This window comes from Haliotis rufescens, unplaced genomic scaffold (assembly GCF_023055435.1).
Source record: "Haliotis rufescens isolate VD_foot unplaced genomic scaffold, xgHalRufe1.0.p SCAF_10, whole genome shotgun sequence".
In the NCBI taxonomy this organism is placed as follows: domain Eukaryota; kingdom Metazoa; phylum Mollusca; class Gastropoda; order Lepetellida; family Haliotidae; genus Haliotis; species Haliotis rufescens.
This window is the reverse complement of record NW_025963780.1, coordinates 24,511,206-24,571,501: the sequence shown is the minus strand read 5'-3', so window position 1 is coordinate 24,571,501 and position 60,296 is coordinate 24,511,206. Positions and strand designations below refer to the sequence as shown.

The window sequence follows — 60,296 nt, the reverse complement described above, 5'->3', positions numbered from 1 at the left end:
TACGTTTCAAGCAAAACATAAATAAATAATTATTAAATGAAGTAATAAATTTTTACTATTTTCATATTTTCATGCGAGGGGCGGTCGGGTAGCCTAGTGGTTAAAGCGTTCGCTCGTCACGCCGAAGACCCGGGTTCGATTCCCGACATGGGTACAGTGTGTGAAGCCCATTTCTGGTGTCCCCCGCCGTGATATTGCTGGAATATTGCTAAAAGCGGCGTAAAACCATACTCACTCACTCACTCTTTTCATGCGATCGTGTAATGTAATCAAATGACATTTCGACACATGTCACCTCGACTTTTAGTCTCGGACACTATGTTTAATGTCAAAACATGTACATGAGGAATCTTTGTCACAGGTCGTACCCTAGCACGATATGTCCGCGAATTTCCACATTTTAAACATAGGTCATGTCACTGAGCTGAAGGCCACACGTTCGGGAAATATGTGGTGATAGATCGTACAAAAAAATCTTTTTATCAGCATTTTACTTTAACATGAACATAAAAAGGAAATAAGTTTGTTGATTGCTGCATTATGAAATCTTAAAAATTACCGAAAATCGCCATAATTTTCATTTCCTTGATGCTTAATCTGAACGTTATGAATGTGTTAGATTAATTTTTTATCAAAAACGAACTTAATTCAGTTATAAATCTTTAATTTAAATAATGTGATAACTGTCATATTTATAAACAGACCTTTCAAATGGTGTGTGTCATATAGTAGCAAAGATGTATCATAAGCTAACACTTTCTCTGGGAACGCGGTGTGATTGTAGTGAAAGCTTCTTGTTGACTGGTTGTGTGTTGTAATTTATATTGCAAATGTATGTCTCCCTGCTTCAGGGGCGGTCGGGTAGCCTAGTGGTTAAAAGCGTTCGCTCGTCACGCAGAAGACCCGGGTTCGATTCCCGACATGGGTACAATGTGTGAAGCCTATTTCTGGTGTCCCCCGCCGTGATATTGCTGGAATATTGCTAAAAGCGGCATAAAACCATACTCATTCACTCACTCACTCACTCCCTGCTTCAGCTGAAATGTTTGGGACTACAGTTTTTCCACTGGGCTTACAGTTTTTGAAATGTGCTGGTCCTTTAGGCTTTCAGTCAACTCTACTAACTTTCAGACACTGATGTCAATGTATCCCAATGGCGTGGATCGAGGTCCAATGGATTGTCTGGTCCAGACTTGGTTATTTACAGACTGCCGTCATATTGCTTGAATATTGCTGAGTGTGGTGTTAAACAACAAACAGACAAACGCCTGCTGCCATGCTTGGCCATATCCTACAGGTGTTATATTGCCAGTATTAACAATGAGAGTGACAGAGACCTTAGCCATAAAGATTACACCTCGTAGAATAACCTAAACACCCGTCTAAACATCGGTAAACTACGGAAGCGTAGTAGGGCCACGGTGAATATTTTTTTGTCTGAGTATCTCCTACATAGGACTTAGTATCTCCTACGTAGGACTCAGTATCTTCTTCGTAGGACTTACTATCTCCTACGTAGGAGATACTAAGTCCTGCGTAGGAGATAGTTATTCTAGTCCATACTATGTCCTACGTAGGAGATACTAAGTCCTACGTAGGAGATAGTAATTCTAGGCCATACTAAGTCGTACGTAGGAGATAGTAAGTCCTACGTAGGAGATAGTAAGTCGTACGTAGGAGATAGTTATTCTAGTCCATACTATGTCCTACGTAGGAGATACTAAGTCCTACGTAGGAGATAGTAAGTCGTACGTAGGAGATAGTAAGTCCTACTTAGGAGATACTTAGACCAAAAAGAAAATTCACCGTGGCCCTACTACGCTTCCGTAGTAAACCCATTAGAGGCAGTGGGTAGCCTTGTATTGAAGCAGTGGGGCCTCACGTTAACCTCCACATGGGTACAATGCATACAGAACTGGTGGCCCAGTCGTGATATTATTGCAGCGTATATGCACACACTCACGAAAATTACGTTCCATCAAGTTTTCCTTCACATTTCCGTCTCAACAGATGTGAAGTATATACATCAGCTCGACACTGTAATATAGGCATCCTCTCCTACCTGCGTCAGTATCCCTCGTGTCCGTGGCGAAATTCTATTCTTAAGTTAATTCTACTTGAGTCCAGTTCAAGACGGATCACCTGCGTTCTCCGATAACACTGACACACGCACTCTCGTAATACCGTGGATTAAAAGTGCACTTTCCCCGCTTCAGTGGCAGATTACCACTCCACCTATTGCCTTATAACACAGAACACAACACAGACGCGCTGGTGCCACAGGGACGGTCGGACAAACGACGGGATTTGGATACCAGATGCTGGGAGACTGGATCCTTTGTAAGAAAGTCAAGAGGTTTTTTTGGTACGGACGCCTTTGGCCATTTTCAGTGTGTGAATAGCATCATTTCATTACATTTACAATCATGGTAAACAATAATACAGAAATTTCTACCAGTTTATAGCCAGCATCGTGTTTGGGAAACATGCGAAAGCACATAAACCTTTAATCAAATTAGGATTAAGTTTTTTAAACATGTACAAATTGATGTATTTACAGGTTTTAAGTTAAACAGGGTGTGTGTTCATTGTTTAATGCCACACTCAGCAATAATCCAACTACATGACGGTGGCCTGAAATTTAAGAGAAACCAGACAAACCAGTGATTGATATTATGAGCAGCGATTCACGCCGTCGGGGTTCTTTGACACACCATCAACAAAGTCCCCCAGCCTGACAAGCCGTTCCATTAAGTCGCCTTACGATCAGTATAGGTTGATAGACACCAATTCCCCACCGGGTCCCAAGTTAGTCGTATCTCACGATTAGCGGTAAACAGCTGGGGACACGGCCTCCCCCGGGTCCCCATGGAGTGGTTGAAGAGGGTAAGAGGCGTGTAACGTCTGCTGAAATTATACACAGTAAACCCCCGTTAGTTCGTAAATTCCTGTTACCGGGGGAGTATTTTAAAGTCGGTGTACAGCATGGAATATTGGAGGTACACTGCCCGTGGTTGTGGACAATGTTGTCGGACAATGGGTGGCGTTCCGAACGGAACGGACCCGTGAAGATTCCGGGGTAGAATAGGTCTTCAGCAACCCATGCTTGCCGTAAAAGGCGACTAACGGCATCGGGTGGTCAGGCTCGCTGACTTGGTTGATGCATGTCATCGATCCCAAATGCGTGGATTGATGCTCATGATATTAATCAGTGGATTGTCTGGTCCAGACTCGATTATTTACAGACCGCCGTCATATAGCTGGAATATTGCTGAGGGCGGCGTTAAACAACAAACCAGCAAACCAACCAACCGAACGGAACGCGTTGATCCTCTCATGACAGAGGGTACTTTGCTTGTAGGGGATACAAAGGAGCTGATACTGTGAAAAATCAGACTTATTTATTCTACCATTAAACCGTATCCCCTGACGAAAGTTTTCTCTATTCATTTGTTGTTTAACGCCGCACGCAGCAGTATTCCAGCTATGTGACGGCGGTCTGTAAATAATCGAGTCTGGACCAGACAGTCCAGTGATTGACATCAAGAGCCTCGATCCACGCAATTGGGATACGATACATGCATCAACCAAGTCAGCGTGCCTGACCACCTGATCCCGTTAGTAGCCTCAAACGACAAGCATATATAATAGTCGCCTTTTACGGCAAGAATGGGTTGCTGAAGAACTATTCTTCACGGGTTTTACTGTTAAGCTAGTCACATAAATAGCGGGATATTCGTGACAACATCTCACTGAGTGATGTTTCTGCAGAGATCTACCGGATGAAAGACACCTTGGATTAAAGAAAACCTTCCTTTACTTGTATGATGTGATGGCAACCATTTACATAGATAACGCAAGAAAGCTTTGAATATTGAAGACTACGGCAGATGATGTGAGGTCTTCACTGATATGCGAAATTCCCGGGTATACTCAATAAACGTATGTTTGTTGATATTGACAAATTGTCGGTAAATTTTCTTTGTAGTTGTTTTCTCTACTTGAACTCTCGTGTTTGTGACAGACATGGTGTTATTCTTGTATGCTATGACGTTCCACTGGATTGCTCTGACGTCAGGATATAATGAATGCCGTCATAAGATTCCGTAATGACTGAGCCAGCTAGGTTAGTAGAGGTGGTAAGAAAATTTAATCAAAGTTAAATATTGATGAAACTTTATAATTATGTGATCAATATGGTACCTTCTTCAACTTTGGGATTGAGAAAAACATACCTATTCAGAAAAGTATTCAAATGCAGTGAAAAGACCGAAATACTTCCGGTGATCATTTCCAATCAACATCAACCAATCACACCACAGAACACACTCCTGCGTGATAGTGTATCAAGCTACCAGGTGTTCACGTAAAGGTGAGCGTACCCTGCCCCACCAGGAGCACCCGTCACAAACACATGGAAAGGCAAGTCAATTATTTACCTGAAAAAACACGGGAACATATGGTACAAGTCAAAATAGGGAATTGCATCGGACATCATTTTGTCACTGATGCGTCCAATTTGCAAATGTCCTCCACATGTCTACCATAAAACTCTTTGAAAGCTTTACTGAGGACTTAAGTGTTGTTATCTTGATCAAACAACATCTGAGCAAAGGTCGTATGACGGTCTTTGAAATCTTGGTAGAAACAGAATGCTCGAATGTACCTCCAAAGTTGTGAAATGTAGACACCAAAGGCTGGAGCTGCTGGAATATTGGTAGACTTGAAAAGACTTGCTATTTCTTGATAAGAAATTAGTTTTTAGAATTACTTTAGTTATGAATACTCATCTGCCCATGTGGGTGACAATCTGGTCGAGCTCATCTAAACGTGAAAGTGTTCTGCTCTCTTTTGGAACTGTGGTAATATTTCGACATGAGAAGTCTCCAACTCATTCTGCTTCTTGTTGATGAAGGTTAAATGGAGACTCTCCCCGAGTCATTCTTGACCAACTCGTGTTATTCCGGGACAAGCCGTATTTCTTGCAGGTTACGGAAAGGGGCGAGTGGCGACGAATGTCCCCGAGTGTCTTTTGATATCAAATATATCAACATGTTTTTCCACTTCTATCAACGAATATTGATATATTTTATATCAAAAGACACGAGAGTGACATTTTACTTATCATCCGACATCATTCTTCAAAGTTTTTCAGTTTGTAGAAAGTAATAAGCAGTGCCTTAAGTGTAAAAAAGTAGTGCTAACAACTTCAGTAGCAGAGCCATTAGTGATGTCATTTGATTGTGACGTCATGGTAACCAATGACATCACAATGATCTGCAAAGCATTGTGATGCAATTTCATTGCAGCGACATCTTCAATGTAGATATCGCTTGATCTCACCAAAGCGATATCTACTGTGGGATGCAGTTTTGGATGAAAATGTTGAACAACCCAACTACATTTATATTAGGCCACGAATTTGTCAGAATTTGAATTTCTCTGGAAATGCTCTACTCATTTCAACCATTTAACAATTTGTTCTGGGAACAAAACATTGCTAAAATCCGTCATATGAACATAGCTCTTGGTAACTTCCTTATCAATATACAAACACTTTTGCTGTTGTCCCTTACAATTATATCTCGTACTTGTCATTGGCAGTCCATAACCCCGAATGTCTGTCATTGGATAAAGTTTTGTTCAATACATTTTAGGGACGGTGGGCTAGCCTGTAGGTTCGCCCGTCACACCAAAGGCCCGGGTTCGATTTGCCAAATGGTTACAGTGTGAAACTCGCTTCTGGTGTCGCCCGCCTTGAAATTGCCGGAATTTTGATAAAAGCGACGTAAAACCATTCTCACTCACTCACTGCAATCCAACACATTACAGGGACGTACGATAAATAAGCAAGGACATATCTTCATTATGATGGCCCCTGGAACAAATAATCAGATGATGGGCACAAATAATGCAGTAAACCTGCCATTTGCGGTTTCCTGATGCATGCAAGTCGTCAGGAATCTAATCAAGAACTTGTCCAGCTTAACGGAAACCTTCCATCTTCCCGAGGCAAGAGAGTTAACTGACTATGAAAGTCCAGTGTCCACCCTTGCCGAACTAGGCTGGTATAATGGAGTTACATTTTTGCTGGACTAACGATTCTATACATAGTCCAATCAAATTCTCGCACCGAAATCGAAATCCGGTTCGTAAACAGTCGTGCAGATTTCTGTCGATTGCAGGATTTGCAAAGCATGTGCACCCCCAACTCGTTGTCAGCACATATTTTCCAAACTTCTCATGTTTTTAATCAAGGTGCTCACATGATTTGATGCACTTCGCGATGTAAGACCCGTTTTATCTCAATATAGATCTTGATTATCGATCAGACTGGGCGCCACCATTTTGTGTGAAGCAAACGCAAGTGATACGAGAGGTGGAATCTGATTGGTCCATAGAAGAGGCTTAGAAGGGACATAACTGGTAATAGCCACTGGTGGCGCTACAATCGAACCCAGTAATTCCAGCCTAGTTCGGCAAGGGTGGACACTGGACTTTTAGAATCAGTTAACTCTCTTGCCTCGGGAAGATGGAAACCTTCAGGATCCAAGTGTTCCGTCGAGTTTCTTGTTTGTATCCACTGGGTTCCATCATGTCGTCAGAACACTTTAATATACGCGTCAATGTGCGGCTCAACAACCACCCCCTCCCACCCGCAACCCCACCCCCTACCCCCACTGCCCCACGTCCAGGATACGTCCTTGTATAGAACCTGTAAACGTACGTAGCGTTCTTTTAAACTAAGTGAGTGAGTGTGTTGTTTACACGCAGCTATTATATATATATATTACTTCTAGTCTAGCATTGGTATGGTTATGACGGCCGAAGGAAAAGGTGGAACGCTGTATGATCAGTAACAGGATGAATATGTGTACCCTGGGTGCTTCCGTAATTGTTGCCGGCCTGTAACCAGTAACTACAACTGAGCCACCCTGTGGACCCTGGGCCTGTCTGTAACTGACGCCGTCCTGTAACCCGCAGCTACAACTGGGCCATCCTATGCATCCTGACTCTCTCCGTAACTGACGCCGTCCTGTAAACCGCAACTACAACTGGGCCATCCTATGTACCCTGGGCCTCTCTGTAACTAACGCCGTCCTGTAACCTGCATCTACAACTGGGCCATCCTATGCATCCTGGCTCTCTCCGTAACTGACGCCCTCCTGTAAACCGCAACTACAACTGGGCCATCCTATGTACCCTGGGCCTCTCCGTAACCGTCGCCGTCCTGTAAACCGCAACTACAACTGGGCCATCCTATGTACCCTGGGCCTCTCTGTAACTAACGCCGTCCTGTAACCCGCAGCTACAACTGGGCCATCCTATGCATCCTGGCTCTCTCCGTAACTGACGCCCTCCTGTAAACGCAACTACAACTGGGCCATCCTATGCATCCTGACTCTCTCCGTAACTGACGCCGTCCTGTAAACCGCAACTACAACTGGGCCATCCTATGTACCCTGGGCCTCTCTGTAACTGTCGCCGTCCTGTAACCCGCAGCTACAACTGGGCCATCCTATGCACCCTGACTCTCTCCGTAACTGACGCCGTCCTGTAACCCGCAGCTACAACTGGGCCATCCTATGCATCCTGGCTCTCTCCGTAACTGACGCCCTCCTGTAAACCGCAACTAAAACTGGGCCATCCTATGCATCCTGACTCTCTCCGTAACTGACGCCGTCCTGTAAACCGCAACTACAACTGGGCCATCCTATGTGCCCTGGGCCTCTCTGTAACTGACGCCGTCCTGTAACCCGCAACTACAACTGGGCCATCGTATGCATCCTTGCTCTCTCCGTAACTGACGCCGTCTTGTAACCAGCAACTACAACTGGGCCATCCTATGCATCCTGGCTCTCTCCGTAACTGACGCCGTTCTGTAACCCGCAACTACAACTGGGCCATCCTATGCATCCTGGCTCTCTCCGTAAGTGACGCCGTCCTGTAACCAGCAACTACAACTGGGCCATCCTATGCATCCTGGCTCTCTCCGTAACTGACGCCGTCCTGTAACCCGCAACTACAACTGGGCCATCGTATGCATCCTGGCTCTCTCCGTAGCTGACGCCGTCTTGTAACCAGCAACTACAACTGGGCCATCCTATGTACCCTGGCTCTCTCCGTAACTGACGCCGTTCTGTAACCCGCAACTACAACTGGGCCATCCTATGCATCCTGGCTCTCTCCGTAACTGACGCCGTCTTGTAACCAGCAACTACAACTGGGCCATCCTATGTACCCTGGCTCTCTCCGTAACTGACGCCGTTCTCTAACCCGCAACTACAACTGGGCCATCCTATGTACCCTCGGCCTCTTTAACTGGCACTTGTATCCAACAACTACTGTTGCGACAAGCTTCTACAAGTTATGTGGTTTTTTTTCTATTTTGGATAGTCAGTTTCTAAACCGTTAAAAGATCATTATACTTCAAAAATATTCTTGCAAACGTCTCAGCCCTTCATTCCTTCGGGCTTTCCACCCACCACAAGCTGACACACTGTGATATAACCGGAATACTGTTTTAAGCGGCGGGGTTAAACTCACTCACCCACTCACATAAAAATAGTTTTATTTTAACAAAGATAGTTTAAAGTACGAATGATACGCCACCCTTAACTCGTGTACCTGTAATTTTCTAACTTCAGCCTCAAGTCAACAGTCATCGTGGTCAGTCCTTGGCTCATCCCAGAATAACAGCCGATGAAGTCCATGGTTTTGACGTCCACAAATGCTTCCCCGGGAGCGTCATTTTCGAATGTCCTAGCTCACATCCGGGACGCCTATTTTGAAGGAAGGCCCATCGCACATTGATTCACCCCCTGACCGCGAGACCACTGCTGTCTCTATCTATTACTAAACGAAAGCCCGCAAGGTGTCATCAATAATGGCTTGAGTTAGAGCACTTATTCCTCGCGAAGATTCACCTGTTCTTGAACCGACGTTAATGAATCTGATAACCAGACGGCCGGGTTAGAGAAACCATTTGACGGAGTGATCAAATTTCCCATCGACAGGGTTGATCAAATAGTTGTGGTCTCAGGCATCAAAACGCTATAGTAATCGACAGAAGCAGGAGAATAGGACATGTCCTGAACACATCTCCCACAGCTAGCGTTGCTGTGGGCCCATTGTTCACCATTGTCCATTGTTCGCAATGTCGTTGATTGAATGCCCTCGAACACAAACACAATTACACCATGGGTCTGCGTGAGATCATGTCGGTGTGTTGCCCGTACTTATACCGGATGAGAGTGTTTCCACACTTAAGGCAGTAAATTGTATTCATAAAAACTGTTATTTTCCATCCAACTCCACCTTGAACTCCTCTGACAATTTGTCCACACGGCAAACGCTGAATTAATGAACATTTTTAGGTTTGAACCATACACGTTAAGGCTTTCGGTGGAAGAACTAATGACTGCTTCTTAATAGGAATACCGTTAGAGTTCTTCAGGAAGAACATTATTTCTTAAACTGTACCGATTAAATATAATGACATAGTTATATCATTAAAGTGTGCGTCAGACTATGTCATTGCATCTGCATTGTGGTTGCGTGATAAGCACACTATTCAACAGGTTCCGTTATATATATATGCAATTGCATGGAGGGACACGGGTGACGTCCCTTAGCCGTTTCTGGATCTGCTGGACGAGGTTTGAATCTTTAATCACCCAGTTTGCAGGGAAACGGCACTGCCATACTGGTGTCGGACTGTTGACCGAGTAACACGTCTTCGTCTTTGATCACTGGGGCACGGGTGGCCCAGTCGTCTGAGGCGCCGCGATTCGCTGTGCAGAGTTGCGTCCCTTGGACACGCCAGAAACCTATGATTGTGGGTTCGAATCCCGGTTCGGCCCGATTAGGTTTGTTTCTAGGTTTGTCAGCACCATCCCCGTGCTCGTGGGTTTCACCGAAGTGGTAAACGTCCGAGACCTGCATCACTTCGGGCTTTCCTCCCACATTAAGCTGACACGCCGTGATATAACTGGAATAATGTTAAAAGCGGCGTTAAACCCACTCACTCACTCACTCTTTGATCACTACAGGCGACAACGCCACAATGTCCCTTCCAGGATTCCATATTTTAGACTTTTCTTCCACACTAAACTTACAAGCCGTGACGAAACTCAAATGGAGCGACGTCACTCGCTCATTGATATACTGTCAAAATTCCGTAAAAAGCCTTCAAAGACAGGAAAACCATTGTTTAAGATGACACCTGCTTTAATCACTGATTTTCAGTGATATGTTCATATAATGATCACCTCTATTTTGCCTTTTACGCCAATGAAATCAGTTTCGACGGATAATCGAGACTGGTTATTCTCTGGCTTTGACGTTTTATGCTATCTATATTAATTAATATATTTATTATTTATATACATCAATTTCAAATATGAAGTGCTCGGCCAGAATATGTCAACAGTTTACGAGTTTCGTAGTTCGTAACATGCGACGCTTTTTTCAGGTATTTCGTAGATGGCTGACGGAAATTGTTAATGAATTATATCAGTATCATACAGGATCTTCGATAGAAACTACGATTACTCGAATCATTCAATTTGGAATCGTTAAGCAATGACGGTCGTATTAAACGGCGGCTTACCCAAGTCTTATAGAGGTTTATAAACAGTTCATTATCAAGCACAATGCCATTTACTCTACATCTTGCTGGCTGTCGTAAAATATATACAATCCCCAATCGTAACAAGGTTGATAGTGTCCAATCTCTGTCTTCACAAGACCAAGAACTCTCTCATGAGACTGTTGGGATTTCATCTCTGCGGGCATTTTTGATAATCACCGTGGCTACATAAACGCAACGAAGCATCTACATAATAATGACTTGCTTAAGAAGCCTGAAATTGGCGACATATTGCCAGCTGATATAAGCGACACAGATCAAAGGCGTGACGTCACAATCCCTTGATGGTGTCAATCACAGCGGCTGATCTACCGCCAACGGCAAGATGGCGTCGGTATAGCAGCAACGTGGCTTTTGATGCCCTTTCAGGCCAATTGCTGATTGGCTAACATACACAATGCTGGAATAGATGTGTAAGTAAACACTAACTATATGAAAGGTATATTTTCAAGTAGTATCATGCGGGTCTAAAGATTGAGACCTCAGTTCTCCATTTCATCTTCAAAATGTCAGCACTGACCATGACTCGCTCTGATTAAATGTACATTTCCACAAAATACACCTGTATCATTCAGAAACATCTTCGGCTGCTGCTGAATCTTCGGCAGCGTTTAACACGTGTTTAGCTTCAAAACTCAAAAAAGGAGAGAAAACTGGAAACAAATCGCATTTCAAATATGTGACTCAGAGACTCCAGCGAACCGATGCGGGAATTAGCCAAATATGGAATTCGCACCGACTTGACCGATTATGTAATATAGAAAAACAATCACCTTTCAGTCTTGTTATATATAATTAATCAACACCAACTCACTCACATCAAAATAATATGCTTAAAAAAGAGAAAGATCTTTTCAATTTCATATTTGACTGATTTTAATTCTAATATTGGAAAAATGTCGTTTTGATGTTGTAAATCTTAGGTTGAAACACTGAATCTCTTCCACGGCTTTTAAATATTCATGATTTACACGAAAGATCTTCTACTGATGTTAATGTTAACACGGAGGTACATATCATGGCGACGCAGAATGCCGTAATCGACAAAGGAACCGAACGAGACTGATTTTGTTTTACCATTATCGGCAAAGGAATCGACCGCGACTGATTTTTTTTACCGTTTTTCGCAAAGGAATCGACCGCGACTGACTTTTTTACCGTTTTGTTCGCTTCAAGCTTGGCGACTTGTGAGTTGGACATCTAATGCATCTTTCCGACCATACTGTTATTTCCATGTTGTAGATTAAATCGTAATATCTTGAAGTTAAACCCCAAGGTGCACCCCAATTTCATCACAGTTTGCCGGCAAAAGTATGCGTGATAAAGCCTCTCAATGAAAACTTGAAAGCCTTGTTTGTCCAGCTTGTCGGTCATTTTACGGTAATCTATGCGGTCATTGATGAGTATTGACATGCAGATTAACATTAAGGCTAACTGATCAGATAAATACAGGGATGTAAGAGGGAATTTCGTCAGACAGACATGGTGCTACACCTTATTGACCAAGGATAAGAAAAGATGCCCTGCCTCACAGTTTTGCTTGATAATGTAGCATCGAGGGGCTAATCCATACGCAAGCTGGTCTGCCAACCCCGCGTGTTATATCTCGACTCGACACTGAGGACAAGATTGGATCTGTTCGCTAGCTTCGTTCGGAAAGTGATCATCACCTGGTCACATATGTTTGACAGACAATATATGAGGGATGGTCATCACCTAGTCACATATGTATGACAACATATGAGGGATGACCTGATGGTCAAAAAGTTCGAAGCCTGACTAACTTTCCACTATTGGCCATAACAAAGTGAACTAGCCAGTGTAGTTCACTGTTTGACTCGTTCATTGCAAGTGTATTTGGTCACTTGAGGCCGTTCGTATATGAGTGACAGCCAGTTGAACGTGATATATAGGGATCAAATCAGACACAGAAATGGAAAAGAAAGAGTACCGAGCAGTCATCAAGTTATTGATTTAAGCGAAAAGTACTCCGCAAGAAATTCATGACCGTATGTCACAAGTGTATGGGGATAAGTGACCTAGCTATTCCAATGTTAAACGTTGGGCAGCTAGGTTTAAGGCTGGGAGAACACGCGTCGATGATGACCCTAGGCCTGGGCGTCCCTCAACTTCCATCAATGAAGATTTAATCAAGGAGACAGAAAAAAACTTATACTGTCAGATAGACGTATTTCCATTACTGAACTTGAGGAAGACATAGGTCTAAGCCACGGATCCATTGAAACTAATATTTATGAACATTTACAGATGAATAAGATATCTGCTCTTTGGGTGCCCTATTTTCTACATTTTGATCTTAAGGAGAAAAGAACTGACATTGCAAGTTAAAATTTAGAGCTAATTGAGGAGGATTTCGTCAAATTCAAAAAGTGATTAGTAACGGGGGAGGTTATGGCCACTGTATTCTGGGATGCAAAGGGTGTGATCCTTGTTGAGTACTTAGAAAGTCAAAAGACGATTACCGATGCCTACTATGCTGATTTGCTTCATCTAAGAAAAGCAGCGAGGAATGCTGACTGCTGGAGTTCTACTACTTCATTACAATGCCTCTCCTCTCGAAGACTGCTGTGCGAAAATGTGGGTTCGAAGACCTTCCTCACCCTCCATACTCGCCAGACCTGGCACCAAGTGATTTTCCACCTGCTTCCTATACTGAAAGAACACCTTCGTGACCTTAAAGTTGCCGTGGATGTGTTTTTCAGGGTGGCTTCAGAAAACTTCTTCTTGACTGGAATTGTAAAGCTTCACTGTCGATATGAGAAGTGTATTGAAAAGTAAGGAGATCATGTTGAAAAATAAAATTAAAAACACTTTCACATTTTTCGGTTGTGTTTGTAAGGCTTAGAAACCTTTTGACCAGCCATCGTAAATGTATGTGAAATTTGGGGATAAGACATTTAAGCAAAAGGTAGGCATTCCCATGGACACAAATTGTTCGGATTGGCAAAATCAAAACAAGGCAATATGGCCAAGACGTTTAACTTAAGCTTCAGGTATATCGTTCGGGGGCATGGGTGGCTCAGTCGTCTAAGGGCGCCGCGATTCGCTGTGCGTCCCTTGGGTACGCCTATGATTGTGGGTTCGAATCCCGGTTCGCTCCGATTATGTTTCTAGGTTTGTCAGCACCATACCCGTGCTCGTGGGTTTCACCGAAGTGGTAAACGTCTGAGACCTGCATCACTTCGGGCTTTCCTCCCACATTAAGCTGACACGCCGTGATATAATTGGAATACTGTCAAACGCGGAGTTACACCCAACTCACTCACTAACTCACTCTAATATCGTTCAATAATTGTCAAATTGGCAAATCCTTTCCACTGATATACCCACCTGCATTTGAAATGAACGAAACTGGTGAAACCGCCTCACCTGTTTCATATTTAGCGGGGGCGGTCGGGTAGCCTAGTGGTTAAAGCGTTCGCTCGTCACGCCAAAGACCCGGGTTCCATTCCCGACATGGGTACAATGTGTGAAGCCCATTTCTGGTGTCCCCCGCCGTGATATTGCTGGAATATTGCTAAAAGCGGCGTAAAAACCATACTCACTCACTCACTCATATTTAGCGACAATAAACTTTACACATTGAGTATCCACTTTGCAGTCGACACATTAGAACAGCCCCCTCGAGCTCACCCCCAACTATCTCGCACAAACACATTTCTCCAACGTTTTTATTTACTTATAATCAGCAGAATCTGTGCACTTGTACACATCAGACGTAATTTAAAATGAACATATCGTTTGTAGTTTCAAGACAACCAGTAAACGTTTGACGCCCAATGGAATCTGTCTCGGCAGATAATCGAGTTCTGGCGTTGACGTTTTATATGAACATTTCCATTTATGTCAAGGCATGTTTCTGCAGCTTCCGTCTTTGATGTCTACATGTCACAAATATTTATTTAGGTACAATCGGGCATGCTCTTTCTTCGAAGATTTCAAAGAGCGTCAGAAAGTTGTTTGATCAAGATTACAGCATTCTGGGTCTTGTAAGGGTTTCAAAACTGTTATGGTTGATATGTCGAAGACATTTGTAAGTTTGACGCATCAGTGACAAACATATGTCTGATGCAGTGCCCTATTTCGACTGTTTCTGTATTTGTTCAGGTGAATAATTTACTTGCCTTTGTATGTGTTTGTGACCGGACATCTCTGCTATGGTTCCATCATTTGCAGTCGAACAAATCTTCAATGACTTGAGGACTACGCGTGCGTTTAACATTGAGGAGATGCGCCAATGGATTTTCTGAGCATGATCGTGTGAAATAAATAGTATACTGTCATGGGGGGCACGGGTGGCCCAGTCGTCTAAGGCGCCGCGATTCGCTGTGCAGAGTTGTGTCCCTTGGGCACGCCAGAAACCTATGATTGTGGGTTCCAATCCCGGTTCGCCCCAATTATGTTTCTAGGTTTGTCAGCACCATACCCGTGCCCGTTGGGTTTCAGCGAAGTGGTAAACGTCTGAGACCTGCATCACTTCGGGCTTTCCTCCCACATTAAGCTGACACGCCGTGATATAACTGGAATACTGTAAAAAGCGGCGATAAGCCCAACTCACTCACTCATTTAAGAAATAGCCAACATGTCACCTGAAACAGACTGTTTGTTCACATGCAGTGACCGGAGTTTCAATGTTATCAATATAGAACTTTAAATTTAAATTCAATCCATGTCGATTCGATGCTTTCCCCTTATAATTATGAGCGATTATTACTCAGGGGATAGATACATGCATCACCAAATGGTGGAAAAAGCGAAATCAATAGAGATCAGTGGGAGATGGCGTCTTCGTTCTGATTTTACGAGAGCTTTAATTAAAATATAGTTTACAACACTGCAAAAAAAATCCACATATACAAGCTTGTATCTGCTTTGGAAAGATGGTATATCCAAAGCATATACAAATTTGGAATGATGAGATATACAAAATATACAAGTTTGTATTTATGACATACACAAAAATATACAATTTTGTAAATATGATGTATCCAAAATTGTTTTTCTTTGTATATATTAGTAAAGGGAGATAATTGTAATGTATTCGTGTATAATCATTGTATATGTGCAAAATGAAGTATTTTAAGTTGAGCACTGTGTTTCTTTGTTAATGTTGATAAAGGGGGGTAACTGCTGGGTATTGTTCTATAATAATATTTAAATTGTTTTGTATGTGCAAAATGCCGATCAATATTATTAGCAAGTTACAAATAAAACTGATATAGTGGCGTGTAACATTATTGGGATGTTTAATTAGTACTCCACACTGTTGGCGGGAGTACATACTCTCCTTGCAATGATATTAACGGGTAAGCGATTGAGGCGTCTGGTACTTTTCCTGGCGCGGCGCTTGGTATTTGGGTAGACTTTATTGTCAAATATACAGAGCGGATTAGCAGTCGGAGGTGATTGCATTGGCGGTGACTTCTTTATTATAATCACCTGAAAGTGTTGAAATCGATTTGTGCTGAGCTTGGACTGGTTTGTACGGGATGCCGCGATGTGATTTGTAACATGCTCTCGTGCGCATAGTAGATGAGCCAACAGATTACACAGAGGATGAAAGCTAATCATTATTACTTAAAAGTGTTGAATTTGGTTTGTACGGTTGAATTGAACGGTATACATTGATATGATATGAAATATCCGCGGAAACGCGGAAAATCGCGTTTTTTAAAACAGTAGTCCTTGGAAAAATCATCTTCCGCGTAAAAATATAATCAAAGATTTAAAAGAAAATACTCCGAAAAATATCGTGTTTCCGGACAACCGTCGCGGATTGTTCTGTTTTGCGATGAGAGCTTTCAGCATCAAACATGCATTTATTATTATTCATAACACAATACTATTATTGTCTGATCTTAAGTTTTCGGACATCATACATTTTCTATCACGAATACTTGCACTATAACGAGGGGTGTGGCATCACACAGAAGTATTCCGATGATGGCTTGTTTTTATGATAACGTTGTCTTTTATAAGTCAATGAGATGTTTTACAGTTGTTCATATGAAAACACCATGAATGTTTATTCAGCATCCAAAACTCATAACACGGGGATATATGTTGCAATTAATGTCTTATGTTTTACAAAAAGTAAGTAAGTACAAGGTAAGCTTTTCTCAATATGCTTCAACATGGGAAAGGAGTCAGACATTGCACGTTTGTAGCAGTATTGCTCCCAGACCTGGCGGGTAGCCGGGTGAGGCTGAAGCTATTCCCAATTTTTTAAAAGTACTGATGTAACTTTGAAATTTTACTGCATCCGCCATCTTTGACTTATTTACTTTTGCCACTGACTTGTTACATTTGTTGGTATGAATATTGTCCAAACGGCACGAAATTGCTAAATATGCAATGTTTAAAAAAATGTCTGGGGGCTCAGCCTAATATCGTTTGCAAAGTCAACAGACTACGACTGTAAATGTATTGTACAACCGATGCAAGAAAATAAAAAACATGTTACAAATACAAATTATTAACAAGTGGAATATGAATACTAATACCTGTACTTTTTAGGAAAAGAAATTGACACATTGACGTATTCAGATTTAATTGATATTTTCTTTACTTATGTCAATGCGAATTGGTTTTTTTGTTTGTTTCTTCATCTACAATTCCACAAGGCACAAAACTTGCTTAAATTTAAAACAAATAATCAGTCAGTGAGATACTCTGGTTATTGCGCAAAGAAGAATCCAGTACCAATGAAAGTGAACAGCATCCATGACCCGATGTTATACAAAGCAATGATTTCATATAACATATTGTAACTCATGGTTGTTAACAATCAGACCGTCAACATAATGACGGTATCAGATGGCACATCGTAGTTTTTGAAGTTAAAAAATGATAACTTCATACTTATACTTATACAAAATGAACTCTTATATTTGCACAGTAATTGAGTTCATGCTTTCATTGGCAGCTTCAAGATATTAAATGAGATATATTGTGTATGATTAAAATAAACTGACGTCCAAAAGAAACTTTACCAGAGTTTGAAATCACTCTTGCTCAAAAACAACAAAACATACATGCATGAAGTAAAGTGTATGGAGAAGATCAATATATCAACATAATCAACACTGAAAGTGACAATCATACCGCGAACGAGAATGACGTCAGAGCCCCCCAAAGTTGGGTGTGGTACAAAACTCGAGCTTTCAGAATCATGGACAATAGGCAGAGTACATAAACAATCGTTCACGTTAAATAACAAGTCATTAGTAGCGTGTGACCACCAAATGCCTCAATACACGCAAAAACTCTTCTAAGCACAGAAAAAGTCAGTCGTCTGATGAGGTCACGTGGGATTTGACGCCATTCTTCTTGGAGGGCCAAGATCAGTTCTTGCCGGTTGGCTGGAGAGTGTGGTCGTTGTCGAACACGACGATCCATCAAGTCCCAGAGGTGTTCTATGGGGGACATGTCGGGTGAGCGTGCAGGCCACGGCAGAGCGTTGACGTTGTTGGCTGCGAGGAAGTTAGTGACAGTTCTGGCTGTATGGGCTCTAGCGTTGTCATGCTGATAAATGACACCACGTGGTTGCTGTTGGAGAAATGGTAGGACAACTGGACGAAGAATGTTATCCATGTACCGCTGAGCTGTCAAGTTTCAGTCAACGATGACCAGCGGTGTCCTCTCCTGCCCACAGATCCCTCCCCACACCATGATACTCCCTTCACCATATGGTACGACCTCCTGCACGCAACACGCCGCCGTTCGTTCACCCCTTCGGCGGTAAACACGTTGTCTTCCATCAGCCCTAAACATACAGAATCGACTTTCGTCAGTGACGACAACCCCCTGCCAGTCACGTCGTTGCCAACGTCGTACAGTCCGGGCCTATCTTAATCGCAGACGACGATGTTTCGCTGTCAATAGCTGTCCTCTATATGGTCTAAAAGCCCTGATTCCATGAGCCCTGAGTCTCCTGACCACTGTCTGTCGACTAACCCTGTGACCTAAGGCATTTGTCGCCGATGACGTCACTGTCAGGAAGCGATTTCGGAGGTGCAAGGTACGCAAGTACCGGTCATCATGGGGCGTGGTCACCCTGGGTCTGCCTATTCTTGGCCTGTCAGCGGTCCGCCCTGTCTGTCTGTAACGTTGCATCAAGTTGGTAACGGCAACACGGAAGCAACCGAAGGTTCGTGCAATATGGGCGTGGGTGACTCCCATCTGTACCATATCCAAGGCTCGTTCACGTTGTTCGACTGTGAGTCGTGGCATTTCTTTTGTGTGTTTTTTTTATCACTGTGGATGTCTGACTTGCCGTTGCAATCGTTTTATACCCTTACCCACACGTGCATTTGCAGTTGTCCGTGGTGCACGTGTTTTTCACTTTTTCGCGTGTTATCTCGCAAACATGTAACAGACGATTAACATTTTCTGCATACACTATTGTTGTATGTGTTTTTGATAGACTTCATGGAAAAAAAAATTATACTTTGTCTGAAATTTATATTTTCAGTTGGTAAAGTTTCTTGTGGACGTCAGTTTAGATGAGAGAACAACAGTATCGCTCATTTCGTAAATAGGATACTAAATGATCCCCCGTGCCGTACGATTTCTTGGAAACGAGTGAACAGTTTAGTATCAACTGTTTAGTTTTGCTAGGTCCATAAAACATGGTATTATGGCTCGTTTCGTATTTTTTAAAGATTGAATGATACATAAAGGGCCGTCCCTGCATTATATAGCCTGCCACGAATGAGATGCATCACAACTGATACATTATGTTTTGGTAGAATAAAATCATGTCTTTTGAAATAACAGACGAGACACCTTTATGTATGTTATAGTTATACAACATTTTTATCAAGTCACGAGCGGATTCGATACAGACCAATTTTCATTTAAATGTATAATGCACCTTGCTGCCTTTGAGAGAGTCTGTGTCTGTAGAACTGGTTTGGTCCTTGTCTATTTGGTATTCCTTTTGCTGGAAAACAAATATTGGATATTGGCATTGTATTGTGATTTTGAGCATCCGGGTGCCTAAATAACATGTAATATATTTCCGATTATAGTACTTGTTGTTCATGCAAATGTTCTAGCAATAAGAATTTTGATAAATATTCGTTTTGCTTAATTTCTACTTTGAAAAACTTCGTTGGCGTTCAGAACGCTTAGCGCTGTATAATTCAGCACACGCATGGTTGGGTTCAAACCAAATTATGTTTATTTGTCATAAATTAAACCACCAGCGGCGGTACATGAGCATATATATAATGTCATACAATACAGAATAGTAGATCAAGATGGCTGTTTCCCTTTAAAGATTATGTATTTCTAAAGATTTGTACAATATATCTTGATAACTGTTTTTAATCTTTGATCTTTTGTGAAAATAATAGTGGAAATGGGTGAGTACATGAACTGGTTTAGTGACATATTATACATTAAAAGTGGCGTGATTTACATCGTTAAAATATAAAAGAATCTACACAGTGATACAACTATAAATGGTTGTGATTTATTTAAGAACGAAGTCAGTAATTTGGAATTTAACTTGCGCATCCGACATTATATTATGCGTATTTCGCACACAGTTAAGAACGAAGTGTAATTCATTTATTCATACCAAGTACGAATGCATCAATCCGCCCGCGTTGTATCTACTTACATGTTCATAGATAGTTCGTTGAATGTTATTTCGTGAAGACACATATTGCGTAACACAGCACAAACCCAAATGGTCTGTCCCTTTGTGACAGGTGTTAATTAGAGAATGTATTGCCACCACATTATGTCCCGGCAATTTTATGACGCTTAATGAACCTAGTCAGTCCATGGGTTTGTAACAACATTATAAAATCAAAGTAACATGAATGTTACGTAATTCGTATTAAATCAAAAGTTGACTTAAAAGGTTATAACATGAATATTATTGCGCTTTTGAGGATAAAAGTGAAACTTTTGTTTAGGGATGACAGTACAAAAACACACCCTTAAAAATCAACTTTATTTATGCACGACTTCACACAGACTGAAAAAGTATACATATGTTTATCTAGCTACATGCATGGCACAAAGATTAACATGAAATAATAATGTTGGTCATGTTTGTTAATTTCTACATTTCATTGTTATTGTTATTCTGAGGATGTTGTAATTATACACGGGTTCTGATCTTCTTTGACGTAGAATACATGAACTGGTTGAGTTACTTTCTGCCATCAGCGTGAGAGAATTACCTACACATATACCCACAATATTTTTAACTAATCGACAATATCAGAATGCTATTAACAATCTGACTGAAACATTTAACCAAAAGTCATTGATAAAAAATCTTTTCATTTTACGGTTAGGTATTGCATTTAGATTGACTTTAACGTGAAATTGAATAGTTTCTGTTTTCTTTAGATTATACTTTACTTGCTTTCATCCATTTAGTAATTTTCTCCAAATCGGCATTAATTAATATTTTACGCAGTAGTAGTTGGAATTGTCCACTTAGGGAATTGCCTGGACCCCGCCGCAAACACAGTAAACAGACATTCCAAGGTGAATAATATATACAATTGTTTTTTGGCTCGACATGCTAAGGTCCATAATGTTACTTATAATGTAAAACTAATAGTAATACTAAATTATATTAAAACATTTTTATACATTTATGTATTTAACATGAGAGAGGTAGCGACACATATATATATAAACAAGCTGTATTTTATAATAATGATTTTACATTTCTGAATGCTTTAAACCTGTTGCATTAAACAAATTTGGATGAGAGGTTGTCACATTGTGAATCGATTTATTTGATATTCACTTAATGGCTTTGTTGTGTACTAGACTTGTAAGTCCTTTTTTTATTTCTCCCCAATGTTCTATTGCGAACACATACAGAGTCAGCGCATGATTGCCATATCTTTTGCACGAATGAATGAAAAGATCATCATTAATAAACTTACCTGAGCTCACTGTGTGTTCTGAAGTAAAATCGATGTAAGGCACCCTGCACGGCTTCGTTCACGTTAACCATCAAATGTACGATATAAAAATCTGCGATTCTGTGTGTTCTATGTTCAACTACATTTTTGTGACAGGCGTTCGTTTATTTATTAAAATTCCACAAATTCATAAATCACATTGAGTTGCTCGCCTCTTCTCGAGCTGCTCACACTCTCCACTGATGCTGGCTGCCTTAGCCAACTGGAGTCCGCATATAACTATTTACAAACTCTGTTCTAATTATGCTAATCGAGGAAGTGCATTATACCAGATGACAAACTTAGTTATCCTGTCACACTAATCCCACTAATATGTCAATTGACTAAACGAACATCCTTTTTTATATACTTACGTAGGAGTATCACATTGGGCAGTGCATACAACTGTTTGTCAAAACAATATCAAGCAACATTTTAGATTTAGAATCACCATACCATGACATAACAGAAACATATATATTAAATTGTATATATTCATATTTGCCGATATTCATGATATATTAATTTTACCGTCATTGTTTGAAACTACTCTGAACGACTTGTATGTATAGATCTTCTTATTTGTAAACAGATGGCGCACATATTATTATATATTATTGATGTAACTGTCTGCTCAAGTGTTCTATTTCTTTATTGCGTAAAATGCTGTCAATATAAATAAATACAAAATTCATAACACTCCAAATAGAGTTGTCATAATGCCAATAGTAAACACTTGTCACATACAATAATACTGTCCGGTATTCTTAGTAATATTTTCAATAGCAACCACATATTGTGAGCATTAATGTCTGCAATGTAAAGAAACTGAATGAAGCAGAGGTAAAAACAATCCATATATACAAAATTGTATATTTTTGGAAATACCAAATATACAAAATTGTATATTTTTGGATATATCATATATACACAATTGTATATTTTGTATATATTGGAATTTCGCCTTGTGCAAAACCATCTACGTTGTCACAAAAATCATTACTCCACATCACTGTTTCTCATTAACGACACCAGGACATGGTTTCCTCTGTCAGTGCTTAATGAATAGTTTCGTATCAAAATTGTATATTATTCATTTATAAGACACGTCTAATAATAACGACACCGCCATATAACGAGGGCACAGTAACTGAACGCCCTGAGACCAACTAACTTCCCAATCGGTGAACGTTGACTGGATTTGTGCCACTGGATGTTGTTTCCAGTTCCACAACCGTCTTGATTATGACAACTGACAACACCATCGGGGTGCTTCAACACAGACCAGTCCCGCGTCTAAGACGTGTTTGAAAACACACACATTGTTCCAGAAAATGCTGAATGACATGTTTTTCGCTGAGCATGCTGATTGTTCTGAAAGAAAATGTTTTGTAAAAGACAGTATGTATGGCTGGTGTAAAAGTTGAAGCAGTGGATGTGTTGAAGCAGTGGATGTGTTGAAGCAGTGAATGTGTTGAGGCAGTGGATGTGTTGAAGCAGTGAATGTGTTGAGGCAGTGGATGTGTTAAGGCATTGGATGTGTTGAAGCAGTGAATGTGTTGAGGCAGTGAATGTGTTGAAGCAGTGAATGTGTTGAGGCAGTGGATGCGTTGAGGCATTGGATGTGTTGAAGCAGTGAATGTGTTGAGGCAGTGAATGTGTTGAAGCAGTGAATGTGTTGAGGCAGTGGATGTGTTGAAGCAGTGAATGTGTTGAGGCAGTGAATGTGTTGAAGCAGTGAATGTGTTGAGGCAGTGGATGTGTTGAGGCATTGGATGTGTTGAAGCAGTGAATGTGTTGAAGCAGCGAATGTGTTGAGGCAGTGAATGTGTTGAAGCAGTGGATGTGTTGAGGCAGTGTTGAAGCAGTGAATGAGTTAAAGAAGTTGATGTGTTGAAGGAGAGGATGTGCTGAAGCAGTGAATGTGTTTGAAGCAGTGAATGTGTTGAAGCAGTGAATGTGTTGAAGCAGTGAATGTGTTGAGGCAGTGGATGTGTTGAGGCATTGGATGTGTTGAAGCAGTAAAATGTGTTGAGGCAGTGAATGTGTTGAAGCAGTGAATGTGTTGAGGCAGTGGATGCGTTGAGGCATTGGATGTGTTGAAGCAGTGAATGTGTTGAAGCAGTGAATGTGTTGAAGCAGTGAATGTGTTGAGGCAGTGGATGAGGCTGTGAATGTGTTGAGGCAGTGAATGTGTTAAGGAAGTGAATGTGTTGAAGCAGAGGATGTGTTGAGGCAGTGTTGAAGCAGTGAATGAGTTAAAGAAGTTGATGTGTTGAAGGAGAGGATGTGCTGAAGCAGTGAATGTGTTTGAAGAAGTGATTGTGTTGAAGCAGTGAATGTGTTGAAGCAGTGAATGTGTTGAGGCAGTGGATGAGGCAGTGAATGTGTTGAAGCAGAGGATGTGTTGAAGCAGAGGATGCGTTGAAGCAGTGAATGTGTTGAAGCAGTAAATGTGTTGAAGCAGTAAATGTGTTAAAGCAGTGAATGTGTTGAAGCAGTGAATGTGTTGAAGGAGTGGATGTCTTGAAGCAGTGAATTTGTTGAGGCAGTGAAAGTGTTGAAGGATTGGATGTGTTGAAGCAGTGAAAGTGTTGAAGCAGTGGATGTGTTGAGGCAGTGGATGTGTAGAAGGGGTGAATGCTTTGAAGCAGTGAATGTGTTGAGGCAGTGGATGTGTTGAAGGAATGAATACTTTGAAGCAGTAAATGTGTTGAAGCAGTGAATGTGTTGAGGCAGTGGATGTGTTGAAGGAGTGAATACTTTGAAGCAGTGAATGTGTTGAAGCAGTGAATGTGTTGAGGCAGTGGATGTGTTGAAGGAGTGAATGCTTTGAAGCAGTAAATTTGTTGAAGCAGTGGATGTGTTGAAGCAGTGAATGTGTTGAGGCAGTGTATGTGTTGAAGCAGAGTATGTGTTGAAACACAGAATTAGTTGAGGCAGTGTATGTGTTGAAGCAGAGGATGTGTTGAAGCAGTAAATGTGTTGAAGCAGTGAATATGTTGAAGCAGTGAATGTGTTGAGACAGTGAACGTGTTGAAGCAGCAGATGTGTTGAAACACAGAATGTGTTGAGGCAGTGTATGTGTTGAAGCAGTGTATGTGTTGAAGCAGTAAATGTGTTGAAGCAATGAATGTGTTGAAGCAGTAAATGTGTTGAAGCAGTGTATGTGTTGAAGCAGTAAATGTGTTGAAGCAGTGAATGTGTTGAGGCAGTGAACGTGTTGAAGCAGCAGATGTGTTGAAACACAGAATGTTTTGAGGCAGTGTATGTGTTGAAGCAGTAAATGTGTTGAAGCAGTGTATGTGTTGAAGCAGTAAATGTGTTGAAGCAGTGAATGTGTTGAGGCAGTGAACGTGTTGAAGCAGCAGATGTGTTGAGGCAGTGTATGTGTTGAAGCAGAGTTTTTGTTGAAGCAGTGAATATGTTGAAGCAGTGGATGTGTTGAAGCAGTGAATGTGTTGAGGCAGTGGATGTGTTGAAGCAGAGTATGTGTTGAAGCAGTGAATGTGTTGAAGCAGTGACTGTGTCGAAGCAGTGTATGTGTTGAAGCAGAGTATGTGTTGAAGCAATGATCGAAAACACAAATATAATTTCATAACATTTGAGAGAAAGTGAGATTCCTTTTGGAAGCAAAACTACCAAAAACTTCAATTTTACTTCACATGACCAAAAACACATTTCACCTTGATCAGATGATATACTCAAATAAAAGATTAAATTGCTGGAATATTGCTGAAAGCGGCTTCAAAACCATACTCACTCACTACTTGTAAAATACAACTGGTATATCATGCGTCTCCCATGGTGTTCTCGTCTACATTACAGCATTAACGTTCCTTTTACATACAGTGGATAAGGGTGACCCAGTTGTCGAAGGCGCCGAAATTCACTGTGCAGAGTTGCGTCCCTTGGGCAAGCCAGAAAGCTATGATTATGGGTTATGTTTCTAGGTTTGTGAGCACCATACCCGTGCTCGTGGGCTTCACCAAAGAGGTAAACGTCTGAGACCTGCATCACTTCGAGCTTTCCTCTCACATAAATCTGACACGCCTTGACATGACTGGAATACTGTTAAACACGGCGATTAAACCAACGCACATTCTTTTACATCTGTCACATGAAGTACTCACTGTTACACGGCCTATTGCTTACACTCTGCTGAAGACAGCCCCTCAGACAGCGACATGGCTAACTATTGTTCAAGACCTGCGTTTCAAGAGGTCAACGTGAAAGTTTTGCAGACAATAGGTTGGAAGAAGAAAGGCTTTTTTTAAGATTCTGGAACATTGAATATTTCCTTGCTTTGCACATGGTTACAATGTTATTTGTCAGAACACTCAAAATAAGAATAACAAGCTTAATGTTATGACGACTGTGTGCTTGTTCATTGATTTTGCATCAATTGCAATCCTGAGACTAAATTTATTTATTAACCAGGAATACGTGTCAGTCTCCATATACACATTTTTCATGCTACAAGGATCATATGTACATCTGCAACAGGTGTCACGGCAACCCAAGAAGACGTGCAATTATGTTTGAAATTGTTCTTGGTGAACATCTGTATAAGGGTATACATATTGTATTGTATGAATGCAATCATTCCACATTGACGGACACACACACATAACCAGACGCAGCTATGAAGGTGTGTGCGCTACTTCTGCTTGGGGCCTCCGTGTTCCTTTGTGGTTTGTGTGACAACACGGAGAAGAAAGAAGAACCTTTCTACGTGGACATCGTGGTTTCCGACGCTGGAAGAGACCTGGGGACCGCTATGACATTTATACAGGATACCCTGTATAGTGTAAAGAGTCTCACAGTGGAACAAGCCTTCAAAGTAAGCTCCGTTTGGTTTAAAATTTTGTCTCCTGCGTTATGTCAATAAGGCGACCATCCAGAGTGAGTGAGTGAGTGAGTTGGGTTTAACGCCGCTTTTAACAGTATACCAGTTACATTTCGGCGTGTCAGCTTAATGTGGGAGGAAAGCCCGAAGGGATGCAGGTCTCAAACGTTTATCTCTTCGGTGAAACCCACGAGCACGGGTATGGTGCTGACAAACCTAGAAACACAATCGGGGCGAACCGGGATTCGAACCCACAATCATAGGTTTCTGGCGTGCCTAAGGGACGCAACTCTGCACAGCGAATCGCGGCGCCTTAGACGACTGGGCCCCCCGTGCCCCCCCCCCCCCCCCCCCCCCCCCCCCCCCCCCCCTCCCATCCAGAGAAATCCATTGGATTCTGTTGTTATGCACAGCAATGTCATATGGCTGTGATGTCAAAATAGACGAAATGCGCGGTCTTTCTATATGGTAGACATTTTAATCATCATGAGCACTCCACTAAACACAGTCATTCACCGCTTCCGACTATATCACGCACAAGTTTTAATGAATAACTATCACAATGTCATAGTGATGATTCGAGATGAATTCCACTGGTCAATGCATACCAAAAGACGTTAAAGATGGTACTTGTCGTTCGGCTCGAAGTCAGTATACTGTGCCTGCTCGGGGTATTCGTGTTAAAACGGCAGCATGGTATCTCAGAGGGATAGCACCACAAAGCCGTCACAAGTTCCTAAAAATAAAGCGACAAAACCCTTTCCATATCCAAGAGAAACCTCTGCATAAAACAGGGTCGATTGTATGTGTTAATGAATCACTATCAATAGTGGTGACACCAGGTGTTCGCGAAAAGGTGAGCGTATCCTGCCCCACTGGTGGCACCCGTCACAAACACAGGGAAAGGCAAGTCAATTGTTCACCCGAACAAACACAAGATCGTATGATGCAAATTTGGACATGTCCTTCATATATCTACCATAAAAGGTTTTGAAAGCTTTCCTAGAATGCTGTAACCTTGATGAAACAACTTTTGAGCAATAGTCGTATCACGCACTTTGAATCTTAGTAGAAATATGCTTAATAGTACCTTAACATTTGTGAAATGTAGACACTGGACCAATGCTTATGGTCTCTGAAAATATATAATTTTGATGGAGACAATCAACTCCATTTGAATTGAAAAGGAGCCCCAGTGAAAGCGCATTGGCTATTTGACCAGCATCTCACGATTTAACATCATCGATATACCCGAAGCTGAAGTTCAACTTCTTGCCCAAGTTTTGTTTTAAAATTGCTAATTTGAGAAGAAATTCTGATTCAAATACAGAAAGAAACAGATGTCTTATCCCCAAATTGTACGGTTATGTTAATATCATTTAGCAGTGAGTGAGTGTGTGAGTTGGGTTTAACGCCGCTTTTAACAGTATTCCAGTTATATCGCGGCGTGGCAGCTTAATGTGGGAGGAAAGCCCGAAGGGATGCAGGTCTCAAACGTTTATCACTTCGGTGAAACCCACGAGCACGGGTATGGTGCTGACAAACCTAGAAACATAATCGGGGCGAACCGGGATTCGAACCCACAATCATAGGTTTCTGGCTTGTCCAGGGGACGCATCTCTGCACAGCGAATCGCGGCGCCTTAGACGACTGGGCCACCCGTGCCCCCTATCATTTAAGAAGTCCAGCCATTGACATATTGTTTTCTTTAGATAACACTTGCTTTCATTTTTGTCAAATTGTTCTGTGTTACGTGTCGATTTCCAAATTGAAACAATGTGTAACCCCAGATTTCTGTGCGTAAAAGAACATAGTGTGAAACCAACAAACATCTTAAAAGTGGTTTACAATTAACCCATGTATTACAAGATTCACCAAGTTTACAAAAGTGCACAGCAATTACGATGACAGTACAGCAATAGAGTGGCAGTACAATATTCAATGGAAATAAATATTAATATGATGGCAATGGTCAGTATCAAATACAAAAATACATTGGTGATGCAGCACCAAGTCGAATCTGGACCAGGCAATCCCATGATTGGCATCAAGTGCATCGATTCACGCAATTGGGATACGATGACATGCATCAACCAAGTCAGCGAGTCTGACCACCCGATCCCATTAGTCGCCTCTTACGACAAGCATAGTCACCTTTTACTGAATAAAGTAACTTCCTATAGCTAGCGACTGATCACTGTCCAAACACAATGCATTGAGCGTAAACCGAATCCCAACAATGTAACACAGTTATCACCGCCAAACAACAAAATATACTCACACGCAAAAGAAACGCAAGTCGAGTATGCAGTATACATGTTATTTATTTTCAACAGTAAAGACAAGAAATACTAATAGGGCACGATTGCCTGAAGACCGTGTAATGGATTAAAAGGCAGATGACATAATTGTTTTTTTCAAATGTCAAGGGCTTACACAGTTTCGGGTCAATACCCAGAATGTCAGTCAATACCTGGTGTGACCACCATTAGCATAGATCACTGCCATACATCTCCTGTACATTGAGTGGATCAGACGATTTGTGAAGGCCCTAGGTATCCTCCTGCACACATCCAGAGCAGGTGTTGCGATGTTCATCTGCAGTTGTAGGGACTGGCGCACATTGTGCAGATGCCTTTGAACCTCATCGCACTAGTGTTCGATGGGGTTCAGATCAGGGCTGAGGGTTGGCCACGGTAGAACACGGATGTTGTGTTGTTGCAGAAAGGCCATGGTAGCTCTGACAACATGGGGACGAGCGTTTTCCTGTTGGAAAATGTGTCAAAGTCTCGCATTAAGTCCAATCCCTGCCCATATCATGACGCTAGGTCCACCCCATAGATCCCTTTCCACAACGTTTCTGTCAGCGAAACGATCACCTCGACGCCGCCAAATTCCGACTCTTCCGTCAGCATGGGAGACACAAAAGCGACTTTCATCAGAAAAGATGACACGCCTCCACTCACGATGACGCCAATTGTGATGACCCTGTGCCCACTGAAGTCGTGCTTGTCGATGCCGTGATTGGAGAACAGGACGACGTGCTGGTCGACGACATCTGAGGTTGTTGGAACGGAGACGTCGGATCACAGTGTCCCGGCTAATGTGTCGATTATGTGTTCCTATGGTCTGTCGAACACTTTCACTTGCCGTTAGGAACAGATGTCGCTGGTGTTGACGGGTAATCTGCCGATCTTGTCGAGGTGTGGTGACCCTAGGACGACCGCTCCGGGGAAGGTCATCTGTGGTCTGTGTAGCATTGTATCGATGCAGGAGACGGTAAATTGTGGTTATGTTAACGTTGAAATGACGGGCAACATCTTGGACAGACTCTCCAGCTTCCAAACGTCCGATAGCCTGGTTTCTCTGAATTTGAGTTAGACGCGGCATTGTTGATCAAGGAGTGGTAAGTCCAAGAATCGACCACAGTTTTATACCCACTACAGTGCGTTCATTTTCGATTTCGCGAGAAATGGGTGCATGATACCCACATATTCATTGAAATGGTGCGTTTTGCCGATTCGTTTTTTTATGTTGCGTTTTTACTCGGGGCTTGCAAAGTACAACCAAAAATTTTGATACCACCATCAGGCTTCACTACATGCTAAAACTCGTATCAATTCATGGTTCCGTGTTTGTTACCTATTTGCTTAAAACCACTTGCATTTCTTTTGCGTGTAAGTATACATTACCATGGAACACTGGAACCTCTGAAGATTAATATGTAACTATATCTAAGGTCACCGCGTTTTGTTACTCATATATTAAATCGGAATCGTCCGATGGATGTAAATATATTATGATTATGGAAATGGTTTATTAGCTTTTATTGATTTATTTGACGAGTATACGTGTATTTTGTTGTGTATTACTGAGAGGTGACCTCTAGACAAATAACAAACACCTGTGTTCTGTATTTTCAGGTGGTTGGCGAACCCAGAGTTTTAGCCAGTAAGTGAACTTATTCATTTACCTGTTTCACCTGAAGGTCGAAGGTTGTATTATTAAATGTTATTAGTGCTGCAACATCGTTGCTTGCTTCTTCCTACCTTCGATAATTTGCAATCTTATATGGATATTTCATTCAATAAACCGGCATCCTACTGGGTACAAACAGAACAGTTTTGGTCTGTTTAAATAACTCAGTATTTTTAGTTCGCAATAACGGCGTGCGTGCCTGAGTGCGTGCGTGCGTGCGTGCGTGATCAGGGTTATTATGTTTTCCAGCAGCTTATGCTGGTCGTAGGAGGCGGCTACAAGAATCGAGCAGTCAGACTCTATGACTTTGTTGTAAGACAGTCACTGGGCTATTGCTGGGTGCGGCTTTAAAGACCAACTATCAGGTTCACAGTATGCGATGGTAATGAAGCAGCCTGAACGCTTATGACGCACATATCTTTGTTACATTAACGGATCATTCAGAAAGGTTCTTCAGTTCTCAGGTCTGATACTCTGTGTGCATGGCGACAGCTGGAAGGTGTCTTGTTTGCAGCCAATATCAGCATGACAGTGAAGCCTGTGTATAGAGCAGAGGACCTTGTGGTGGATCTGAAGATCCAGAAGGACCTCATTGAGAAGGCCCCAGCACCGGCCAACTTGATCGGGGATTACATCTACTTTTGGGATATGAGTTTTACCATGACAGGTGATCTATTGATGTCAATGGCCTGTATATTTTGATCCTGTTTGATTCAATCAGGTAGTCTGCGTGATTTACTGTGTTTGATTTCATTGAAAGTGTAGCAGCTTTTAATCATTACGATGTAAACTATATGAGGTTGTGTCTTGGTATCGAGTCTTAGCGAAACCAGACTGTACCTGTCAATGAAGGATTCCTTGTGTTTTGAAATGAATATTAATTGTAAAATACCGAATAGCTCAAACACGTTTTATGCTCAGTTCACGTATATTCATGATTGAAAAGGGGAGATGGGTTGAACCCAGATTACAGAGAGAACAGCGTTTATGTTCATGATATAGAGGACGAATACCATGTTTAAATAATGTGTCCAAAATATATGGAGTTAAGACGGCTGTATTTGCCAAATTATTCACATGTACACCCCAGTGTTTTCAAATTTGTCCAGGTAATGCAAGACTGTCTCAGAAATGTCATTTTTCGATTGGCAAAGTATGTGTACCATAATTATCAATGAAAGAAAGAATGCATTATGATCAAGATATGAAAATATTTGTATTTATGTATACACTTTGGCAACTAGTGGGATTGGCGGGTTGGGATTGGCAGGGGAGCAAGTCTTCAGTCTTGTTTCATCTGAAATGTTGAGCCGCGCATTGTGCGCTGTGATGTACAATCTCATTAAAATCATTTCTTAGTTCTCGCTACTGCTAAACAAAGATCTGAGGAAATCCTATTGCGGGTCATGTCAGAACGCCCTTTCATCGGACCAATCAGAGCATCGCTCATCAGATCATGAAAGTGACAGTTGCAATGGGAATTTTGATCGAGCAACCTCGAAAGAAAACACACAGGGTATTCCGAACGACAGTTATGGGCTTTATGTCTGTATTCATACAATCTAGACCATGTATTATCCATTCCGGAATGTTATTTTGTTCAGTTATTATTTTATCAATATATGTTTCGAAGCGTAGTCGCAGTTTGAAACACGTGCCGTAAAGCTCGATTAAGCCGAGAACTAAGATCTGATTTTAATGAGATTGCTTTGATGTATAATGTATTACCATTTGCATCTGGCCTGTAGCCTAAAATAAACTTTGACTTGACTTGGTAATTTGTGTGGCTACTTCTAAAATGTGTACATATTCCACGGTTTGCGATTGGTAGCCCTCTGCAGGGGTAAATTTGGTAGGCCTGACATAGAAAATATATTTCATCAATTTGGTTAAAATATAATACACTTCATACATCAACTCGCCATCGTCACAAATGTGATGAAGAAATAACGAAACGAAGGCGTATGGTTTGATGCAAGTATGTGTTGAATCTTACGAAATATAATACTTTCAATACTTTGCTGCAGGACTCACCGGGTCTTCCTACAAAGAGGAGATACGTGCCAGTGCGGAACATGCCTTGAGACGTCGCATTGCAGGCTTACAGGAGCTCAGTTACCAAGTTCTCGCGGAATTGCCTTTTCGGGTATGATTCAAGCACACGAAACACATTTACAGTCACTGAATTTCACCTACCTGGTAGTCGCGAGGGCCGGTCGGGTAGCCTGGTGGTTAAAGCGTTCGCTCGTCACGCCGAAGACCCGGGTTCGATTCCCGTCATGGGTACAATGTGTGAAGCCCCTTTCTGGGATATTGCTAAAAGCTGTGTAAAACCATACTCACTCACTCACTCACTCACTCACTCACTCACTCACTCACTCACTCACTCACTCACTCACTCACTCACTCACTCACTCACTCACTCACTCACTCACTCACTCACTCACTCACTCACTCACTCACTCACTCACTCACTCACTCACTCACTCACTCACTCACTCACTCACTCACTCACTCACTCACTCACTCACTCACTCACTCACTCACTCACTCACTCACTCACTCACTCACTCACTCACTCACTCACTCACTCACTCACTCACTCACTCACTCACTCACTCACTCACTCACTCACTCACTCACTCACTCACTCACTCACTCACTCACTCACTCACTCACTCACTCACTCACTCACTCACTCACTCACTCACTCACTCACTCACTCACTCACTCACTCACTCACTCACTCACTCACTCACTCACTCACTCACTCACTCACTCACTCACTCACTCACTCACTCACTCACTCACTCACTCACTCACTCACTCACTCACTCACTCACTCACTCACTCACTCACTCACTCACTCACTCACTCACTCACTCACTCACTCACTCACTCACTCACTCATGGTGGAACAATATTTTAATATCCCCGAAGATTCGTTTTAGTACTGTTATCATTTGTGTATGTGTATGTGGTCACCAAACAAAGTGAAAGTATTGCTGATATTGCTCCGAAAATTTTGAGGGTGTCTTGCTGAAAATACAAATTTGTTTTGATTCAGTGGTTAATGTTCATAACAGGTGATAACAGCAGGGGGTCTTCAGCTTATGTGCATTAATCTCAATAACTTGTTTATCATCTTCTGAAAACGAAACTCTCGTGGGGATTTCGGGTCAGAATCAGACCCCAGCAACAGATTAGGTGGTCCTGCTCGGTGACCTGGTTGATTGGGTGTCATCCTACCCTGACGGCGTGGATCGTTGCTGATAATGTATGCCACTAGATGTTCCAATCTCATTCAAATCAGATCTTAGTTCTCCCTACCGCTAAACAAAGATCTGAGGACCTCCCATTAGGGGTCACGTCAGAACGACCTTTCATCCGACCAATCAGAGCGTCGTTTACCAGATCATGAAAGTGACAGTCGGAATGTGCTTTCTGATCATGCAATCTCGAAAACTTTAACACGGGGTATTCTGAACGATAGTTACGGGTTTGACGACTGAATCCATACAATCTAGACCATATATTTGCCATTCCAGGATGTTCTTTTGTTCAGGTTTCAAAGTTGTAATCGAGAATTTGTCAAAATATGTTTCGAAACGTTGTCGCCAATTTACAATTAGTGCCGTAAAGCACGAGAAAGCTGCCTTCTGATTGGCTAATGTCGACTTCTTGTCCATCCTTCCATTGGTCGGTCAAAATTCGCGCAAGGTCGTTCTGACGTGACCCGTAATGGGATGTCCTCAGATCTTTGTTTAGCGTCAGCGAAAACTAAGATCGGATTTTAATGAGATTGCTGGATGTTCAGGTCCAGAATATATTATTTACAGGCTAAATATTGCTGAATTCGGCTGAGGTTTTGTTACATGTCTGTTGTCTAAACCCTTTAACTGCTTTAATGCCCTTTCGGGAACGAAAATAACCAGACAAATAACAACGATTACGTGTGTCAAGAACACAACCACTCTTGGCAGAATTAAACATTTAAACCAATAAACACGTGTAGAAAGCCTACAAGATCCACGGTCGGTCCAATGTATAAAAGACAGCCACAATCTTCGAAGAAACGTTTTGCTATATTGTGCATGTGCTTCTAAATCACAAAGGGCTAATTTTATTTTGTTGTAACTGTTTAATTGGCCATCTAGAAGTTGGCAAAATAAGAAAGAAAAACGTACAACTTAAGAAAAACAACTTCTGGTTTATTGCATACAGCGACGTTTCGATGTAGACTCTTACACCGTTATATCAAGCTAGAGTGACAACCAAGTGATGAGGTGAGGTGAAATGGGGTTTAACGTCGCGTCCAAGATTATTGCACTTATATAGCGACATGCATGCACGTGTGTGTGTTTGTGTGGCTGCTTGTACTAGTCCGGACTGATGCCGATTTATAGTGCTAGCTCACTGAGATACCACGGCGCAGTTTAACATGAAGACCCCACTCAGACACAGTATACTGACTCCGAGCCGACCAGTCCTTGTTTTAGCCCCTTAATGCCGAGCGCCAGACAGGGTAACAACAAGTACCATCTTTTAACGTCTTTTGGTATGACGCGGCCGGGGGTCGAACCCCGGACCTTCCGCTCTCAGGGCGGACGCTCTACCACTAGACCACGGAGGCGGTCACCCAGTGATGAAAGGTATATATGTATGACATCTTGTGATAAGCAGAAGATTAGCATTAACAACGGTAATAGATAACAAGCAGATAATTGGATGAAGCCGGATGAACGGTACGAAACATGTTTCGAAACAGTATTCGTACTTTACAAAATGCAATATACCAGAAGTTGTTATCCATAGAGTTGTACGTTTTTCTCACTGATTATATTGTGTTTTGTGATGTTATTTTTGTTTCTTTGGTTGCTGCAGCTGCTGGTGTTTTCTGTACTTCCCCCGCGAAGTTCGGAGTCGATTCTCTGGAACTTCAACCGAGGCCGCCTGGAGTTCACATCAACAGTACGGCGGGTGGAACATCTCCATGACTACTGCGATAACCGTTACTGTAACTGAATAAACACTGAATAAAATCTCAGGGTTGCAGCGTCATGTCGAAAATATGCAAAACCCGTTGATAAAACGTATTTGAAACCTGTCGTCGTTTTTTTACTCTTACACAAGTAGTGCATCATGAAATATAAATGTTAATACCAAGTATTAGAACAAAGACAAGTGTTGACGACAAACATCTTGTGCAAGTCACTCAAAGCAATCAAAAACCATTCACTTTAATACCGTTCACAGTGCTGCTGCACGTGTAGTACGTACGCTCCATGGCCCTTTTGTTAATGCACAGGGTGCGTTTTTCCGAATCGTACGTGTTTCCCGACTAATGGTTTGCATGTCCTTCTTGTGATAATTTTTATTCGGGCATTTCGTCACTGACATCATAACATATAAAACCTCTTCATTTTGTACCTATATCACAAGTACTAGTATGTGTTGACAAGTCAATTGTTCACCTGAAAATACACGAGAAAAACACACTGCCTTTATGGAATAAGAATGATAAGAACCTTTTAGTGAGTGAGTGAGTATGGTTTTACGCCGCTTTTAGCAATATTCCAGCAATATCACGGCGGGGGACACCAGAAATGGGCTTCACACATTGTACCCATGTCGGGAATCGAACCCGGGTCTTCGGCGTGACGAGCGAACGCTTTAACCACTAGGCTACCCCACCGCCTTAAGAACCTTTTAGCCAACTAGATTTGTAAGCAATCAGTCGTTTGAGGCGCCACAATTCGCTTTGCAGAGTTGCGCCCCTTGGGCACGGCAGGAACCTATACTCGTGGGTTCGAAGCCCGGTTCGCAAAGGCCTGCATCACCTTCTTCCCACATTAAACTGACACGCCGTGATAAACATGGAATACTGTTAAAAGTGGCGTTGAACCCAACTCTCTCACTCACTCATACACATGGAAATTGGAGTTTGATATTTTCATTACTTGAGGTTTTCAGGCAGGACGAGCAAACGGTTGGTAAATACGGGCAGAAACAGTGCAAGGGAGATAATAACCCCGGGTCTGGTTGCGCTAATGTCGCGTTGTGCAGCTGGGCCCGTACAATTGTGGGACAACAAATTTTGAGTTTGAGTGTACTTTCTTGGAATATTCGGGGGCACGGGTGGCCCAGTCGTCTAAGGCGCCGCGATTCGCTGTGCAGAGTTGCGTCCCTTGGGTACGCCAGAATCCTATGATTGTGGGTTCGAATCCCGGTTCGCCCCGATTATGTTTCTAGGTTTGTCAGCACCATACCCGTGCTCGTGGGTTTCACCGAAGTGGTAAACGTCTGAGACCTGCATCACTTCGGGCTTTCCTCTCACATTAAGCTGACACGCCGTGATATAACTTGAATAATGTGAAAAAGCGGCGTTAAACCAAACTCACTCACTCACTCACTCACCCTTGGAATATTCTCGTCTTCCGAGGTATAACTGTCGATTTCCGATAGATAATGGGCCTATTCACGTCAACATGGGATGTCAAGCCCATCGCTAATTAGTTGAGTGTTTGGTCTCCATATATGCCTCTGTAACTGACCGTAATTGGCCTCGGGCTAATCCGAAAGATATTTTGTACTGCATTTCTTAGCAAGGCTATACTTCTTTTAGTGCATAGTGCCTAACAGACCAAGGGTGAGATTCGGGGTGAGTCAGCATTCGAACACAAGCCCGGATGATGTCTCTGGGCTTTTTCAGAACCAAAACAGTGCTCGCGGTGTCACGAAAGTGGTAAACGTCCGAAACCTGCATCACTTCAGCTTGCCTACCATATTTAAGTTGACTTAACTGAAAAAGCGGCGTGAACCTAAACTCACTCACCAGGGGCGGTGGGTTAGCATTGTGGTTAAATTGTTCGCCCGACACGCCGAAGGACCGGGTTTGATTCCCTACATTGGTAAATTGGGTGAAAGCCATTTCGGGTGTCCGAACCGTGAATATTTCTCAAGCGGTGTAAATCACTCACTGGCCTGCCCGTCCGCTCGCCCGCTTGCCGGCTCACTCACTCACTCACTCACTCACTCACTCACTCACTCACTCACTCACTTTAATACTGTTAAAAGCGGCGTTAAATCCAACTCACTCACTCACTCACTCACTTTAATACTGTTAAAAGCGGCGTTAAATCCAACTCACTCACTCACTCACTCACTCACTCACTCACTCACTCACTCATCCATCCACTCACTCTCTCACTCACCACTCATCCACACACCCAACCACCCATCCACTCACTCACTCACCGTGATAAGTGAGTATCCTACAGCACAACTGATAACACCTGCCAGGCATATGTTTATCTTTATCACACACCTCACTGAAACCTTTGATCTCGCGTCACAAGGCGATGAAGATGTAGTCACGCGAGATACCACGCCAAGATGTCGTCTACAGTGAATCTCATCGTCTCCATCTGTCTGCTCATTTCCCCCTGTCTCTGTAAACAATGTGTCGGCAACGGCCCCTGCTCATGCGACTTCGACGACGGCAGTGGCACCGTGGACTTCACCAGCATCGGGAACGAAGTCGGAAGCGCTAGGTCGGATATTACTCTTATAACATCGTTTATCTAGTGGGTATATGTGCATGAGTGATAACTTGGTGTTTATCAACACAGATATATTGAACCGGATGACTTGCAAATACTATGTAGAACTTTCAGAATATATGTCGGGTAGTGCCGATAAATTACTAAGGAGTGAGTGAGTTGGGCTTAACGCCGCTTTTAACAGTATTCCAGTTATATCACGGCGTGACAGCTTGATGTGGGAGGAAAGCCCCAAGTGATGAAGGTGTCAGCCGTTTACCAGTTCGGTGAAACCCACGAGCACGGGTATGGTGCTGACAAACCTAGAAACATAATCGGGGCGAACCGGGATTCGAACCCACAATCATAGGTTTCTGGCGTGCCCAAGGAACGCATGCAACCAAGGGACTGGACCACCCGTGCCCCCAAATTGCTAAGGAATTAAGTAAGAAGTTAGGTAGGAAGGAAGGAATCACAATTTGTCTTCAGTGTGTTCTGTTAGCTCAGTAGTAGTTATTAGTTCTGCATGTCTTTGTAGCTTGAAGTTGTACGAACAGCATTTAATAGATAAGTTGAATCCCTTTCAAGAGATCCTGACAAGCATACTATCAGTCGGGGTTACTGGTAAATAGCGTTTGTTCTTCAAACCGATATTTTGTGTTTTGTTTTGTTTTGTTGTTGCTGAACCCACACTGCTAAAACTTGGGCGGACGTTAAACCAAATTTCACCTCACCTCACCTTTTAATCTTATTGTCCCGAGCTATATGTACAGTCTTTTTGGGTTATTAATGTGTAACTGGATATTAAAAAAGTGCAGTTTGAACACACATTCATCACACATATCAGTCCTGTCCAGCGAGATGTCTGATATTCTTTAGGATCCCGGCGGAATATTATTGTACACGAGTCACTGGTTTTGCACTTTAACAGCTCGTTGAGGACACAGAAAATGTCAAGATATGAAGATAATGTGTCTCAAATGAACCCAATGCGTCTGAAGTAAATGTTGTTTGAAATCAGAGTGAGTGAGTGAGTATGGTTTACGCCACTTTTTTAGCAATATTCCAGCAATATCACGGCGGGGGACACCAGAAATGGGCTTCACACATTGTACCCATGTCGGCAATCGAACCCGGGTTTTCGGCGTGACGAGCGAACGCTTTAACCACTAAGCTACCCGACCGCCCTTGAAATCAGAATTAAAATGAATGTATATACTTCATGTTTTGGGGTTCAGTAAACTACGGTTATAACGAACTCAAAGGGGCCACTAATTTTAGTTCGTTATAACCGTACTTCGTTATAATCATATATACATCATATATACAGCACATAGACGGGAGCAAACAACAGTTCGTTACATCAGTCAGTTCATTATAAGCGTGTTCGTTATAAACGAATTTACTGTATTTCAGATTTGAAGGGGTTCCATCGTCTTCCGACTCCTTCCTGTACAACTACAACCCCTGCTTCGCCTTCGACACTGGCTCCTGCACCAACGTCGCCGTAAGTACCGGCAACGTCTACTGTAACACACACTTGTCACACTATGGCCACGTGTACTGTAACACACAATTGTCACACTATGTCCAAGTGTTCTGTAACACACACTTGTCACACTATGGCCACGTGTACTGAAACACACACTTGTCACACTCTAGCCACGTGTACTGTAACACACACTTGTCACACTATGATCACGTGTACTTCAACACACACTTGTCACACTATGACAACGTGTACTGTAACACACACTTGTCACACTATGGCCACGTGTACTGAAACACACACTTGTCACACTCTAGCCACGTGTACTGTAACACACACTTGTCACACTATGATCACGTGTACTTCAACACACACTTGTCACACTATGACAACGTGTACTGTAACACACACTTGTCACACTATGTCAAAGTGTTCTGTAACACACACTTGTCACACTATGGCCACGTGTACTGAAACACACACTTGTCACACTATGGCCACGTGTACTGTAAAACACACTTGTCACACTATGGCCACGTGTACTGTAACACACACTTGTCACACTATGGCCACGTGTACTGTAAAACACACTTGTCACAGTATGGCCACGTGTACTGAAACACACACTTGTCACACTATGGCCACGTGTACTGAAACACACACTTGTCACACTATGGCCACGTGTACTGTAAAACACACTTGTCACACTATGGCCACGTGTACTGTAACACACACTTGTCACACTATGGCCACGTGTACTGTAAAACACACTTGTCACAGTATGGCCACGTGTACTGTAACACACACTTGTCACACTATGATCACGTGTACTTCAACACACACTTGTCACACTATGACAACGTGTACTGTAACACACACTTGTCACACTATGTCAAAGTGTTCTGTAACACACACTTGTCGCACTATGGCCACGTGTACTGAAACACACACTTGTCACACTATGGCCACGTGTACTGTAAAACACACTTGTCACACTATGGCCACGTGTACTGTAACACACACTTGTCACACTATGGCCACGTGTACTGTAAAACACACTTGTCACAGTATGGCCACGTGTACTGTAACACACACTTGTCACACTATGATCACGTGTAATGTAACACACACTTGTCACACTATGATCACGTGTACTTCAACACACACTTGTCACACTATGATCACGTGTACTTCAACACACACTTGTCACGATATGTCCACGTGTTCTGTAACACACACTTGTCACACAATGTCCACGTGTAATGTAACACACACTTGTCACACTATGTCCACGTGTTCTGTAACACACACTTGTCACACAATGTCCACGTGTTCTGTAACACACACTTGTCACACTATGTCCATGTGTACTGTAACACACACTTGTCACACAATGTCCACGTGTTCTGTAACACACACTTGTCACACTATGGCCACGTGTAATGTAACACACACTTGTCACACTATGATCAGGTGTAATGTAACACACACTTGTCACACTATGTCCATGTGTAATGTAACACAGACTTGTCCCACTATGACCACGTGTACTGTAACACACACTTGTCCCACTATGACCACGTGTACTGTAACACACACTTGTCACACTATGACCACGTGTACTGTAACACACACTTGTCACAGTATGGCCACGTGTACTGTAACACACACTTGTCACACTATGACCACGTGTACTGTAACACACACTTGTCACAGTATGGCCACGTGTACTGTAACACACTTGGCACACTAAGTCCACGTGTACTGTAACACACTTGGCACACTATGTCAACGTGTACTGTAACACACGTGTCACACTATGGTCACTTCTACTGTAACACACACACTATACTCTACAGGTATGTCAGACAACCCCTGAGCTTACCGAGTTCTACAACTTGGGCGGACAGGATTCAGCGACGTGGTCGTACGACGGCAGCAACATACAGGTGTACTACAGCGCCACAACAGAAATCTTCAGGTAGGCGAGTCCAGCATCTCATAAATCACCCCACGGTCTGGCTGTGATGCAGATGGGAAGCCAGTGCTTGTAATAGGGAGTGTCACATTTGTTGATTGTTTGTTTGTTGTTTTTATGACGCAGTCAGTTATGTCAGGGCAGTCTGTTGATGAAAAGGTTTCAAGATAGTGCTTTTGAAATTTGGAAAATGTTACCCGTGTTTATTGACGAATTTTTAAACTTAATTTGGGCTACTGATATTAGATCTGGAAAAGAGCGGGGTCCCATGCATTCCACAGGAGGGTACCAATAGATGCACGCCACAAGATCGGGATACCAGTCACTACATAAGATCAGTGTTCTAATCTATGTACTCCACAAGATCAGGGTACCATGCACTACATAAGATCAGTGTTCTAATCAATGCACGCCACAGGATCAGGGTACCATGCACTACATAAGATCAGTGTTCTAATCTATGCACGCCACAGGATCAGGGTACCATGCACTACATAAGATCAGTGTTCTAATCAATGTACGCCACAAGATCAGGCTACCAGTCACTACATAAGATCAGTGTTCTAATCTTTGCACGCCACAAGATCAGGGTACCAGTCACTACATAATATCAGTTTTCTCATCTATGCACTCCATAAGATCAGGGTACCAGTCACTACATAAGATCAGTGTTCTAATCTATGTACTCCACAAGATCAGGGTACCATGCACTACATAAGATCAGTGTTCTAATCTATGCACGCAACAAGATCAGGGCACCATGCTCTACATAAGATCAGTGTTCTAATCAATGCACTCCACAAGATCAGGGTACCATGCACTACATAAGATCAGTGTTCTAATCAATGCACGCCACAAGATCAGGGTACCATGCACTTCATAAGATCAGTGTTCTAATCAATGCACGCCACAAGATCAGGGTACCATGCACTACATAAGATCAGTGTTCTAATCAATGCCCTCCACAAGATCAGGGTACCATGCACTACATAAGATCAGTGTTCTAATCAATGCACGCCACAAGATCAGGGTAACAGTCACTACATAAGATCAGTGTTCTAACCAATGCACGCCACAAGCTAGGGATACCATGTTTTGCACTCCACAAGATCAGGGCACCATGCACTCCATAAGATCAGTGTTCTAATCTATGCACGCCACAAGATCAGGGTACCAGTCACTACATAAGATCAGTGTTCTAATCTATGCACTCCACAAGATCGGATCACCATTCTATGCACTCCACAAGATCAGGGCACCATGCACTACATAAGATCCGAATACCAATCAATACATTCCACAAGATAGGACTACCATTCTATGCACTCCACACGATCAGGGTACGATTTGAATTGACAGGTTATCATCTTCAGCACCAATAAACCTACAAGCAGGGGCTTCCACTTCATCAACTCTGTTTTCCAAGTCAAGTATGATATATAATTGCACCTCCCTTGAGCGTCTTTCATAATCTCCGAGTGAGTTCTTTCAGCAATATTTAATACCATGTTTTGTAAATGTCTCTTTTTGCAGGGAAACCTTCGTGACAGCTATATGTGACCCCGACCTGGAAGAACCCATCGTGACGGTTCAGGGGGAGACTTCTCCTCAGCAGTATGTACGTGACACTACAACTACTATCGGCACTTGCCATCTCACACACGGACATCTCGGAACGATAATTATCTTCCCCATAACACTTGACTACCTCCATTGACTTACCTCCCTTGACTTACCTGAAAGTCTTAAGTTAATTAATATACACCTTCATACCTAACTGCCTCTCGATTGGTATTCACTACATTTATTATGTATTTAGTGATGAAAGACGATATGTACCTGCAAATATAAGTTTTAAAATACATTTGACTCGATTGAAATAAAACTTGATGCCAGGTGTATAAATGACAGTTGTATTTTTTCAAATAAAAAAGTTATTAATTTGAACATTATTTAGGGAAGAATGTTTCATGTAGACCAGCCACCCCGATCCCTTACTTTGATGTATTCACTATTATTTTTAGCATCTGGAGTTAAGAAGCCAGTGCGCATGTGCAGGCGGATGTTCCGCCTTGGGTCCGCCCGACGAAGGGCTAAGCGGAGGCACGATTCTACTGATTTTGTGAGTTTCCGATGAAGGTCTATTTTTCCCACAGTTCAGACTAACGCATTCGCCGAGTTTTGATAGGATCAGGCATATGATAACAGGGTCAGCTTGTAAACTCGAGCTATTAAATGCGTACATTGATCAGTCATGTCAAGGGTCAAGGTTATCCTCAAGGTCATAACCTCAAAATGTTTTTGTACTGCCTAACACGAGAAGGAGTTACTGCACATGATATCCCTGGGGCGGGATCTGCATTATGTTCATGAATACTCAAGAAGTTTTATCTGAAGAGTACGACATGGAAGTGTAAAGGTTTAGGGAGAACATGATTGTAGGTCAAGGCCACTAGACTGGTCATTCGTAAGCTAGCTCTGCTTCATCTTTAACTGAACAAAACCCAGGTTGGTATGATATGTTTATGACAAGAAATAATTGACTGAACATGAAGGTGAAGGTCATGAATTGCATTGAACTCCTTTTTTTTGAAGTGACTAGAAGCAATCTTTTTAAAATTTGTCTTGCATTACCCACGTGTTTCCCAAACTGGAAGTGATGTAATTAAAACTGAAGTGCGCATGGCTTCGTCTACGTCAAATTGTATTGATTTCAATATTGCGCTTAAGGATTTCACTAACTACACGAGGCCAATGTGTCCGTTTACAAAATGCCACGAATTACAGCATAGAGGCATTTACTGGCAACAGGCACCACGTGAAACATAGACCCTCGAGTATGCAAGAGATGACTGGGTGTGTTGTGTCTACTGTTTCCAGGGTGATCGTGTTCGGGTTCATCTACCTAGTCGCTGGGATGACCTTTAACCGTTACCGTGGGGGCAAGGAGGGGGTGGAGATGCTACCGAACAGGGGGTTCTGGTCGGCCCTACCTGGACTGGTTAAGGTGAGTGGACCGTGTTGTGATAGTATTCCTGTTTGCACTATACTGGTGGGAGCAAATAAGGGAGAAGAGAGAAACGCTTATGAAATTGGTATGTAATGAATTTTTAAAAAATCAAGACATGATTCAGCGATGTAGTGAGTTTTACGGCGCTTTTAGCAATATTCCAGCAATATCAAGGCGGGGAAAACCAGAAGTGGACTTCATTCATTGTACCCATGTCGGGAATCGAACTCGGGTCTTCGGCGTGACGAGCGAACGCTTCAACCACTGAGCTACCCGACCGCCCCTCGGTGATGTTGTGACACGATGCAAATAGTTGACTTTTTACAGTAAACTTTAAACTACAACGTGTCATTGTATCAATTGCTTTAACTCTCGATGGTCAGTCCCTACGTATCATGTCTTTGTATCCCATGTGTGTATCTTTAGTATGTATCCATATATGTATCCTGTATCATTAGTTACAGTGTTACAGAAAAATAGTGCCTATAACCTAATATGACACCCTATACGGCAACTGAAGACACTATAAAGAATTTGTTATGCCTACAAGTTAACACTATCTGCAGCTGGTATTTTTATATCGCACATGTTATGTCAAAATATAAACTTGACACTTACAACCGATGTAAATTGCAGTACGTATGTTTCCGATACAACGCTTTAATGTAAACACAACCGTTAACAATGGAATATATAATGCACTTTATGTGAACGTTAGGAAAAACATTTATACGAGGAACCGTACAAGGTATTGAGCCAAAATGTTGAGGATAGAACACTTGGTGATTGTAGTCATCTCAGTAATCGGTACATAGGAAAAGTCGAAGGTGAAGGTCCGCTACCATCAATAAAGCGTCCTTGTTGGGGTAATTTAATCCGGGAAATTTGTCACTGACACTATCACACATTAAACCTCTTCATCTTGTACCTCTTGGTCAGCTAATTTTGCTTTTATGGCCAAAAATATCCGTATTGCGTTTCTATTTTTGAAGAGTATATTGTAGTTAACATGGATAAAATGTTCGCTCGTTATCAGAAATCTGCGGAACACTGTAGTAAGTGAGTGAGTGAGTGAGTATGGCTTTATGAGGCTTTTTAGCAATATTCGAGCAATATAAGGGCAGGGGCGGGCCACTGTGACTTGGACGACGGGCTGCTATCAATGCTGTTGCTATGTAACGTCAATGACGTCACGATTCTTGTTTGTGACGTCGTCCTATGATATGTTCTATGACGTTTGTTTCTACGCTATTTGTAAATCAATGACTTCCGTTTTTTCTCTACAATTTACATCGATAAAGTCACGGACGTGGTTTCTTTAAAAAGTCATGCACATCACAATAATAATTAATGATATTAAAACACAAAAGTGTCGAATAACGAATTTCTGTACCAGAATTGTCATGTGAAATACATGTATGTGAGGTGGGTGTTGGAAAATCAAAAATGGCTGTTACTGACGGTTTACGGTCTCATATTAGGTCAGGGGCAACAATTTTGGATTTTTACTGACGGTAAACGGCATCATAAGGGGTTAGTAGTTATGCTTTCCGATTGGTCAATCTCACTTTGAGGCATTATAAAGGCATCTTTTTGTGTGTCCAGTGTATGCATCCACCACTGACTTATGTTAGAATTGATGGGTCGCATTTACAAAGACATTGTAAAAATGAATTTATGCCCTGGTTTTCAACAGGACGGAGCCTTGTTTACCATCGGCTGTATCAAACAACGCGGCAGCACTTACGACAAATTGTAGGAAGAGGTTCATCCTGTGTCATCGTTCATCACGTGACAGTACCACCTTCAATCACGTGACACTACCACCTTTCATCACGTGACAGTACCACCTTCAATCTCGTGACAGTACCACTTTTCATCACGTGACTGTACCACATATCATCCCATGAGACTACCACTTTTTTATCACGTGACAAATCGCAAGAGAAAACCTTTTTACCGAAATAACGTGGAATCAGCGATTATTCAAAACGTTCATATGTGAAGTGATCGCCAGATCCAAAATGTCCAAGATGTCGAATGGCTTCCTTCCGAGTATCGACGATTTGGATTGCTTTGGAGTGCATCAGTTTATGTGAATTTTACAATTTTATTCTGTCTATATCAAAATATAACCAACATTTTAAATGTCGTATTTTTTATTCGAAATAACGTTATTCCAGTTTTGATCTTACTTCTCTACGTCACCCGAGAATACATCCGGTCGCTCTGCCTTACGACCTGGGCCAACTTACTCAAAGCTATCTTAGCGCTAAGATGATCGTAACTCCAATACTTAAACAGGCTTACAATAGTCATAGCACTAAGATCGCTTTGTGCAAGTTGTCCGTGGTCAAGTGAACAGAACGTCTGCCGGGAGAGCGGAAGATCGGGGTTCGATCTCCTGGCCACTGCATACCAAAAGACGTTAAAGATGGTATTTGTTGTTACCATGCCTGGCGCTAGGCATTAAGGCGATTTAAGGACTGTTCGGCTCGGAGTCAGTATACTGTGCCTGAGTGGGGTATTCATGTTAAACGGCAGCATGGTATCTCAGTGGGCTAGCACTATAAAACCGCCACAAGATCCTAAAATAAAGCGACAAAACCCTTTCCATATCCAATAGAAGCCTCTGCATAAAGCAGAGTCGGTTGTATGTTTATGAATCACTATCAAATAGTGGTGACACAAGGTGTTCGCGAAAAGGTGCGTATCCTGTCCCACGGGTGGCACCCGTCACAAACACATGCAAAGGCAAGTCAATTGTTCACCTAAACAAAACACGGGAACATATGATACTAGTCAAAATATGAAATTGCATCGGACATCATTTTTGTCACTGATGCTTCACATTTGAAAATGTCCTCTACCGAAACGTGGAGTTTATGCACGGAGTAGAGGTCATTGATTATACACGGCGCCATTTCCTGACTTCACAACCGTCCCTATTGCAGCGCATGGCAGCTGTATGTATCAATGGGTGATAGGGGAACGTCGTACATGCAAACCTGTGAAGTATTGACCATTGTTTTGATCGTTTAGTGAGGTGAGGTGAAATTGGGTTTAACCTCGCGTCCAACATTATTGCACTTATATAGCGACGTGCATGCACGTGTGTGTGTGGCTGCTTGTACTAGTCCGGACTGATGTCGATTTATAGTGCTAGCTCGCTGAGATACCATGCAGCAGTTTAACATGAATAACCCACTCAGACACAGTATACTGACTCCGAGCCGACCGGTCCTTGTTTTAGCCCCTTAATGCCGAGCGCCAGACAGGGTAACAACAAGTACAATCTTTTAACGTCTTTTTGTATGACGCGGCCCGGGATCGAACCCTGGACCTTCCGCTCTCCGGGCGGACGCTCTACCACAAGACCACGGAGGCGGTCTGATCGTTTAGTGAGTTTTCGTGTGAAAATCAACGTCTATCGTAGTCTGTCGTCTATCGTTCACATAAACCGTCCTCAGATCAGACTGACCCATCTTCGGGGGTCAGGGTGGCCCAGTCGTCTAATGCGCCGCGATTCCCTGTGCAGAGTTGCGTCCCTAGGGCACGCCAGAAACCTATGATTTGTGGGTTCGAATCCCGGTTCGCCCCAATTATGTTTCTAGGTTTGTCAGCACTATACCCATGCTCTTGGGTTTCACCGAAGTGGTAAACGTCTTAGACCTGCACCACTTCGGGCTTTCCTCCCAAATTAAGCTGACACGCCGTGATATAACTGGAATAATGTTAAAAGCGGCGTTAAACCCAACTCACTCACTCTAACCTTCCATCTTCTATCACATATTTATCACATTTCATATGCAGTAAAAGTCTCAACACGAGTATAACACTGTATGAATTCTTGCCTCTTGTTAACGTCTCTGTTGTACACTGGGCTATTGCAATTGGGGGATACCATTGTTCCAGTTTGTTTACCTACATATTTACACTGAGGGTCATTCCTGGTGTCCCCCGCTTTAGTATCGAGGGAAAACAGCGTCAGACTTCAAAGAAGTGGATCATCTGTGCCTATTTCTTTTGTCTGAAACTCTTTGCGTTGCGTTTGTTTTTTTACGCCACACTCAGCAATATTCCAGCTATATGACGGCGGTCTGTAAATAATCGAGTCTGGACCAGGCAATCCAGTGATTGACATCATGAGCATCGATCCACGCAATTGGGATACGATGCTATGCATGAACCAAGTCAGCGAGCCTGACCACCCGATCCCGTTAGTCGCCTCTTACGACAAACATAGTCGCCTTTTACGGCAAGCATTGGTTGCTGAAGACCTATTCTATCACGGATCTTCACGGGTCTTTCTGAAACTCGAATTACTGGTATCCACGCGTCTGAAACTCGAATTACTGGTATCCACGCGCCTGAAATTCGAGTTACTGGTATCCACGTGTCTGAAACTCGAATTACTGGTATCCATGTGTCTGAAACTCGAATTACTGGTATCCTCGTGTCTGAAAGTCGAATTACTGGTATCCACGCGTCTGAAACTTGAATTACTGGTATCCACGTGTCTGAAAGTCGAATTACTGGTATCCATGCGTCTGAAAGTCGAATTACTGGTATCCACGCGTCTGAAAGTCGAATTACTGGTATCCACGCGTCTGACACTCGAATTACTGGTATCCACGTGTCTGAAAGTCGAATTACTGGTATCCATGCGTCTGAAAGTCGAATTACTGGTATCCACGCGTCTGAAAATCGAATTACTGGTATCCACGCGTCTGAAACTTGAATTACTGGTATCCACGCGTCTGGAAGTCGAATTACTGGTATCCACGTGTCTGAAAGTCGAATTACTGGTATCCACGTGTCTGAAATTTGAATTACTAGTATCAACGCGTCTGAATGTCGAATTACTGGTATCCACGCGTCTGAAACTCGAATTACTTGTATCCACGTGTCTGAAAGTCGAATTACTGGTATCCACGTGTCTGAAACTCGAATTACTGGTACCCACGCGTCTGAAACTCGAATTACTGGTATCCACGCGTCTGAAACTTGAATTACTGGTATCCACGCGTCTGAAACTTGAATTACTGGTTTCCACGCGTCTGAAAGTCGAATTACTGGTACCCACGCGTCTGAAACTCGAAGTACTTGTATCCACGTGTCTGAAGTCGAATTACTGGTATCCACGTGTCTAAAACTCGAATTGCTGGTATCCACGCGTCTAAAACTCGAATTACTGGTATCCATGCATACTCGAAGTTCATTTGGTTTTAGACATGGATTGATATATGACCACCCTCGCGGAGATTCCGGGTAAGATCTGGTGTCCAGCAACCCCTGCTTGTCGTCAGAAGCGACAGAATGGATCAGGTGGAATGTTGCTCATAATATCAGTCACTGGTTTGTCTGGTCCAGACACGATACTTTACACGCGCCGCCGTCATACAGCTGGAACAATGTTGATTGCGACGTTAAAAACAAAACAAGCAGCCACAACAAACAAAATTTAGACTCAATACAAAATGTCGGATGAGACAGAACGTACTGGTTGTCAAGAAACGACAAAACTTCGTAATACGAAGTTATTACTTAACATAATAACAACACAACTTCGTCCTTCTACGTTGATACGTAAATGAAGAAATTACATGGTTGTTTACAAAACAACAAAACTTCGTAATACTAAGTTGATACGTAAATGAAGAAATAACATGGTTGTTTACAAAACAACAAAACTTCGTTGTACTAAATTGATACGTAAATGAAGAAATTACATGGTTGTTCACAAAACTTCGTGATACTAAGTTGCTACGTAAATGAAGAAATAACATGGTTGTTTACAAAACAACAAAACTTCGTAATACTAAGTTGATACGTAAATGAAGAAATAACATGTTTTTTTACAAAACAACAAAACTTCGTATTACTAAGTTGATACGTAAATGAAGAAATAACATGGTTGTTTACAAAACAACAAAACTTCGTATTACTAAGTTGATGCGAAAAGAAAGAGCAACATGATTGTCAACAAGAGTCAACAAGATAATTGTGACTTTGTAATACAGCAACGCTGTGAAGCGGCAGTACAATCTTAGATGTGTCATTTGATGTAGCAATACCACTGATTACGCAATCAAAGTCGTGTGTTCTGCAATGTCATGTATAAATGTACATTCAAAGTACAAGGACAATGTTCAATTGTTGTGTACAGACACCGTTCCAACGCCAGCATGAGTAGGTAAGCCTAGGCTAGTGAAGCCCACTTTATCTCTCGGCCAATACATGTAATTATCATGTGATAACAAACCAGATGTATAATGAGTGAGTTGGGTTTAACGCCGCTTTTAACAGTATTCCAGTTATATCATGGCGTGTCACTTTAATGTGGGAGGAAAGCCCGAAGTGATGCAGGTCTCAGGCTTTTACCACTTGATGAAACCCACGAGCACGGGTATGGTGCCGACAAACCTAGAAACACAACATCGACAACTACTGGGGGCACGGGTGGCCCAGTCGTCTAAGGCGCCGTCATTTGCTATGCAGAGTTGCGTCCCTTGGACACGCCAATCCCGGTTCGCCCCGATTATGTTTCTAGGTTTGTCAGCACCATACCAGTGCTCGTGGGTTTCACCGAAGTGGTAAATGTCTGAGCCATGCATCACTTCGGGCTTTCCTCCCACATTTAGCTGACACGCCGTGATGTAACTGTAATACTGTTAAAAGCGGTGTAAAACCCAACTCGTTCACTCAACCACTCAATCACTCACTATCACTACTACTACTACTACTACTACTACTACTACTACTACTACTACTACTACTACTACTACCACCACCACAGCCACTGTTACTTCTACTACTACTACTTCTACTACGACTACTACTACTACTACCACCACTGCCACTGCTAATTCTACTACTATCACTTCTACTACTTCTACTACTACTACAACTACTACTACTACTACTACTATACTACTACTACTACTTTCACTACTACTACTTCTTCTTCTACTACTACTACTACTACTACTTCTACTACAACTTCTACTAATACTACTACTACTGATACTATTACTACTACTTCCACTACTACTACTACTACAGGGGGCACGGATAGCCCAGTTGTCTAAGGCGCCGCGATTCGCTATGCAGAGTTGCATCCCCTATTATGTTTCCAGGTTTGTCAGCACCATACCTGTTTTACCAAAGTGGTAAATGTCTGAGACCTGCGTCACCTCGGGCTTTCCTCCCACATTAAGCTGACACACCGTGATATAACTGGAATACTGTTAAATGTGGCGTTAAACCCAACCCACTCACTCACTCACTACTACAACTACTACTACCACCGCCACTACAACTACTATGAGGGAATTATACTTGATTTTGTTATATACAGCAGTGAGTTCAATATTAGCGTCGACGACACTATACACTCATTAATAGCATTCACTGTATCGTCAACATCACAGACACAAGAAGGATAAATGTATATGTAGAATAATATACGACCTATACATTTTAACATTACTGAAGCACCACCTGATTCAAAATACAATTTCGAAAAATAAAGACAAAAACCTGATCTGAACCACTTTTTAACACCTTTGAGGTCACCTTGGCCGCCAGTGAGATCTAGCTATAGAGACCCTCCAGTTCAAAACCTGAATGAACTGATCCTGGTACTCCACCAGTAATAGCAGAGGAAACCCAGACATGTGATCATCAGCGTGAGGAGACGCCTAGCGAATGTCACCCATAAGAGCATTAGATACTCCACCAGGAATGGCAGAGGAAACCCAGACATCTGATCATCAGCGTGAGGAGACGCCTCGCGAATGTCACCCGTGAGAGGATTAGATACTGAACCAGGAATGGCAGAGGAAACCCAGACATCTGATCATCAGCGTGAGGAGACGCCTCGCGAATGTCACCCGTGAGAGGATCAGATACTCCACCAGGAATGGCAGAGGAAACACAGACATCTGATCATCAGCGTGAAGAGACGCCTCGCGAATGTCACATGTGAGAGGATTAAATACCCCAGATGCTGAGTCAGCAAGATTCCAAGGTTGACAATAAACGTTTTTCACTGCATTGTGTGACAGTCCGATTCGTGGTGTGGGCTGGGTGCATCAAACATTCAATCGTTATTTCCTTATTTCAATCAGATCCTCACACCTCTGTGTCCCGATCCTGGCATTATCAAATATGAGGTCGCCTCATATCATATCATACTTGAGTTCCCGAGTTCATTCATACCGGCTAGTACCAGGTTTTATAAGTTTTGTAATAGTGAGTATGGTTTTACGCCGCTTGTAGCAATATCCCAGCAATATCACGGCGGGGAACACCAGAAATGGGCTTCACACATTGTACCAATGTCGGGAATCGAACCCGGGTTTTCGGCGTGACGAGCGAACGCTTTAACCACTAGGCTACCCGACCGCCCCAGTTTTGTAATAAATAATTGTTGAGCATTTATTCGCTAGTGCTGCATATAATGTTTGTGACGGTCACATTTGTTTGTATATGTGTTTATCACAATACACAATGGGTACTTGCCGTCGGGGCAGGATATAATTTTCCTTTCACAAATTAATGCCAGCTGCCATCATTGAAATACGTATGGGTGTTTTTGTTTGTTTTCTATTTGTTTGAGGTCATTTTCCTACGATATTGATAAATCCGATTCACACAACAAAAAACATAAACAAAATTTCCTGGTAACCATGTTCAATTGAAAGGATTAAACGTCCTTCATGACGTCCTATATTACCTTCCTGTTCCATCTGAGCTAATCAGAAAGCTTGACTAACGTATGGCTAAAGCGTTCATATGAAAGAGCCCCGGGCGTCGTGATCAGTGTTGGTGTGTACAGACAGAACACTTCACATCCAGCACCTCACAGCTACAGGGACTTGGTTGAAATGGTGAGTAGCAGTGAGTCTGGTTTTACGTCTGACGTTGCAATCATGGAGCTTGACTAACATACGTGGAACGATTAAATGTTAAGAGTATTCACCTCAAGCACATCGGAGCATTTCAAAGGGGCTTCAATATTTCAGACAACGTCACCAGACCAAGAATGTCTTACAAGGATAGCGCCCGGCAAATGTCGTGTGCATCATGGGGCACAGGTGGCCCAGTCGTCTAAGGCGCCGTGATTCGCTGTGCAGAGTTGCGTTCCTTGGGCCCGCCAGAAACCTGGGATTGTGGGTTCGAATCCCGGTTCGCCCCGATTATGTTTCTAGGTTTGTCAACACCATAGAAGTGGTAAATGTCTGAGACCTGCATCACTTCGGGCTTTCCTCCCACATTAAGCTGACACGCCGCGATATAACTGTCATAATGTTAAAAGCGTTGTAAAACCCAACTCACTCAGTCACTCGTGTGCATCATGTGAAATGTGATAAACGAATGTGAAACTGTCATACTGACCTTATCTCTCATCAAAAATTGTGGTTCAGTCCATTTGCATAGATAGGAACGAGACTAGGAATGAGCTCCCTGTGTGCCAACAGTAATTTCTATAGGATCAAGGCGCATTAGGATGTACGTACATTATGATTGAACTTGTTTGCTTATACCGACAGCAGAATTAAGTGAGTATGGTTTTATGCCGCTTTTAGCAATATTCCAGCAAGATCACGGCGGGGGGCACCAGAAATGGCCTTCACACATTGTACCCATGTCGGGAATCGAACCCGGATCTTCGGCATGACGATCGAACGCTTTAACCACTAGGCTACCCAACCTCCCCCCGAAAGCAGTAGGTAACAGATGGAGAATGTATAAGAGTTCACTTATATGTATTCTTTCTAACAAAAGGAGCAAGTTGGCATCTACAAGTAATTCCAATCTAGAGGATTAGTACATTCTGATTCATGTATCGGGGGCACGGGTGGCCCAGTCGTCTAAGGCGCCGCGATTCGCTGTGCAGAGTTGCGTCCCTTGGGCACACCAGAAACTTATGATTGCGGGCTCGAATCCCGGTTCGCCCCGAATATGTTTCTCGGTTTGTCAGCACCATGTCCGTGTTCGTGGATTTCACCGAAGTGGTAACTGTCTGAGACCTGCATCACTTCGGGCTTTCCTCCCACATTAAGCTGACACGCCGCCATATAACTGGAATACTGTTAAAAGCGGCGTCACTGATTTATGTATCCTCATTTAAAGCGGAGTCTATCCTACCATTCCGATTATATCACGAGTACATGTTTATGAATCACTGCCAAATAATGATGTTCGCACGTGTTCACGAAAAGGTGAGAACATACTTAGACATCAATCATCACAATGAGGTGTGTATCAATAGCTTTCTTTGTCGTTACATGGACATTTATCTAATTAGTTTTTAACACATATCTACACTTCTAATAAACTTTATGAAACCAGCGTTTTTTTCTGTTCTCAATGGTTATTCATACACAAATATTGATCAGCGATGGAATAAAAACAAACCGTAAAGTCTCAATATTTTGGTACAATGAGATGCTTTCAGATTTTAAGCTCACCTGATGCAATGATCTGACTGTTATTTGTCCTTCGTCCTTCAACATGTTCTTTCGTTTGATAATTGAAGCTGAAAGGTTGAAGTGTTGAAGTGAACAGATCTGATATTTTTACGTTTTTTTATAATATGGCGAGAATGGAAACACTCTTATATCAATATCCAGTTGACATCGCCAGGTGATCTACATGACCGTAGCACTATATATTCATGATTATGGCCGTATTTAATATGATGTTGTCATGGGGATTATGAGGACAATTTCAGATGTCTTCCCTATACTGAATGGCATAACAAGGAAGAAACTTAAATGATAATGGAATGCGATCTGTACTTTGAACAGTTGATGCGATAAAGTGGAGATTGTATGCATTCATTCATAATTCGGATAATTTGCTAATGCTTTGGGTGTGTGTGTGTGTGTGTGTGTGGGGGGGGGGGGGGAATCATAATCTCAATTGGTGTCTAACAGTAATAGGATGTTTAAAGCCAGTTTGAAAATGACAGCATAATAATTTCCGACATTTTAGTTAAACGGGTGAAAATTGTGCAGGTGAGACGAATTAATTATCAACCGGTACATCGGGGTCTATATGTGTACGAGCGGGCCGGCTCGGGGTACATGGGCTCGCAAACAGGGTATACACATAATAATATCCTTTTCCGTTTTGTAGAAGAACCCGTTTCATTGTTGTAAAAGTTCCTTACCTGCTTTACTGTTATTGTATGCGAACTGTGATTGTGTTATCAGGTTGTTAGACCTGTCTTCTCTCAACTATTTGTTTGTCAGGATGCATCCTTTCATTGTTCCAGATCGGTGTCAGAGGCTTGAGTTTGGTGATCCTCATGCACGTACTCACGTGGCACGTGACTCACCACGCGGTGGTCTGCCCAGGTGGATGTCAGTGTTCGCCTACCTCCTTCATCTGTACAGGTGGCACCATCTCCATCACCAGACATGCATTCGGGGATGTCTCCGGGGGAAGTATTCGTCTGAAGAACGTCACTATTACCACCATTGAAGAGGAGGCTTTCTTCAACTTGAGCAGAACAAGTGTGTATATTTCTAACTTTGGGGTGGACGTGCTGCCCTCAAGAACATTTCACAATGTGTCCTCATTCTCCTTTTCTCTATCACATGGACGAGTCACAACAGTCCAGTCACAAGCCTTCAGCCGTATGGATGTTTCATTCCTGAAGATACACAATGTCAACATCACGACCCTTCAGCCTCACGCCTTTCAGAATGTCACAGCGTCCTTCTTTGACATTTATAATTCAAACATCTCGACGATCGGTTCAAACTCTTTCGGTAATCTTACAGCAACCTTCCTGAATATATACAACGTAAGCATCACCAGCATAGAGTCCCATGCCTTTGCAAATGTGAGTGCATCATTCATGAAAATATACAACGCAAATATCACCACTATCCAATCCTATGCCTTTGTCGGTATCAAAGTTTCATCTCTGGACCTGTACAACATCATTATGAATTCTATCGGATCAAATGCTTTTCACAATGCAGTCTTCAGTTCTTTCGATCTATACAACGCTAGTATCGCCTCCATTCAGCCCCATACTTTTAACAACATGAGTGTGTCTCATTTGGACATATACAACGCAAACATCACCACCATAGAGTCCTATGCCTTTGTAAATATGAGTGCGTCTCACATGAATATATACAACGTAAGCATCACCACCATAGAGTCCTATGTCTTTGCAAATATGAGTGCATCATTCATGAATATATACAACGCAAACATAACCACCATAGAGTCCTATGCCTTTGCAAATGTGAGTGCATCATTCATGAAAATATACAACGCAAATATCACCACTATCCAATCCTATGCCTTTGTCGGTATCAAAGTTTCATCTCTGGACCTGTACAACATCATTATGAATTCTATCGGATCAAATGCTTTTCACAATGCAGTCATCGGTTCTTTCGATCTATACAACGCTAGTATCGCCTCCATTCAGCCCCATACTTTTAACAACATGAGTGTGTCTCATTTGGACATATACAACGCAAACATCACCACCATAGAGTCCTATGCCTTTGCAAATGTGAGTGCATCGTTCATGGAAATTAACAACGCAAACATCACTACCATAGAGTCCTATGCCTTTGCAAATGTGAGTGCATCATTCATGAAAATATACAACGCAAACATCACCACCATAGAGTCCTATGCCTTTGCAAATGTGAGTGCATCATTCATGGAAATATACAACGCAAACATCAATACTATTCAATCCTATGCCTTTGCCAATATGACTTCATCATACATGCGCTTACACAAGGCAAACATAACCAATATTCAATCCCATGCCTTTGCAAATATCTCTGTGTCATCAATGAGTTTATACTACGCAAACATCACCACTGTCCAGTCCTATGCCTTCACAGGCTCTTCCATCAGAGTCTCCAACTGCAACATCACATATCTCCAGAACTACAGCTTCAAGCGCTCCTCCTCCTCCTCGTCCCTGTCAGACACTGCTATAACATATGTTGGATGTCATGCCCTCGAAGGCATAATGAGCACCAGATACGTCATTGTCGTGAATAACTGTGACAACGATGGTAACAATGACGTCAACGGCACCACGAGCCCAGGAAGATGCCAGATAACGTCTTCCTCAATCACGTGCACAGGCCTGACCACGTTCCCGGGCCTAGTGTCCACGTCAGCGACATCAGTGACGATCACCAACTCCACCATCACTTTACCGACGACTGCATTTCTCAACATGCCTAGACTTACATCAGTGACTTTAAAGGGCGTGAATGTTTTAACAATACAAAGACACACTTTCAGCAGCATCTCAGAAGGAAGAATATCCTTTGAGGATGTCACAATTGGTACCATTGAAGGAGAAGCATTTTTCAACTTGCTGAACACACGTATTGCTCTATCTAACATTGTGATAGATGAACTTCCCTCTAATTGTTTTTGCAGCGTGTCAGCTCAAGCCATTACGTTATCTAAAGGACGAATTGGAAACATCCAGCCTCATGCCTTCAACAACCTGACAGCATCTCTCCTGATGATGCACAGTGTACACATTACCACCATCCAACCCCAAGCCTTTAGGTTCACGAATGTGTCACGTATTATAATGCGTGATGCCGTTATTACAACCATTCTTCCCTACGTCTTCGAGAACACAGACACAGCTTCTGTATCCTTGTCTGACTGTGTTGTGACTATTATTCCAGGGCTACTGTTCAGAAGTGAAACTGTTTCGTTTAGGACGATAGAATGTTAGCATTACTATTCGTATGCAGAAGCATCCAACGCTAACATAAGTATTTCTCATTCACGAACCTGCATCCTCCTACAACAATCACTGCACTGATTTACATGTATCTAAGGCCTCGTCGTTGGAGACGTGCTCACAGAGGAATGACGATGCTGCAGTTGAAAATTCGGAGATCGGTGAGGTGAGGTAAAATGGGGTTTAACGTCGCGTCCAACATTATTGCATTTATATAGCGACGTGCATGCACGTGTGTGTGTGGCTGCTTGTACTAGTCCGGACTGATGCCGATTTATAGTGCTAGCTCACTGAGATACCATGCCGCAGTTTAACATGAATACCCCACTCAGACACAGTATACTGACTCCGAGCCGACCAGTCCTTGTTTTAGCCCCTTAATGCCGAGCACCAGACAGGGTAACAACAAGTACCATATTTTAACGTCCTTTGGTATGACGCGGCCGGGGATCGAACCCCGGACCTTCCGCTCTCCGGGCGGACGTTCTACCACAAGACCACGGAGGCGGTCTCGGAGATAGGAGAAGTATATTCTGTCCATTATCTATCGTGGATGAACGTGGATGAAGATGTGTGTTACACAGCGTTACAGTTGATCATGAATACAGTGTAATACAGAGACGGTCAGTACTGATGTACGCGCAAGCACCAAGTGTCATCCCTAATTGACTCTTCACACGACCATTGCTCAAAAGTTGTTTTTGTCAGGGTGTTGTAACAGGGATCTGTAAAGTTTCACATTTTTGTAAAGATAGTGAGTGTGGTTTTACGCCGCTTTTAGCAACATTTAAGCAATATCACGGCAGGCGACACTAGAAATGGGCTTCACACATTGTACCCATGTGGGGAATCGAACCCGGGTTTTCGGCGTGACGAGAGATTGCTTAAACCACTAGGCTCCCAAGCCGCCCCTGTAAAGATAGATATCCAAATTTGACGCGTCAGTGACCAAAATGATGTCTGATGCAACTCCCTACTTTGACTTGTGCCATACATTCCCGTTATGTTTGCAGGTGAACAATTGACTTGCCTTTGCGTGTGTTTGTGTCGGATGTCACCGGTTGGGCAGCATTTCGCGAATACATAGTTATCATCTCTATTTGATACTAATGCATAGACGCGTGCACATGATATAGTTGGAATTGAACAATCGACTTAGCTTTTAGCGGCGATTTCTATCATTACAGAATGGGTTTTGTCGCTTTTATTTTTTCTTTGTTATTTAGCAGAGATTTCTTGTTGATTATGGAAATGGTTAATCATCAATAACATATTCTGACCCACCAATTAGGAACAAACCAAACAGCAGAGTCTCCACGGTGACGGACTCATAATGATCTGTCATAATGATCCCTATTGTCCTGCAACAAAGTATCCTTTATCCAGCGTGTATTGAAAGGTCAGTGCAAGGCACGGAGTTGGCCCATTGGTTCCGGGGCTGACAATGGTACCAGTCCTCCATTTTTACAAGATATTAACCAACTTGACTAATGTCATTTGCATGCACTCAGTTATTGTGTTATGAACATTTGCCACGAGAAAAGACGAATACACGTACACAAAGGTTGTGGCAACTAATTTTCAAACAAACAATTAAAACATCGTACCCATCTATTTATTGTAGCTTTCCTTAAGATTGTCGATAGCCATTTTCCAAAAAAACAACAATTTAAACATCGTCCCTATCTATTTATTGTACCTTTGCTCAGGGGATGTTCTTCTCATTTGTTGCGGGGACACGGGTGGCCAAGTCGTCTAAGGCGACGCGATTCGCTGTGCAGAGTTGTGTCCCTTGGGCAAGCCAGAAACCTATGATTGTTGGTTCGAATCCCGGTTCGACCCGATTATGTTTCTAGATTTGTCAGCACCATACACGTGCTCGTGGGTGTCACCGAATGTTGTAAACGTCTGAGACCTGCATCACTTCGGGCTTTCCTTAAGCTGACACGCCGTGATATAACTGGAATACTGTTAAAAGCGGCGTTAAACACACCTCACTCACTCATTCTCATTTGTTGCGACGGTGTCCCGGATGTAGCAGCATATGTGTCTTTGATGTTCTTATTGTAGTCGG

General features: G+C 42.5%; 3 protein-coding genes across 3 annotated transcripts; all 3 read left to right on the top strand.

Annotated features, from left to right (window-relative positions):
- The first annotated feature begins 26,206 nt into the window (after positions 1-26,206).
- On the top strand, positions 26,207-35,542 carry LOC124128327. The gene is made up of 5 exons (XM_046491722.2): positions 26,207-26,455; positions 30,385-30,412; positions 30,897-31,106; positions 32,467-32,585; positions 35,324-35,542. The coding sequence occupies exons 1-5, from the start codon at positions 26,258-26,260 to the stop codon at positions 35,462-35,464; spliced, it is 696 nt and encodes a 231-aa protein (XP_046347678.2). The 5' UTR covers positions 26,207-26,257; the 3' UTR covers positions 35,465-35,542.
- A 2,261-nt stretch (positions 35,543-37,803) lies between these two features.
- LOC124128325 (cation-dependent mannose-6-phosphate receptor-like) lies at positions 37,804-46,605 on the top strand. Its single transcript, XM_046491721.2, has 7 exons — positions 37,804-37,992; positions 39,397-39,487; positions 41,329-41,450; positions 42,981-43,065; positions 43,472-43,569; positions 44,328-44,454; positions 46,154-46,605. Exons 1-7 carry the CDS (start codon positions 37,835-37,837, stop codon positions 46,214-46,216), a joined length of 744 nt encoding a protein of 247 aa, XP_046347677.1. The 5' UTR covers positions 37,804-37,834; the 3' UTR covers positions 46,217-46,605.
- A 6,650-nt stretch (positions 46,606-53,255) lies between these two features.
- LOC124128328 lies at positions 53,256-58,409 on the top strand. Its single transcript, XM_046491723.2, has 2 exons — positions 53,256-53,351; positions 55,745-58,409. The coding sequence occupies exons 1-2, from the start codon at positions 53,349-53,351 to the stop codon at positions 58,211-58,213; spliced, it is 2,472 nt and encodes an 823-aa protein (XP_046347679.2). The 5' UTR covers positions 53,256-53,348; the 3' UTR covers positions 58,214-58,409.
- Positions 58,410-60,296: the final 1,887 nt, after the last annotated feature.

Coding starts and splice junctions, on each gene's coding strand:
- LOC124128327 (XM_046491722.2), top strand. CDS start 26,258: ATGAAGGTGTGTGCGCTACTTCTGCTTGGGGCCTCCGTGTTCCTTTGT. Junction 30,413..30,896: donor CGAACCCAGAGTTTTAGCCA/GTAAGTGAACTT, acceptor AAGGTTCTTCAG/TTCTCAGGTCTGATACTCTG. Junction 32,586..35,323: donor TCGCGGAATTGCCTTTTCGG/GTATGATTCAAG, acceptor TGGTTGCTGCAG/CTGCTGGTGTTTTCTGTACT.
- LOC124128325 (XM_046491721.2), top strand. CDS start 37,835: ATGTCGTCTACAGTGAATCTCATCGTCTCCATCTGTCTGCTCATTTCC. Junction 37,993..39,396: donor AACGAAGTCGGAAGCGCTAG/GTCGGATATTAC, acceptor ACTGTATTTCAG/ATTTGAAGGGGTTCCATCGT. Junction 44,455..46,153: donor CCCTACCTGGACTGGTTAAG/GTGAGTGGACCG, acceptor GGTTTTCAACAG/GACGGAGCCTTGTTTACCAT.